The following is a 63,070-nucleotide window of genomic DNA, read 5'->3' on the forward strand; positions in this document are numbered from 1 at the left end:
GAAGCATTCCCATCCCTTTAAAAAAAAAATAAAAATTAATAGCTATAATAATAATAAAAAAAGAACAAGCAATATGAAAGGCCCCCAAGCTTGCAACTTTGTCAAAAGGGGAACCAACAGGCAGTCGCAATCAATAAGCCAAAAATGGTCCTCATTTATTACAAAGAAAAACAAAGTTCTGTTAACCAAAGTTTTAAAAATACTTTTTTAAAGTTAATTAAAATACAATTTATAGTAATACTTTTGCATTAAATAATAATAAATTTAAAACATGCTCTTGGTGGTAAAATTTGTTTCTTTTTTTTCCTTTTTTTAAATCCTGAGATCAAGTTTAATTCACACCAGTTCAATTATTTAGGATAATCTTGAATTGTGATTCAAATAGGATTATTTAATTTTAATTAAACTAGTATACCTTGTTAAGATAGTCTTTAAATCTAGTTAGACTAGAATAACATATTCTAATTATATTAGGATAAGATTTTTGTATTTGGCACTATAGAATGATCCTATGGGGTTAAAGAATAATCATCACGTAAATTTAGAGAGATTGGTTTGGGTGTACGTGGGATAAAGATTCTGAGTTTGACACTATTTTTGTAATCTCCTGATTTTTTTTTGTTGCTGTGCTTGTGGACGTAGGTCATCAAATGACCGAACCACATAAATTCTTATGTTCTTGTGGGTGTACTTGATTTTTTTCTTTTCTTATTCTATTGATTAGATAAGATCTTGAGCAACTCTTTAGAGATAATTCTGCAATTTTCACAACAAACCTGTATCAGAGCTTCAAGGTCTTGAGTCAATCTAAATCTCGTTATGACAACTTCGTCTATCAAGTATGAGATTGAAAAGTTTAATGGTAGAAATGATTTCAGCCTGTGGCGTGTTAAGATATGCACATTACTAGTGCAACAAAGACTGTTGAAGTCACTAAAGGGAAAAAAGCATCTTTTTTTGAATTTATATGATGGTGAGAAAAATGACCTTATGAAAAAAGCATATAGTGCTATTCTCCTAACTTTGTTTGATGAGGTGCTAAGAGAAGTCAAGGATGAAGAATTTGCTGCTACAGTGTGGTTTAAACTCGAAAGTATTTATATGACCAAATCCTTGATGAATCAGCTTAATATGAAGCAACGATTGTATACTCTCAAGATAAGTGAAGGTACGTTCGTTAATGCCCACATTGATGAATTTAATAGAGTTATTCTTAATTTAAAGAATATTGATGTTATAAATTGAAGATGAAGACTTAGGCCTAATTATTTTATGTTCTTTGCCTCCATCGTATGAAAACTTCATAGATACTATGTTATATGGTCGAGACACACTCACTTTCAAGGATGTAAGGACATCTTTAAATTCTAAGGAATTGAAGAAGAAAGTTAGAGGTATAAGGAATGAAAATCAAGTAAAAGGCCTAATTGTGAATAGAGGAAACGATAGAGAGAAGGGTCTAGACAGAAAAGTAAATCTAAAGCAAAAGGGAAAACTTGTTGGAATTGTGGTAAGAAAGGGCATTTCCGTCAAGATTGTACCAAATTCAAGGATGATGAAAAGATCAATAAGTCTGAATGTACTGCAAACGTGGTTGGAGATGACTTTGATACTTTTAAGAAAATTAATAATTTTCTTGCAGTTACTAACGGTAACCTGATGGATACATGGATCTTGGATTCAACTTGTTGCTTTCATATATGTCCTCGGTGTGATTAGTTTACAACTTATCAATCTGTTGATATGGGCACTATACAATTAGGAGATGATTGAGTTGTTGGGATTGACGCAATTCGGATCAAGATGTTTGATGGTATGGTAAGGACACTTGACGTGAAACATGTTCATGACATGAAAAAGAATTTGATATCCTTGAGTTTGTTAGATAAAAAAGGCTACAAATATAGTAGTCAAGATGGTGTCTTGAATGTATCTAAAGGAGCCTTAACTATCATGAATGGCAAGTTATCCGATGATCTTTATCGTCTAGTTGGAAACACGGTTATTGAAACTATTTTTGTGGTTTCATTTAATGATTCTAAAGATGATGTAACACGTCTATAGCATATGAGATTAGGTCATATGAGCGAGAGAGCGATTAGAAAACTGAGTAAGCGTAATTTGCTGTGTAGTCAAAAGATTGGGAAGCTAGATTTCTGTGAGCAACATATAGTGAAATTTAGCACTACAACTCATCGAACCAAAAGTAAAGTAAATTACATTCATTCAGATTTGTGGGATCCTTCTTCGGTGGCATCAAAAGGTGGATCATTATGCATGTGGACCTTTATTGATGATTTTAAAGAAAGGTGTGGACATATTTTTTGAAGGTTATAAGTGAAGTGTTGACCACCTTTTTGCATTGGAAGGCACTGATCGAGAAGCAGACTAAGAAAAGGATCGAGAAGCAGACTAAGAAAAGGATCGAGAGCTTTCAAATAAACAAAGGTTTGGAATTTTGCAAATGTGAGTTTGGTTTGTTTTGCAAGAATAAGGAAATAGTTAAATATCGCACTGTCGTCAAAACATCACATCAAAACGGTGTTGTAGAATGGATGAAAAGAACACTTCTAGAAAGAGCAAGATGCATGTTTTTTAATGTTGGCTTACCCAAAGTATTCTAGATAGAAGCTATCAACATGGCTTGCTACTTAGTAAATCGGTCTCCATCAACTGTAATTAAATTTAAGACTCCTAAATAAGTTTGGTCTGGTAAGCCTGCTGATTACTTTATACTAAGAGTATTTGGTTGTCTTGTTCATGTTTTTGTGAGTGATGGTAAACTTGAGTTGAGGACGATAGAGTGCATATTCTTAGGCTATGTATATGGGGTGAAAGGTTATCAATTGTGGTGTATTGATTGTAAGTTCCCAAAGTTTATGGTGAGTCGGGGATGTTACCTTTAACAAGTTTGCATTACTTCATGGTATAAAATCTAGAATTGCAAACACATTAGACTAGGAAGTTGGCAAGTAGGTGGAGCTTGAAATCAATGCTCTTGTAACAGTGCGGGATGATAGTGAAATCTAGAATAAACTGCAAGAAGTACAAGAATTGGTATCTTAACGAAGCATTACTTGTATCGGTGGTGATTTTGATTCTTATGTTTTATTTGGGGAAGTAGAGATTGATGAGCTTTACTTTTATCGTGAGACAATTACATATGCCGACTCTTCTAAGAAGATTGAGTCTCTACATTGGGATCAAACATGAGAGCTTGTGAAAACACCTAAAGGTACTATTGATGTTGGCTTAGTGTGTGAATGAGGTGCAAACAATAGTTGTAATATGGTTAGCCTCTCCAATTCAGATTTTGCGGGTGATCTAGATAGTAGAAGATCTCGAATGAAATATGTGTTCACTCTCTTAGGGTCTGTAATCAGTTAGAAAACAGTTCTTCAATCAACAGTTACTTTGTTTACAATTGAAGCTGAATATATGGCTGTGATCAAGGCAGTGAAGGAGGCTTTATGGCTTAAAGGCTTGGTTAGTGATCTTGGTTTTGGACAAGCATATGTACTTGTGTTTTGTGATAGTCAAAGTGTCATAGACTTGACTAAAAATTAGATGTTTCATGAGAGAACCAAACACATCCAAGTCAAGTGTAACTTCGTTTGAGAGATTGTTTCTAAGGGTGAGATTGTAGTAAAGAAAATAACTACAGTTGAAAACCTGGCACATATGGTGATTGAGTTAGTTTCTGGGATAAAGTTCAAGCATTGCTTGGACTTGATCGGTGTTCGTAGTGCTTAAGGCCCTTTGGGGCAGTGACGGTGTCGACAGAGATTGGTTTATAAGTTGGAGCTTGGTGAATTCAAGGCTAAGGTGGAGATTTGTTAGGATAGTCTTGAATTGTGATTTAATTAGGATTGTTTAATTCTAATTAAACTAGTATATCTTATTAAGATAGTCTTTAAATCTAGTTAGACTAAAATAACATATCCTAATTATATTAGGATAAGATTATTGTATTTGGCACTATAAAAGGACCCTATGAGGTTAAAAAATAATCATCACCTAGATTTAGAGAGAGTGATTTGGATGTAAGTGGGATAAGAGTTGTGAGTTTGAGACTGTTCTTGTAATTTTCTAATTTTTCTCTTAGTGAATTTTTCTCTAATGTTGTGCTTGTGGACATAGGTTATCAAAAGACCGAACTATGTAAATTTTTATATTCTTGTGAGTGTGCTTGATTTTTTTTTTCTTTTCTTATTTTATTAATTGAGTAAGATTTTATGTAACTCTTTAGAGATAATTTCGTAATTGCCACAACAGTTTTGTTAACCAAATATTTAAAAATACCTTTTTAAAGTTAATTAAAATACAATTTATAGTAATACTTCTACATTAAATAATAATAAATTTAAAACATGCTCTTGGTGGCAAAATCGTTTTCTCTTTTCTCCTTTTTGTAAATCCTTGGACCAAGTTCAATTCACACCCCGCTGCCGACTGTACCACCCCATGTGAGGGAAGAAAACCACTAAGTACATGAAAAAGAGGGAGAAAACTTTTGATGTAGAATAATGATGACTCATTTCATCGATTAAATTACACTATTGCTGCTCTTGTTGCTGTCAGCTGATCATGAGCCTTTACAGAAAGAGACTGATCAAAGCTTTGCAGTTGTATACATCCAAGTCAAGACACACAAAAATTACCAATATACAGAAACATGGATACTGAGGCTTTTAATTACAGTTTGGCCTTATTGTTCTTCCATTTTCTTCTCATGTTTCAATTTTTCTCTTTAGTATTTAATTTATTGCTATTAGCAGACCATGGGTGTCGCATGCCTAGCAACGCGAGCCCTCCTTGCAAACCAGTGAACCCGCCCCGGCTGTGAGCGAGCCGACCAGTGAGGAGGGTCTCGCACCCAAGCTCGAGGCCTTCGCATAACTCGAAGAGGCTCCAGTGCCAGATGGTGTGAAGAAGGCTCCATTCAACATCAAATCCCCTTCGGACCTCCAATTCCAATGCTTCCATTGACTTTGCGGCGCATCTTCGTGTTTAGTAACCTGAATTTTGTTGAATATTGATGTTAGTTTAAAGCTTACTGATTATTCTCTACTAATTTCTATCTTGGATACGCTAAAAAGGGGATCACTGATCGGAGATTTTTGGTCTGACCTCTTTGTTGTATTCGTTATTTGGTGCAAGGAATCTATTGCCCTGGCTGTTGATTGTAGGGTTAGCACTGCCGCCGATTGCATACATATCCCAATGGGTGTAATCATTGTTCACCACGTGAAAATATCCATGTCTGCATCTGTATGCAAAGTGAAAAGGAAATTATAAGAGCTTTGCATATAGATTTTACTAGCAGTAATTTTTGTTTTGAAAGAAAATAATTCATGCCTGTACCTATCGTACATTATGTATAAGTTTCTAAATTGAAAAAAAATATATATATATATAAATCACATTTGAGAATGAGTTCCTGAAGAAACAATATCATCCAAATCTGAATTATTAAAGTAGTGGATAGCGTGCATAGCTTAATCACCTAAATGCAAACAAAATAATTAGGTAATTGAATGGTTAAGGGTAATGTTTGACTTCAAATTATTTTACCTCGGCATTCTTTGCACAAGCCCTTCTCCAAAATGGTTGAAGGCAATGGTGACTTGCATGTTCTTGTCCTGTTTATAGGAGTCGCTGTGTCCCAAGAGCATGACCTTATTATGATGGGTCAAGTAACTGTTAGAAATTGTGATGGCCGTGGATCCATGAATGGCATCTATCAGCCCATCATTGCAATTAGACAGAGAACAATGGTCCACCCAAACGTGGCTCCCTCCAAAAATAGACACCCCATCACCGTCGGATATAGTCCTCCAACCGTAGTGGCTGGGAGAGTCCCTCACATAAGCATTCCCTCCTCTCTTGCAATCATGTATGTTAATCCCGTGGATTATGATGTTGGTCACGTACTGTATAGTAATGCATGGCCCGCCGGCGATGTGAACATTGGCGCCTCGGCCGTCGATGGTCTTGAACGAGTTCATCAGCAATTCTTCCTTCAATTTGATCACCATGTCACTAGCAAAAATGATCCACAAAGGTTCGTCTTGGATAACCGCATGCCTAAGAGTGCCAGGTTTTGGGTTGACGGGGTCACGGTCACTGGAGTCCGTGACCACATAGATTTTGCCATCCCTGCCACCAATGGCATGCTTCCCGAACCCAATGGCACAATCGGCTAGCCTCTGACGGTTCTTTTCCCAGCGAGGGTCGCACCGCCAGCAGTCATCAATAGGGTTGCCGGTTCCACATGAGAGATACCCAAGGTTCCTCCTAGCTATAGTAGCATTCCTGACGCTCCTGTATATAAAAACACAGAGTGTACACAGAAGTTAAAACAAAAATGTGACACTTTAACAATGGTAACTGTTTAGTTTGCTAATGTATGATCAAAATGGCATAAAGTTTATGAAACACGTACTCATTTACTTGCTGTACTACTTGCTCAGGGTCTTGAACTGGTGAGGAGAAAATGAAGGTGGGAGCCAGGAGAGGCAAGAACAGTAGAAAGAGGGATAATGGAATTGCCATTATTTCGAAATTTTTATGAGGTAGGTAAAGGGAATGTACAAGGGTGAGGAAAATTCTGAGGAACTGAGAGAAAGGAGGAGGGCTTTTATAAAGAGGATCAAGAGCTTTGATTGAATAAATAAATAATTAAATGGGCGCCCACTCTTCCCCTTGAATCTTGCTCTTCATGGGTCCCAGCAGTCCGTTATATGTTCATACTCCACATCTAATTTCTTTTTCTTTTTAATGAAGAATTTACATCATTGTATAATAAACTCTGTTTTACTAATTGGGATCTATTAATCATATTCATTACATTAATTAATTACAAGCCAATTATTGATGACTTCTTTACTTTTAATATAACCAAATCTTGTATATTATTTTTTAGGTATCAAAAATAAAATTCTTGTACTGTATACTCAATACTTATTAGAAAAGAGATTTCATCCGCCTCATCTAAGTCATTATATTTATGTATATTTTATATATAATTTTCCTTTATTTTCTTTCTTGATCCATATATATATATATATATATTAATTTTTTATAACAAAAATATATACATTTATCATTGAATCAAATACTCATATATTAAAATATATATTTTGTATATGATCAATATAATAAAATTTGATTGACTCAAGTCTTTTTTTCGTAATTATAATAATATCAAAGCAAATTAATTTCCCATCTAATAATATATAAATTAACATTGACTTATTTTTTTTCTCATTTATACTAAGAAAAAATGAAAATGAAGGATGGATTTCTGAGTTTTGTCGGAGACTTGAGAATAAACCTTATCTTAAGGGAAGGTTGTAACATTAGTTGGGAAAAGTTAATGATAAAGCATTTCATATATAACATGAAAATAACATTTATCGGAGTTAAACTCAATTAGGAGCCTTGAAATTAATTATAAAGCTAATAGTGCCATTAATAAACAGTCACCAACAAGTAGCCAGAAATATCGTTTAGGGATGTTGTGATAAATTAATTGACAAATAATTTTCGTATAAACGTCTGAGACTAATCATTTTCACTATACACCGACACTCTCTCAATATCCACATCCTTGTCGGTATTGCATTCAAAGTGAAGACAAATTCCCCTGCTTTGTTTCTCCGTCACGGGAAATTAACTTAAGTCGCAGTTTTCAAAAAAAAAAGAAATCATTTTTCCTGAAATTTATTCAACTACGTAAAACCCTTTTGAATAACCCGATCGACAAGTATTTGTTCTGGATATCGGTCTGTCAGTAGTAGTGATTTTCCAAAGATTAAACCACCTTGTTTCACTTTGAATTCTTCTACCTCTAGCTGCCAGAGCCAGGCACATGAATGAGATATACCCTAGCCTTTGTTCGCTATAATATGGATATATTTGTGGCTTGAAAAGCCTCTCAATAGTTAGACAACTCCAACTCCAACTCCTCTCCTTCAATTTTAGTACCTAAAAGGGCAGACATCCATAAATTCATTCAGTAGACTTTTTAACAATGCTGCAGCTTTCATTCTTCTTCTTTCTTTATCTTCCCCACCATGGAAATCCTTACTAGTTTGTCACTTTATATGAAATATTGATATCATGGGCTGAGCCTGAATTTAATCTCCAATCTGCTGATCTTTCCATGCAGATAAGAGTTTGATAGCTGCTCAACCACATGCTACAGCATGTTCTTTCTTTGCAATCTTGAAATAAAATTTAAGTAATAACAAAGGCTTCCAACAATATTGTCAATTCAGCATTCCAAATGCCGGGGCTTTCCTTTTCTTTATCCTTGCACTTGTGTCAACTGATAACTGTATCATCAGGACAACACATGTATAATCAGAACAAAACGTAGTTCTATATTATATTTGATAATTCGATCCACAAAATAATGCCGAAAAGTACACCGCCATTGTCTTTTAATTAAAGCTGTTCTCCAAAATAAAAGTACTAAGAAACCGAGTAAACCCTTCGAAAGTAGACTTCGTCATTTAGTTTTAAGATAATGATTATTATAATTATAATAAAATTCTAATGAAAATTCAAACTCAACTTGGAAAATACGTACATACATTTATTATTAAGTCAAATAATAGAATGCAAATTTTTTTTTTGATTCCATGTTCAATATTGCAAGAATTTGTTAATTACAAATCACTTAACCTAGTTATGAGATTAATTAGAAAGTAAGTTATACAAATTCATTCAGGTGTAAGACTAATTTCAGGCTTAACACTTAAACAGAAACCTTCTTTTGTGAAAATAAAAAAATGAAAAATATGAATCTTCTGCAATATGGAGTGGGAACTTGCAAAGTTGCACAGGCAAAGCAAATGCTGCATTGAAAGTTATGCTCTATCGAATTGTTCACTATTATTATTATTATTATTATTATTATTATTATTATTATTATTATTATTATCATCGTCAAATTGTTTCCCTTATTATATTTTTCTCTTCGGGGTTAGGGGCGGCTGTAAGCTGTTTGTGTTTGGAGCTTCTGAGTTAGGAGATTGAGTGGGCACATGGGGAAGTCCGTACCGTCCGTCAAATTTGTGGCATGGTCACCATTTCTCTAGGGAAAGGCACGTTCTCCCATGTGACCTTTGTTCCCTTTAAAAAATTCCCGTTTCCCCCGAGTGGACCTTTTGATTTCGATTCTCAGGGTATCTAAAGCCGTTGATGACTTCTGGCAGTTGATCCAACTTCAGCTACACAATCTGTAAGGGATCTGACCGATGGCAATGGTGGGTTCAAAAAAGGAGACTACAAAAGGCCAAGTCCAATCTTTTCCATAACCAATTCACAACTATTTACCAAAATTCTAATCCATTTTACAGGTGTTTTGCTAATGCAGGAGCCAGGTGGCAAGTCATTCTCAGCCATTAGTTTTCCGTTTTCATTTTGTAAGCCACAGGCCACAGCCAGCCTTAGTTTTCCTTTTAGCAGAAGGTACAATTTTGCCCAAGTTCGCTAGTGTATGTAGTCATGCAAACAAATGATAGCAAGCACCCTGATCCAAATGACCCACCTTTATGCATTCTTATTTGTTTGCATGATGGATAAGGCCCCTTTACGCTACAATTATTGCCTTCGTGAATCTTGCTTTAACGGAAATTTGTACCATTCATTCCCAATAATAACTCTTAGATTATAAACAAAAAATTCAGACGCATGATTTTCATCCACAACGTCTCATTCAGGTTCCTTTATAGCTTGTATTTGCATATGCAAAACTGACGAGAAGGAAACATGTGTAGTAGTAGTAGTAGTAGTAGTAGTCGTAGTAGAGGAAGCAACTTTGGGACTAGGAAAGACGACAAACAGGGCCTCAACAACGTTAACCAGTTAATTGTTTACTTTCATCTCTTGGTAAGTCTCTTGATAGTGCATGGCTGCTCATGATCCTGTTCACTTTCTATAGCAAAGGCTCTACAATCTCTCAATATTCTTTAGTTAGTAATGACTTTTTTTGTCCAAAAAATTCCTTGTTTATTTAATCATGCTTGTTTCTTTTTCTCTGATTTAGGGTTAATAAATAAGAAAAAAAAACAAAAGTCTATAGAGTCTTCATACGCATGATGATATGTCTAAGGTGGGATTTTTAGCCAAAGGTCAAAAAACATCACATGGCCTGCGCAAGCCATGTGCCCTGCCAATCCATTAACTGCCATGTATGTGTATAATTAAGTCACGAAATGGACACATCCTAAAATTTCATGTTTGCTTATTAACTAGCTAAGGCTGAACTGTGAGGAGGATCCAAATCCCATTTTTAGTATAGTACTATTTCGTCTCAGACAAAAATATTTGTTGTAAAGAAGTTTACAAAAGGAAAGTAATTTTTTTGTTATATGTCGTTTCTTGTTGCTGAAGGCAAGGGATCATGAGCACCTACCGAGAAAGAAAATGAAAAATCTCTTTTCCCTTTATAACAGTGTCGTAAAATTCTGCCTTTTACTTTAATGATATGCAGAATCTAACTCTGATATGTTTAATGATGATGAAAAATTGGCAAAAGTGAGGATTGGAAAGTGCACCATCATCACTTTTAAAGGCATAATCATTAATGCATATCACACAACGAATAAAGTGCAAGAGGCCCAATTGTGTGTAGACTTGGATTTAAGATTTTTATTCTAATTAACCCAGTTACATTATATATATTCTAGATAATGTTACTACATACAAAATCAATATACAATCAAGAGATTGGTGGTTAATTTGGTTTGAGATCGCAAGTTCCAAACGTATACATTAAGCCGGCCATCTTGTAGAGAAACAATAATACTCCCTCCATATTCTTTTGTCAAATTAATTTCAATTTTGACCTTCATATTTTTAGAATATAATATACATTAAAAATTGAAAAAAAAAAAACACAAGTTTAAAAAAGTTTTAAACACAAAACTTGCTAAATTTTATAACTTTTTTTAATTATATTTGATATTCAAAATATAAAAGTCAAAGTTGTATTTATTTGACCAAAAATATCAAATATGAATAAATAAAATAGTGCAAATGAGTAAAAATAATCAAATAATCTAGAGAGGGGGAAGTCAAACCAGTCCTAATGATTGGCTCATGTGGTAGTTTGTGAAACTAATAATAGTACTAGCAAACGTCCCTATATTTTAGTGCTTTAATTTTTGCCTCAAACTTCAAATTAATATTGGAATGAAAAAGGTTCATTGTATTATATAGACTCTCTAACTTGCATCATGATTATATGGACTCTGTTCAATCTGCAGGATTACAACCTTGCTTAAATACACTATAGGAGGAAATCCCACATGAATAAAGTGGTTAGATAATATAATATTTATAATGGACAGAGACATTAGTCTTGAATCTTGATGATGATAATGGAAGTGGATGGGGACGGCCAAGGATTGGGAAGGGGGAAAACACAAGGCAATGGAACAGTGATTACCATTTGCAAATGCAAATTCAGAAACATTTTGATTTGCCTAAAATGAAATCACAAACGAGGGTTTATAACTCTGAAACATTGAGGAAAATGGGCTTCGCCGGCGTGAAAGCAACAATGACATGAACATCCCAGTTATTAGAGAGAGCCTTACCCACAGGCCGCAAGTGCCTACTGGCGATCAAGACCTCCCCTGCTGGAGGCTAGGCCAGGCGTTGGTCCATGGGGAATGGCCTAAATTGCTATCGGCCCAAAATTAATCCGGGCTGTTGTATGTTTTTCATTTTTAATAATATGATCAAAAGTATCTTGAATTTTATTTAATTTAATAATCCACTCTGACAATTTAGAGAGTAATGTCCACTCTCTCACATCTACTTTATGCATTTAAAATATTTTTATATAAAAAAATTCCCGAAGGGTGGTTGTGTGTAGCACAGATGAAACCTGGAAAAGAAAAATGCAAGCCCTGGCTGTGGGCAATATCACCACGCTCAGTTCAGAGATCAGAGCTAAGTGTCTACGTCAATGTTCCCGTTCGGCTTTATGTCACACTAACGCATCAAACAAGATAATAGTAATGGGTTATAATTATTTCATCACAAACATGCAAGGCTGAGCTTGGGCGCAGTCAGTTTGGTTTGGCTCGAAGAGAAAATTCACAACAAAAGAATATTTTGGGTTTTCATATTTCTACAGCCAAATCAATTCATAATATAATAGTTGCTAGAACGAAGTGTTGAAGTTTGAAAAACAATACTAAATCAAATCCTAAAATGAAGTTGTGACAAAAAGTAGGCTTGGAACAATTTCATGGTTGATTGTTGCTACGAGGGAGGGTGGCCACCAGGAGTAGGAATGGGTGCGAATGAGGGCCAGTTGGCGAGGATTGTTATTAATGACTGATCGATGGCCAGGCAAAGGATATTATATGGAGAACAGGGGAATGCTCATCTTTTATTTCCTAAAGGTGAGAGTGAGCCTATCAAACCAAAATCATAGCTTCAAATTTGATTTAAGGTCAAATTTAATTCCATAAACTACAAGACAAAATCCCCATAAATTAGTTTTTCACAAATATACGAAGCCCAAAAATTAGGGTTCCCCACGCACCAGTCGGCTGAATTTTTGTGTGGCATCCTTGAGAATGGGAATAGGAAAAAAAGACACTGATATATTTGCAGAAAAAAAAACCTTAAAATTATATTTTTTTAACAAAATAGAGTATAATTATATAAAGTGTTTAGGGTTTAGTGTTTACAAAATTATATTTTGTAAATATTAGTTTATTTATGAATTTGTTTGTTATTATTTGTTCTTGTTGCTTAGTACTTCTTAACAATAATAGTAACAACAACAACAACAAAAAGACATTGGGTCAATACTAACCTTTTTGTTTTGGTAGTGAAAACCACATGCCTAGTGATTATTCTCAACTTACCATATAAACGAAAAACCCTTTCCATGATTTTGCCACAGACCAGACCCAACGGGAATAAAAGGGAGGTGGTATAACATTTCATTAGCCCTGTGGCAGTTGGTGTCCCCTCACCGCGGGCCTGAGACTGCTTCAATGTCCCTTGGGCCATCCACTGAACCAGTTGAGCATCAGTGAAATTAAGAATGCAATTTTAACACAAGTAATCAATGAGCCTTAACAGAAGTTTCAACTATTAACAACTTAAGCCCTATGTGCTAACCATTTTCTTAGGAAACTGATCTTGAACCATTTGCTTGGGCCCTTGCTACCTAACTTAAATCTTCACAATTCTTTGGTTTGTTTCTATTTACAAAATAAACATGGAAATCTAAACACCAAATGCAATGTGTGGTTTGATAAGCTAATGGATGACATGGTGTAAGAGATGCGGGGGGAAACCACTGAATTCTTAATTGAGATCGATATCAACCCGCTCAGGGTTTCCCCTTTCTGTCTGATTGTTAACTAGCTCTATGCCTAGCTGACCTTTGTCTCCTGCGCCAAATGCGTAAAGCTTCCCTGATTCAGTGAGTGCAAATGTATGGGCATTCCAGTATATTGAGTTTGTAAGGCTGATCTGTACCACCCGTTCATTCACTTGCTTCAATGACGTCACCAGTTCTGGGCTCAACACGTTAGCATGCCTATTTCCCTGCCAGATAAGCAATAAACCAAAATGTTGATAGTTACTCAATGAATTGATACCCCTTTCTTTCCCATGTTCAAGGACAACATATACAACATCGGTGTCCAATTAAAACTAACATATGCATTACAGATAATTGCAGTTCTTCAAGGGCAACTTGGCATAATTGATGAATACACATCAGATGCTGTGGTTTCACTGTATTACTACATTTGAAATCTATAGCTTTCTTGAAGGTGACCTCTCAAAAACAAGGTAAAAGAGAGAAAATTGCATATCATAATGGTGTGTTTATGTAAGCAATTGGAAACAAAACAGTTAACAATCAATGCCATCTCAAAAAAACAAGCTTCTCTACAAGGTAAATCATATATGCCCTCAAACAGAGGCATATGCAGCACATTATAAGGAAAACCAGAGAAATGTGTTGCATCTTTGAAACTAATCTTAATGGTTGATATCCTTTTCCTTTCAAAAAGTATTTCAAAAATCTTCCAATGTGCATTTTATATTAGAAAATAGTGAAATAGTATAAAATAATGATCAGGTTTGAGACTTAATCTGAGCTCAAGCATCCTGCATATCTTTTATTTGAAAATTCAGGAAAGGAAATTAGGCAGAACCTTCCATAAAACCAAAAAAGGGCAAAGTTAATCACAACAGAAGGTTATATAAGGGAAGGGAAAGTCAAACCTGTCCTTCAGCAACACTATTATGTCCTAGGCTAGCGGATTCCCCACAACCAAAAGAGTATACATCACCATCATCAGATACCACAAAAGTTGTGTAGTCCCCTGTAGCAACATGAACTGCTTTGACCTTGCTTAATGCTTCCACCACCTTAGGAACTGATTCACACTCTTCATTTCCATGACCTAAACACCCATAACGTCCCCAACCCCATGTGCAAACCCGTCCATCTCGACCAACAACAGCTGCATGCCAAGCACCAGCAGCAACCACCACTGGCTGAAGGTTCAAAAGCTGAAATTGTTCAATTAATCGAGGGTGCTTTTCATCAGTTCTTGAGCCATGCCCAAGCTTCCCACCCAAGCCACAACCAACAGAGTACACTGACCTAATGATTCCATAAGAACGGCACACCACTAAGTAATAATTCCAATAACTCATTCAACTATTCAATATTTGACATGTGGCTATATATGAAGCAACAGGATAGATGGACTTTGAGATTCTGAAAAAAAATCCTATACTATTACGATTATTCAGGACCATCATTCATTATTTCAAAGATTTATAATGGTAAGTCATGATAACTTTTCTGAGAGCTAATTCAGATGAGGTTTTTTCTAAAATGGGGCAGGAAACATAAGTAAGCTGGTAGATCAAGAAATTTTCTACAATCTTAGGTAATTTAATCACATGCCCTCTAATGTGAAGACGTTTTTAAGATTGTCGTATGATAATCAAGAACAGTTTGCATGCCAGTTTAAAAATGATTTAAGGGTTTTCTTAAAAGGAATTCAGATGAACTAACATGCCACTTGGTTGACAAGCTAGGCAAAGGAGGTAGCAGTATCCAGCTGCAATTTGCACTACTGGTATGTTCTCTAGTGCCCCCAGTAGGGGCTGGGGCTCCACATCATTTAGCTCAGTTTGGTGACCAAGCTTGCTATCTTTGCCCCAGGAGAATGTGTAAACTCTGCCCTCTCTGGATAATACAGCAGTGAAAAAGTTTCCAATTGCAGCTTGCACCACAAATATGTCTTTCAAAGACTCAACAGGCTGCGGAGTTGTAACTAGCTTAGTTCCTTGAACCCCATATTCTGCTTCACCAAAGGAATCCTTGCCAAAGGCATAAACTCTCCCAGCATCACTAATCAGCATTGTCCTGCCAGCCCCAGCAGATGCTTGGATGATTCGAATGCCTTGCAGAGATCTACAACATAATGGAGCTTGATTAACTCTTCGCATTTACAATTTTACAGTGTCAGGCATACATAGTGATAAAAATATTGGCAACCTTATTTGCCGAGGCCGCCATTCTTCTTCAGTAGTGCCATGTCCTAACTGTCCTGAGCTATTAGAGCCAAATGAGTAAACTACTCCTGTTGATGTCACAGCAATGCTGTGACCAGGCCCTGCAATTGCCTGTGATTTCTCCCTCCTGCAACATGCTTCCCCAGCCAGCAGAAACCTCAGGACCAATTTCCACGATTCCCCACATCTTTGCTTCAAATTTTGACGTTCTTCGTCAGTCATTGGCTTAAATATAGCTCTTTTTTGGCACATGTCAAGAGCAGCAAGCTCCGATATGGATAATTCATAATCTGGGGCAAAGTTTGCTGGCTGCCTAAAGAAGGAGCATGTTGCCTGGAACACATGTTTACAAAATCAAATCAGCCAGCATTATCAATTCTAACATTTAAAAGGAGATTCATTTTCAGAAAGTCAAGAAAAAATTCACTTGCCTCTAGTTTTGCAAGATCTTGAGGATCCAAATTACAGGCGGTAAGGACATGAAGAACAATGGAAGGATTAGCAGCCAAAGGGAATTCTCCAGGAGTGGAGTCCCCAAAGCAATGACGTACTTGTCGCTGAAATGTGGGTACAGGAGCAGCAACAATAGCAGTAATTGGTTGATCAGGTATGTTATGGTATTGTATAGTTGGGGTTCCGCTTGTTGTGGCATCCATGGGCACTGCCCAAGTTTTGCAGTGCCCAAACTTGGCAAACGAGATCTAAATTTCTGACAATTAGGAAACATGGGGTACAATAATCACTAAAAAACCCTCCAATTATCCAAACTACCTCCTAATACTAAAAGCTTTGTTGACTTCAATCTAGAAGTGCCAAAATATCTACCTTAAATAATGGATTGATCAGCAAACTTCAAATCTCAAACCTACAGATAGAAAACGAAAAAAGATTCTCATAAAAACTCCTTATATCACAACAAGAGAAAAGAAAAACATTTTACACCACAAACTATGTGATCATTTCACAAATCACAAACCAAAGGTGTATCTTTTAAACCACGTGACCAACGTTATCCAATAGGAGAGGCTCAGATGATCAAAGCGAAATAGGAGAGGCTCAGATGATCAAAGCGAAAAGCCCGATCATTCAATGATTGGCCAAAGCCAACAAAATATAGACCAGGTTGGATGATCCAAATTGTGACCGGAGAGCCAAAATGGCCAAGCACAGAGACACGAAAACCGCAAAATCAGTGGCAGAAGAGCTTGTAGAAATGATCAAAAGCAAATAAAGTCTAAATCACGAAATTTAAGGAGCAAAACACCGAAAGAAGAAAACTTTGACGAGAAGAATACTAAGTCCTCCATGAAAAGCATATTCCACACTCAAAAGAAAACCCAGAAAAGCAAAGAATTCCCCACATAAGAAGGAGACACTCCTGTTCACGTAAACTCACTAAACAAAAAGGTCAGATTGATCATTGACCTGATCAAATATCAACCAGGCAAGCAAAATCAACATCCACCGTTCAGAAAACAGGGGATATAAAAAAAAGAATCCATCTTTTTGAGAAACCCAGATCATCAAAACCATCAGATAATCAAAATTGAAAAAAGTACACTCGATCACGTAACCGTCAGAAGCAGAGAATCCAAAGAATAAAAAAACAGAGCAGAATCACATATTTAATACTACGTTTTTTCTTATGGTAATTCTATAATATGATCATTACAGATCAAGCCAGAATAATATAGAGATGAAAATTTACATATCAGAAAGACCCATGATTCCTCAAAACCCATCTGCATCTGTCAATAATTGAAGGGAATTACAACTTTTTTTCAGCCCAAAAATAAGAAAACTGCAAAATTTAGATCAAATTGAAGAACAGGGAAGTGGGTATATCTAATCAGAGTCTCTAGTCTGTTTTATCTAAAGGGACTTGAAAAATAGATTGTGACTGGGATTTCAGAGAAGGTAAAAGAAAAGGCAGAGATTTTTTTTTTTTTTGTGTTTTTGTGTTAGCTTTGTTAGCTTTATTGGCGTGTTATTTTTCCAGGGAAGAGGTGAGAGTTTCTCTTCTTCTCTATAGCTAATACGTTTTTTAAGCGAGGAGGTGTCCTTCGGGCTATACACTACACCCAAGAAATTTATACTAGTAGACTTCCTGAGACAAGTTTTACACGTCAGCTTCCTCTAAACTATGGTAACTGACTTACCACAACCTCTGGTTCAACGAAATCTGAGGGGGTAAAATATTTTCTCTCAAAGATGATAAGAGAAGAGAGGTGGGTGAATAAAAATAGGAGACCCCTTTTTTCTCTTTTTGCTGTTACCATGGAGTTCCCACAAAGCTTTGGAATTTAGACAAGTTACATCATTCCGAATTCACCAGCAATTTTCACATCACAACACAAGTAAAATCCCCATGAGTCTAGTGATTTCAAGATCATTCAACTGTTTACTTTTAGATGCTTTGAATTTAACATTTGCATGTTGAAGAAAGTCCAAGCCAAATATGTCAGTATCAATTTGGTTGGGGTATAAGTCAGTAGCATATACATATATCAAGTCGGCGTTTTTGTTCTTTAGATGGGACTTGCTAGCTTTATAAGCATCAGCAGGGAAAATCACGGTTTCCTTTAAACCACTAGATTTTGCGGCAGAAAAAATGAGTAATGGTCAGCTTCCTTTTTTTTTTTCGCGAAGAAACCAAGTTCGAATCAGGGAAAGCTAGGCGTGTGAACCAAGGAGCTAGTTTCATTGGTGGTTCATTGGCCTTTGTGAAATCTACAAAACATAAGGGTGAGAAGGGTCCACACTCCGCATATACCAGAGGCAGACTGGCGAGGATTCTTCATTTGCACCCTTGCAAGATATTCATGTTGGATTTGCAATCAGTAGAACCAACTATCAGATAACATGCATGTAAGTTTGGTGATCTGATTAGAGATATAAGGCATATTTCATTTCCATGCTGTAGTTTATACTAATACATCGAGAATTCCCCTGTCTAAATCCAGGGGTTGCTAATAGGTTCATTTTGATTTCAATATACGCCTTGATTCAATTAATTTCCCCATGAAAGAATATGATATAGGCTAAGCTGAGCTATTTAAGTATGTATATAACTAAAAGTTATAAACAATCACAACTTGCTGAATTGCTAACCAAAAGCTAGTAGTATTAACATGTAATTTATCATTCAAAAGCATATGTTGGAGAATAGATAGCCTCAGCTCTTACCTTCCAAGAGAGAGAGAGAAGAAAGACAGGGAGACGGAGATGAAGTATGGAAGAGCGAGTGATAGGAACAGAATGACTTTATGCAGAAAGCAGATAAAACTTGAATTAATTTTTCCCTTGCTTTAAGTTTTAAACCCCTGTCCAGCAAGAACTCCTCCTTAATGCTGAGCTTTCTTTACATTTTCAACCAGGTCGAAGGCTCAACTCAAATGTTGTAATCACAGTCACAATTCTATGGTTCCAAACAAGTTTATTTATCTAGTCCAAAAGATTTTCTTCCTCTTTAGTATGAGAAAATATTTTTCATAATATTAACAGAGAATTGAAACATGCACGAATCTTACCTTAACCATGGGTTTATAGGGAGGGAGAAAACTATCACCAACAGTTTAGGGTTTCCCATATATCTTTAGATGCTGGCTGCAAGGCTTTTTCTGCATTAATATTTGCTTTGTCTTTGAAAACACAAGAAATGGATTAGTTTTACCACTTCAGTACTGCCAACCAGGTTTTCTAGTTTCTATATATGGCAGGTGTCCACTTTGACTAGAAAGTTAAAAACAATATAAATTTTATATAAAGAAAAAGTAGTTTAGAAAAGTAATGTAAAGGTTTTGAGAACATAAATCTTTTTATGTGGTGCCCTTAAATTACGAAATGCGAACACTACTTATAATATAAATAAGACACATGGTTATTATGTTGAATGATAAATCTTAATCAGACACAGTCACGACTTACGTCATGAATTGCTAAAACTTCTACATGATTAGAAGAAGTAACAATTATAGTTTATTTTACAAAACGTCATGAAACAATCTTACCTCCATATGTGAATAAGTAATCTATTTGAGATCGAGTTTTTTATGGATCAAATAAATATCTTGCATCTGCATAATCAATTAAAGCTGATTTGGATATATTTGAGTAATATAAACCCATATATATAGTTCATCGGAGATATTGAATTATATATTTAATTTCATTTCAATGTCTTCGAGTTGGAGTTGAACTATATCTTGTTAATAAATTTACGGTAAAATATAAATCAGGATGTGTATTGCTAGCAAGATACATTAATGCTCCAATTGCACTGAGATATGATACTTCAGGGTCAAAAAGTTTTTCAACATTCTTGCGAGGTCGAAAAAAGATTTTTTTTTTCACATCTAGTTATATTACAACTATTAGTAAGCTCAATGGATGTACTTTGTCCATATAGAATCGTTTTAGCACTTTTGTTATATAATTTGATTAATAGATAAAAATTTCATTTGTTAATTGCTTAATTTGATGACCTAAACAAAATTTTGTCTTTTCAAAGTCTTTTATCTCAATTCTTTCTTTAAGTAACTCATAGCTTTGGATAACTTTTCAGGAGTTTCAATAATGTTCAAGTCACCAACATAAATAGTAATTTTGATAAATTCTTATCTAAATTTTTTTATAAAAACACATGAGCGTATAAGATTATTTTTATAGCCTTTTTTCAACAAATATTCATTAAGACAATTATACCACATGCATCCGGATTGCTTTAATCCATACACATATTTATTTAATTTATTGAATAAATTTCTCGAGAATTGTGTATGTGCTTCAAGAAATTTAAATCCTTCAGGGATTTTCATATGGTTATCGATATTAAATGAGTCATACATATAGGTTGTAGCTACATTCATTAGATGCATTTTAATCTTCTAATTTATTACTAGACTAGTTAATAGTGCAATTACATCCACCCCAAGAGAATATACCTGTTCATATTTAATACCAGGCCCTTGGGTAAAACCTTGTGCTACAAGTCGTACTTTGTATCTTATAATCTCAATTTTTTTATTTCATATTCACACAAAAATCCACTCGTATCCCACTAATTTTACACCATTTGGTGTATGGACTATAGGTCCAAAAACCTTATGTTTTGCAAATGAATTCAATTCCACCTTAATTTTGTCTTTTCACATTGGTCAATCATTTTTATTTCTACATTCTTCAAAATATATAAATTCAATATCCTCATTTTCTTTCATAATATTGAGCATTACATTATATGCAAAAATGTAGGAGATTCAGTCTCAACTTTAACTAGTGATAGCCTTATAATTAATTTACCTTTAGAGCAAGCAACACATGAAAATTTACCAGATTGAAAAATCTTTCGACTTTTCAATAGATAACCATATAAATTTTTCAATAATTTTTCGCATCATTATTGATTCTGGATAGTCTAACCAGTCATGTCAAACATTAAAATCATTAGTAAACTTCTAGTTTATGATAGCATGAGTTTCAATCATTTTAATATTTGTATAGCACAATTCAGAGGAAAGAGCGAGTAATTTTTCAAATACACACTTTTTACTTGAGAAGATAAAAGTAATGTGGAAATATTCAGTATTTCTTTCGAATATCTATAAAACTTAACAATTTTCTTTGAGACTTAGTAGAAAATAATGTTTCTCTGATTATAACTCTTGTTCCTTTGGGTAATAAAATATTGGCCATTCTAGAGCCTTCAATTAATCTTGTACTATCAAATATTGTATTGACTTGGCTTCTTTTATTATCAAGTGGAAAAATATTTTTGTCTTTAAATATAATGTGTGTTGTAGTATTGTCTATTAGACATATATTTGCATTATTGATCTTAAATCTAATAATATAAATATCTATATTTTTCTTTAATAAAATATAATGAGAAACTTACAAGTTAACGTAAAAGAACATAAAATATAGAATTAAAATATATAATAAGAACATATCATTTAAATATAATAAAAATATATAAAAGCATCTTAATAATCTAGTTATACTATAATATATCAACTACTATTTCATTTTTAGATATTTTCATTACCAATCAAATGATTAGTTCCTCTTTCAGTGTGCATAAGAATGTCAACAATGTCTTGATTTATTATATCAACTTGGCTATGGTTAAAATCATCACAAGATGTTTTAACTTTCAATGATGCTTGATAAAATTCAAGATGTACGATAAAATTCAAGATGTACAACAAGTACATCGATGACAATACATTTTCTACATTTCTTTTATTATGTCCACTTTTGTCTTTTATTATGTCTCTTAACTATTCATTTACTCCTTTGTGGGTTAAAACTATTCATCCATTTCTGATGGGTTAGAAATTTTCATCCCTTTTAGTAGGTAAAATTATTCATCCACTTTTAGTAGGTAAAATGTATTATTAGAATTAAAATAGTGATAATGTAAATTATTATGGCAATCACTTCCATATCCATGACTATAATTGTTAAATGATTTCACATTCACTTCAAGAAATGGAAAGATTCATGATTTTTTATTAGTAGCTTGTTTGATATAAAATAATTTCGCATTCACTTCAAGAAATAGACAAATTCATGATTTTTTATTAGCAGCTTGTTTGTCGCATTCATTTCAAGAATGGACAGATTCACGATTTTTTATTAATAGCTATATAACAGTAAATTCACTTTTCAATTAAGCAACAATATATATTTGTCATAGCCCAAAACCCGAGCTATGACCGATGCATGGGCCCAATAGGCATAGTCCATCTGGCCCAAGCAAGCCTCTATATGTAAACTTGTCAGTAGTCCATCTATCACTTCTTTTTCTTTAGGATCTAAGACTCGTGATTTCTAATAACAATCTCTTCGAATTTAAATCGTGAAAATCAAGTACATACGAAGTTCATAACAAATCTCACAATATATATTAAACTATCACATATAAACATGCAACAGACCTTTGATTACCAGCGAAGTGACTCTGGGCATGGGTGCTATCATTAGGAGTCGTAGTGAACCTACCGAAAGATAAATAGGAGGGAGCACCTTGACCTAGGATCCAACTACCTTCAATCCTGAAAATTAAAACATGAAGTTGAAAAGGGTGAGTATAAATCCAGTGAGTGAACATAAGAAGGGAACAAGCAAACGATACGAAAGATTTTTTTTTTTTGAAAACACGATTCATTTGTTTTGAAACCATGCAATTTGTATATCATAAACAAAACTCGATGCCATGCTGTCTTTCAACTCATTTTGAAATCACATTATATTTTCCAAAAATCTCTACTCTACAGGAAAGGTGCACATGCGTGTAAAAATTCATATATACATTATGTATATATAAATATATAGATAATTCAAACATACACCAAGGTCATCCCCACACTAGTCACCACGGCTCCGCACATACACCTGCCAACCTCAACTCAGCTCATATGCACTCCCACATCGCACATAGCTAATATCCTTATGTGCACTCCCACACTGCACATGGCATATATCATCATCATGTGCTCTCTCACACCGTGCATGGCATATATCATCAGCGTGTACTCTCTCACACAGCACACTACCGGCACCATCATGTGCACTCTTACACCGCACATGCACAGTTATAATTATCATTCAACATTACATTTCAATGCATGGCAGACATAACAACATGTAACAAGAATCTTTACACAATAATACATCACATGCCACAAATCAATTGGCAATTCAATATAATATTTCAAATACGTAATTAATCACATTATACGTTTAAAAACGTAGAAGTATCACTTGTGAAAACTTGTTCCCGTGCATAAATTTGAAAAGAGTCAACCAAGGATATTCTAGTATTTCATTCGACAGATATGTATTTGTTCAAAACCTTTTAAATGCAAGTTCACTCACCTTACGATAGCGGAATACTACATCGCTATTAGTTCAAAGGCATATCTAGCTATTTCTACTTGTCGGTCGCTCGTTATTTCCTTCGGTACGCCACCACAATACACTATCTTTATTTTTGCACTTCCTAGCAACAATCCAAATTCAATATCTTTAGTGTATATCATTTCTACTTCTCTTTTTCATTCAATCGTGAATCTTTATTCAACTAACTTATATCTTAACACATTTTTACTAAAGTTGACTTTATCCTTTGCTTGAGTAATTCTTTAGATTATAAATATCGATAACTTATTTATGACTCTAGCACATATATTAATCTTTTCTAAGGATATTTATCAAGTTCAACCATCATTTCCACACCAATAACCTAGCATATGGCAACAACTATAAATTTATTTCCATCAAGCATTATCTAAGTCCACATACACCATAAGCACAAACAATCAATACATATCTCATTTTTTCTTTCTAGTTGTGATTTAGAGGTTAGAGCGCTGACCCACCACTTAATCTAGGTCAAAATCACCACGCATTCTAAGATTCTCCCACATGCATGCCTCAGGCTCCTTAGATCTTTATTGATCCTTACTACCATAAACAAAATCACACATCATAATTGGTTCAAACTACATGCTTTCAAACAAAACATCAATTTCTACCTTCCTTACCTTGAAATCCACAAGGTAAACCACCAAAATCTTTTCAAACTTCAACAATGGTGTGTGGGTGAGGAGGAAAACCTCTCAATTTTCTTTTTTCTCCTCCAAGACCGAGCCTCCTCCGAGCTTTTCTTTTCCTTTTTCCTTTCTTTCCTTCCTTTCTTCTTTCTTCCTTTCTCTCTCCTAGGGTTTAGTTAGGATGAAAAATGAGGTTGAGAGTTGTGGGTTGGGTTAATAAAAGGGTACGAGAATGGAGAAGTAAGAAAAGAAAAGAAAGGAGAAGAAAAACTTAATTTTTATGGTGAAGAAAGAAAATCACGTTCAGAGGAAAAAGAATAAGAAGAAAATGCCTTATGGAGAAGATAAAGATCAGCCATGGATAAGGAAGAAAAGAGTTTGGAAGCTTTCACCAAGCTCATAAAAAATTACCGTTTTACCCTCCAAGTTTCTCTTTTTTTTAATGTAGTCCTCCCAACAATCTTTTAATTTCAATTTTTTTCTATTTTTCTTCCTTTATATGTGTGCAAATAAAATATAAAGTTTGCATGTCAACGCGGTATCACCATAATATTTAAATATTTACTTACCCGTTATAGTTCTATTTAACAAAGACACGTGGGCACAACTATCGTCGTTTTTCTTCGAAATTCTTTCTTATTTCTTCTCCCTCACTTAGATTAGTCATATAATCATCTTTCACAACTAATTTCGACAACAGATAAAATATTAATATTTTAATATTATTTTATTTATAAAATATTATTTTATTTGAAAATTCTCCACTAGCCTTCTAGGGCTCCAAAACATCTTACTTTGCCCCGGTTCACCTCCGAGTTACCTTTTAACTCACTAATTCGTCTTCAATAAAAATATTATTATTTTATTATATTTTCTTGTGTGCAAGATATTTTATTTTAAAATATCCTTTTCATCCGTCTCCACTCTATGGCACTTAAATCAGCATCCATTAACCCTTTGTCTCATTGATAAGGTCATATTGACTTCTCTATGAGGGTACGATGTGTCACAATATTACATGATAGCAAATTCACATTTAAGTTAACTTTTAAGGATGAAAAACATCGAAGAGATATCAAATCACTTATCTAATTTGCTACAACTAGAAATCAAAGACCAACAACCATTAGAATCTCTTGAAGCTTGGAGCTAAAATAATACCAACACTTATCTGATTCGCTAAAACTAGAAATAAAAAATCAATCATTGAAATCCTTTTGAAGTTTGAAGATGATAAAACAAAATAATACCAAAACTCAATAAATTAGAGCTTCATGTTGATAACGTTTTATGAAATATAACTTTGAAAGAAAAATATTAAAGAGAAGTAGTAAAAAAGTGAGAAGATCTTCTATTTTATTTCTTCTCTAAGTGTGTATACCATCAATTATAATGCCTTTATTTAAAGGCTTACATAGATAGAGGAGGAATAGAAGATGAATTTAGTAGATAAGGATGTACATATAATGAATAGATCTAGAAGATAGGGATGTACTTATATAAATATGTACATTGGATATAAGAAGGTTCATTGGATATGATGAAATACAAAGAATATTCATATATATTCATAACAAAAGTAAAAATTATTTATGATCGGTGAGTCAAGAGCATTGTAATTAATTATGTACAATCCTTTTTGTTTCTACATAATCAATAAATAGGACTCATAAAAATAATGAATGAAAATAATAAATTTAAGTTTGGAGCAGTACCTAATTTATTCAATGTATAAACACAATTTTTTTTTTTTTGAAATGTTTGGTAATCAATGAATACTAGCAAATGAACGCAACTTTTTTTCCAAACTTTTAGCATTAAGATCATTGTCTAGTAGTAAATTTTGATAATAAAAACAAATAATATTTAGTGAGAGTGCTTCTTACCTAACTAATAAATTCTATTAAAACTGGAAACTGACACTGAAGATTTTAGTTGTTCAACAAAAATATAATTAATGTGCATTGAAACTCAAGTCATACAAGTAATTGCAGAGATCCCTCCTTAAAGCACCTCAGAGTTTAGATTGATCTAATATTTTGGCCAAATTAAAGAATTTTGAATCCATTTCTGATTGCTGAAATTGTTACAAAGAATATCTTCTGCTAAAAGTCTAGCTTTCACTATTAGATGAAATCGATAGAAACATGACTCGCAGAAATAGATCATCCAAGTGTGATTTTGGATTCATCTGATTGTAATTCGGAGTCCCTTTCACAGCTCTTGCATCCTTTTCTATCAACAGGTGGTGATTGGGGTCAAACTCTATTATATCCAAAAGGACTGGAGTGAAACCTAAACTCACAAAAATGATTATTAGGCGCAACTGTAAAGTTCTTGAGTTAAGATTCTTTAGAGAAAAGAGAGGTCATAGAGAAAGGTTAGGTGAATGAGCTTTAAGGAAGGGTCCAAAAGAAAAAAGAATGAACAAAGTAATTAAAATGGATATCCTTTGATTTTCTTTGTTGATTCGTTCCCATCTGTCCTCAAAGTATCAGTGCAAGGAATGGAACCGCAACATGAATCCACCGTGCACAATCCTAGTGCCAACAGTGGCCTATTCCTCTAACTTCTGCAATCAGAAGTAAACTAGAAGAAAATGGGTTTTTGAAACTTAAGCCTGGTAAAGCAGCTTGAGTGGACCTCTCCATCAAGGTGCCATGTGTTAAAAGAAACATACCTTTCTTCATTAGCTGTCATTTGTTAATTTATAGGAAAAAAAATGCTTTTCACGATGCTGCAACTTCCTTCTAAGGCAGAGAAAACGACTTGATTTACACTCGAATGCATGCTATAAAATTCTGCATGTAAGCTAAGAAAGCCTTATTATGACTTTGTAATTCTTGCCCAATTTTTAGTATGCAGTAAAGGGACCGTCCTTTCCCTCTTTAGCTTGCTGAATTCAGTCATCACAGAAATAAAAGCTACTAAAATAATACTACTGCTAGTAATAATTGTTTTTTGTACACTTGTAAATTTATTTTTACTGTTGGCATCCAATGAATTTCAATGCCATGGCTGATAACAAAAACCAAGTAAAATAAGATGATTAAACTTATTTGCTACTGATCTTTAATTTAGCAGAAAATAATGTATAAATTAAGCCAATACCTCACTATGAGTGTGGATTTATATATATGTTATGCTCAACTGAGATCATTAGTGCTTCAATCAATATACTGTTGGGAAGTTATTTATTGATTCTTTAAACACTTGAGGCTTCTCTTCTGTTAACATTATTCCCTTAGGGAGAACATGCTCAAGTACGTGTCTGAAGGTTGTTGGTGTGGTGTTCTAAAGTTTATTTGCTTATTGCTCCGATCTGGGAATACTAAAACAATGATGGAAGGGGTCGATGGGGTCAGCTTCATCAGCCATTATTCGCAAGATTTTTAACCAACTTGATAAATATAACCAGGTATGAAATAGACTGCAGCAGTGTCCTCTTCCGGTGAAGCTTGTTTCTGCATTTCAATATAAGTTCTGCTGCAACAATTGTAAAAGAAGCTGAATAAATTACTAATCCTTTAACATTTTCTTTTTCTATAAAGAAATCTTTAATTGGCGGTTAATCAATGAAGAGAAAGACAATGGATTTCTGACATAAGGACAAAAATAAATACCCTGGGGTGCACCGTGATTAAAGGTAGGTTTTGATTGGAATGATCACTAAAGCTCACCAAAACACTATGAAGGCAACTTCTTCTAGTAAAGAAAAAAAAAAAACAACAAGAGGTGCTTCACTTGGACGATAAAACTTTTGATTTTGAGCATAAAGATTTAACTGATAACTTGTCAACTTAATTATAAATTTAAATAGGATGAGAATTTATTGAAACTAAGCTTACCGATATCAATTTCTAACATAGAATGCATTATTAGCCCCTGTTTCCATCGGAGTTCTTCGATCAAGTCTTGCAAATGAAGTCGCATCAAATAGAAAGGAAGCTTGCGGCAGACTTGATTAGCATGTGTGCCAGAGGTTGAAGATCAAAAGGTTTAAGCTCTGGAATCTTTCGAATAGTTAATATATTTGACGAGTGTTGCCCCCTCCTTATGTCACATAATTGCGGACAAAGCACCCATCTCTAGTGGTGTCCCCAACTAGTAAAGCAGCATTACAAGTAATGATATTAATTGTTTAAATGTACATCACATTGTAACAAAAAAAAAATAGAGAGTTAAAAGAAGACAATCCACTCTCTGAAAAGGAAAGCAACAACCGTAAAACATGATTCATGTGCTTCTTCATGCGAAATCCAGGATGTCTCTTTTCACACGGCAATTTCGCCATTTGACTACTTGCCCTGTAAATTCGAAACCAGGCTCTCCTTGTCATTGCAGAGTCACCAAATTAGAGTATTAGAGATGCTCGCATTGGGGACAATCCCGAGATGTTAGTTTTAGTGATGGTTACTTCTGTGGGAACATCTACCATTTTTGTCATCCTATAACAAATAGGGCAAGACTGATTCCTATTGTGAAAGTCATTAATTTTAAGGACATTGATGTTGTATGCCAACCTTTTATGACTTGTCTAACGCTGATTTCTTATTATAGCCAAAGCTTTGCCATTTCACCACATGAATCATTGTCTAATATCTCACATGAAAAAAAAAATTATACTAATTGTTATTTCATAATATTGATTGAGTTCTCTTGAAAAATGTTTTTCTTTTTTATTTGAGGAAGAGAATTTTGATTTAACATTTTTAACTTCATGTATCAATTATTGAGTTAAATATTCTAATTTAAAAATTTTATAATTAATTGAGAAAAAGATAAGTTCAAGTTGTTACCTTAAGAGAAAAAGAATATTATAAAGTTACAAGGACATATGACTATCGGACGGCTGGGATTTATCTAGACAACCTGAATTATTGGATGCACAGAGACATGGAAACTTCCCCAATATTTTCCACATTTGTGATGATACGACGTAGTCAACTTGTGAATCTTAAACAAGTCTACAGCACTCACATAATGAAACGAACAAGTTAGGACTATTTGTTTTTTCATTTTCTACACGGATTATGATTACAGGAGAAGTTTGTAATTGTAATTGTAATTGAAATTATGATTTTCATTTAATAATATACGCAAGTGAGGGACCAAACCGCAAGAATAGATAAATTGATTCGGAGACCTTTCTTGTCATGCCTGTCTGTAAGTGTAACTTCCATGCAATTTTGTTTAAAAGATGTGTGAGATTGTGCTAATCGTATACGCCAAGGCACCCGTTTCTTTGGATTTTCTGAGCTAGTTTGTCTCGGGAAGAGTGTTTAGCATCGCTGGGTTTGGCCATTTTGGGTTCTGAAGAAGACTGGGTTAGGCCCCCAGAGTGTCGAAACGGACTGACAAGGGCGCATGTTCCAATTCGTGACAAGTCTCGTCCAAGTGTTCTTGTCCTGGATCTTTCTCTCAGAAAAAAGTGATATTAGTGAATTCATACAACACGTGCACCTGCCCGTTCTCTTGTTTTTGTACACAAGAAATTCGGACCAACTCTAGATTTTGGCGCTCCTAACATTCCTTTAAAGAGATAGCCCCATGTACCAAATAATCTGAAAGCAAGGGCTTCGCCAAGCAGTTGTCATTTAGTTGCAAATACTCGTAATATCTGGTAATTCAAACATAAGTGTGTCGTTTCATTTTTTCAGTGATGAAAGAGGGGAGGCGGTGATGTTGAGAACTACCTATTTTATGAAGGGTTTTGGCCTCTTTGTGATTAGAAAATCACCAATGGATCCTTCTGAGCCTTCTCTTAAAAGAGGGAAGAAAGAAAGATAAAAAACCATGAGTGTGCAAGAAAAATAGCATAAACAGAACTTTTTATTTATTACTATTAAACTTGTACAGAATAATCATTGATTGAATCAGTTGTATTTGAGCTCTTACAACAGGTATATCTGAAACCTCCAAAATCTTATATTGTCCTGTATTTTGCTTGTTTCGCTGTTCCTGCAAGTGCACCAGGTATAAGCCAGATATCACCAAAGGGCAACATACGCTCCATCAAAGCCCAAAGACACTCCATTTTGAACATATTAATAATGGTTGATGAGCTGCACAGACTTCCTATGGAGGGAGGAGAATCATTCTGCCCCCTGTATCCAACGCAGCATGCAAATCAACTGCTCCTGTCACTCTTGGTTGAATTCCGGTACTGGCTTCATCATTACCATGTTTCTCTTTTTCCTGTCACTCCCTCCTGGCTTCCTCTGTGTCTTGTGCAGCATATTTGTTATCTGTCGTGGCTGTACTAGTGTATACTTCAACAGTTCCCTAATATACAGCGAATTTCAAAATAATTAAAACATTGAACTAAAATAAAAGTGAATGATGATTAACAATAAAATTAAAAAGAAAGTCTTTTCTAATATCCAGCTCTTCTACTTAAAAATTTATGCTGAAAACAAGTGTACATGCGAGTCCTGCATTCAATCCTCTAATTTCTCATACATTTGAAGTTTGTCATCAATAAAGCAAGGATGAGAGGATCAAAGGATAAGGCAGTTCATACCATTACAAAACAATGAAACTAAAAGAATAAGAGCTATTACAAGTCTGAGGAGGCTATTTGCAGTCGTGAACTCTCCTCTGGATTCAATGAAGACAATATTGAAAAAACAAATCCAAAAATGCTGTAAAAATTATTTTTCAAGTTAATGCAGACTACAAGTCACATGCAAGTGGAGACCTAAACATTGGATTGCTTGCCCTATTAAAAGACTTCAACTGTGTTATTTTTCTTTTTCCTAAATAAATTTAAGGTTACTCTATAATGCAAGAAACAATATGACCACCTTGTATTTCAGCAGCCAAGAACTTCCAGTAATTTTCATTTTATGAGAGGTAAATAGGAAACAAGCCTCAAGAATGTCTGTGAGCAAATTAACAGCCATACCTTCTTTACATGTTCCAGAGATTCACTGTTCGTGCTTGACGAGGAAGAATTCTTTTGATCTTCCTTCAAGTCCTGATTAGAGAGGTCACCATTCACAATTCCTACATTGGAGGAATCTTGGCCTGAAACAGGTTGACATTTTTCATTCTTTTCAATGCTTAAGCCAGTTCCAGCACCATTTTCCCTTTCAGTGGTGCTACCCTCTATCTCATGTCCTTCATTTGTTAATTGATCAGCTTTAGCTGCTGCCTCTTGAGCTTTCCTCCTTTCTTCTTCTCTTTGCCGCTTTCTTCTCGCCTCTTGCTTCTTCAACTGTTTAAATCTGGAAGATATAAAACATCAGATCTATAAGCGACTGTAGTTACAAAAAAGGCCATTCCAAAGTCAGCAAATTTAACAATACCTTTCACCAGGGCGCAGCCCTTCTGGTGTCAACTTTTCTTCTTGTTTTGCCTCCTTTCTGGGGGCATTCAATTCAGAGAGAGATTTCTGCAGCTGAAGTTGCTCTTCCTTGATGATATCAATATTAAGTTGCTTCGCTGGATTCTTTGCACCCCCCAACTTTTGAAGCCATACTTGTTGTGCCGAACTTAATATGTTATTTGTGAACCTGCAAATACATAATTAAGGTTAAGAAACATCGCATGGTTTTAATAAGAAAGGATTACAAAAAGAAGGAAACATAAAGTTGAGTATCTTATGATACTTTCGAAAGGAATGGCTATGCATCTGCTTACCAATATAGACTTAGACCTGAAGGAACTGAAAGAGCAAAATAACCAATCATTAGAGGGAGGAACTTTGTCAGGGCTTGAGAGCTCTTCATGTTTGGATCATTGCTCTAAGAAAAGTTCAAAAAAATGTTAGATAATAGTAAATCAATTCTAGCCTCAATTTACATAGTTTATGAATCATGAAGCTGAAAGCTTCCTAAGTCATCTAAAGGCTAGATGGAAATAAGTAAGCAACAATTAGCAGTATTTAGATAACAAATAATACTTGACAACTTCTGCCAACATGATGAGACAATAATTCAACCACCATCATGATTAAAAAATATCAGAATCATCAAGATGAAAAAGGTGAAAAAGCTTTCTGCTTATACAATTTACATGAAAAAAGTCATAAATATCAAATGGTTACACATTGTTATGGCTGAGATTATAAATTAACTTAGATTTAAGATCTCTTTCTTCTTAAAATTAGACATGGTGTAATATTGTATGAAACAGTGGTAATTCCCCAAGATTCAAGTCAGTTACAGACAACTTAAACATGCAAAACTAGAAAAGCAATGCACCTCTGCAAACTATCAGATTTCTCACACGCTAGTCAACATCATTTTGAAGCATGCCATATAGAAACAAAGTGAAGGGACATTAAAAATAACTAGCTTCTCACAATCTCACTAAATTATATTTTAATGGAAAAAATAGTCTTGAATGGGGCACTTTAGGAGTAATTTCTGTCATTGCTAAAGGAACTAACATACAGACATACTAGTTAATGATGGAATAACTGACCTGTGCTGATTGCATGATTTGGACAGAGATGGACTGTGAGAGAACCAGCAAAACAGGCAACACAAGATATGCCAACGTATCTGACCATCCAAGGGGTGGGTGTCCATCCTATGAAAACAACCAGACCACCAAGAAACAGAATAAACTCCAGCATTTTCAGATAACAACTTCACAATTAAGCAAGAGACGTTGAACCATTAATTTAACACAAAGTAATATATATATCAACAAATTAAGGCACTTACTACAAAAGGGAAAAGCCAAGAGATACCACTGCCATTCTGTCGAGCAGCAATAGTAGTTGGACCAGCCAGGGAGGGTATCCAAAAGAAGCCTTCTGTGAGGAGTCCCTTAACAAAAGATGAAAACGTATAATTAGAGATGAAAGAGAGCCGAAGGAAACAGAAGGTTAAATTAGTAAAACAACACAAACAGCATGCTACCTCATTTGCCACATTTGACAGGGCTCTATAAAGCCCAATCCACACTGGAATTGTGGCAAGAGTAGGCAGGCATCCTGTGGAGAGAGAACAAAGAGATGTAGAAATAAATCAGTCAACAACAATGTATGAGGTATAAAAGATGCAATAAAATGGGAAGATGACATCAACTTTTACAAAGCAAACAGATGCAACAAAAAATCTGATGTCGTGTCTTTCTCCTTTGTATGAAGTAGGATTGTTTTTGACATGCATCATCAAAAAAGGAAAAAAGGGCATCAAAACAGAAGATAGTAGTATTCAGTTAACAATTATTAATTTCCCTATTCCAAGATTTGAATTTCTGCCATACATACAGACAGAAAAGTCTAAACCTTTCTTAAGGCCCTACAATAGAGATAGAACATAGTGGAAGTAGAACGATACCATCAACAAAAATGGTGAAACAAAAATAAAAGTAAATGGAATGCAAAATCTTCAGGAACTTAAAACAGAAAGCAGTCTATGCAGAATCTAAATACGTTACTGAAAGTAATATGGCACTGTGAGGCGAATAATATGTTCTAGAGTACCTGCTAATGGGTTTATCCCAGCTAGTTTATATAATCGAGCAGTTTCAAGTTGAATTCTCTCCTGCAAGTATTAAAGAAAAGTAGCTCAAAGATTAAAATGGCTTCATCCGACCAAGAAACTTCATCAAACAGTCCAAAGCTGTAAACATTCAATTGATATCCTCCTTTTTGTTTTCTTTTTTTCCTTCTTCTTCTGCTGCTAAAGCAATAAGAATCTATTCAATCTATAACTAACAGCTAGAAATATACACCAGTTTCGTTACCCATATTAACCAAACAATAGAACCATCCCTGCTTAAACAAAATGCAAAATTTCACCTGATCTCCAGCATACCGCTGCTGAATAGCCTTTATTTGAGGCTGTAAAGAGCGCATGGCCATAGCAGATTCTACCTGTGTGCAAAATGAAAATTTGAGAATACATTCACAAAAGTCAAACCACTTTTTTCTCTATGATATAAATTAATCTAAAATTAACAAAAAAATCCAAAAAATAAATAAACAAATATTTGAGTTGAGAATTAACTTCTTTTCTTTTCCTAATTTGGTTCTACTGGTTTGTTTGGTTTTATTCAAATAACAAACCTGTTTCCTAGTCAAAGGAAACGTAGCAGCCTTAACAAGAACAGTCAGAAGTATAATAGCAAAACCGTAAGCGTACGGCACATGCAAAGCCGACAACCCATCTTTCAGAACCTGAACGAATTCAATCCAAACAACATTAAATCATTACCCAAGTTAGAAAAACAAAGAAAAAGAAAATCTTCTTAAGTTACCTTCAAAATAGTTTCCAGTGAATTGGTGATACCCGAAAGCCAATCATTTTGCTTGGTAGAAGTGGTTGTAGTAATAGTGTCGGAAGACGAAACGGCAGCGTCAGCAATCGTATAGAGAACGCTTTCAGCTTTAGTAAACAGCTCCCTGATAACACCCTCGTAAGCATCCGGTTCAGGAAAGAGTCCCGGTTTGAACCCGAATTTGGCCACAGGTAAAGAGCCGCGAAGAAATGGTCTGTGAGCTGAAAAACCTGAAAATTGAGTTCGATTTAAAAGAGGATTGGGGGATCCGGTTCGGTCAACGAAAGGAGATAGGACGAGGAGCATGTTCGGCCTGAACGAGAGAGAAGCGGCCATTCTTTTTTTGTTTTAAAATTTAAAGTTGTGGAAAAAAATTTTACGAAACCCTAATTGCAGAGGTTTTTGTCTGATGTTGCCCCCCTGCCCTGGGTTTGAGGAAGATGATGTGGAGATATTTTTTTTAAAGGAAAAATAAATCCGGGGAAAGAGCACAGCAGAAGCTCGGTGGGCATTATCAAAATATCTTACCAAAAAAAAAAAATGGTCGGAAATGAAACATGTTTTTTTTTTTTGGCACGTGGCAGTTACAAGAGGGTAGGTTATTGACTGGGGAAGACTCTGGATGTTTGTGCGTTTTGCTTACGATATTCGTGGAATGCAGATATAATATAAAACATTTATTTATAAAATTCTTTTCATTATATTTCATAGGTGTAAATATAATTATATGTATTTTGATACTTATAAAACTTAAAAATTAAAAATATCATTATTGTAATCAAGATTTAGCTGACCAAGTTAGGGGAAAAAAGCTGTGAATTAGTAAATTTTGATTTAGGTTGTTGACATAATGGAGATATTATTTATGCTCTATAAAATTTTCTGATTTAAATAAGTATCATTATTTAAATGACTAGATATTTTAAAAGTCTCGTATTTAAAGAGAGTGCAAAATAATATCAAATAAATTAAAGGATAGGTGTTCAAAGAAAACTCTATAAAAGAACTTATTTTTATTTTCTCTAAATAAATTAAAATTGCACTTTACTAATTATAAAATAATAAACTAGAGATATATACGGTATTAACATAAAAGATGAACTCCGAAAGATGTTGTGTTGCGGTGATATGAGGACCTCGAAAAAACTAATTTGATGAAAATATTGTTCAATTAAATCTCTAAAGTGCACTAACGAGGGATCTCTTATATTTTAATGCACATTAATTGTATCTTTTATTTGACGATTAAACTTTCATTTGTTAATTTTTTGTTTTAATAGAATTTATTTTATTAAAATATCATGTTATAATTAGTCAAATTATAATAAATTACGTAAAATTTATCAAAATATTATATGAAATATACACCTATAAATTGCGCTTAATCTTCAGACTTCAGTCTTGCAGCTTGGGCTTGGGCTTGGATAGGTTAGCCAAGCTTTTGGGTTCCTTTGTGTGTATGAGCCCGTTGGACAAAAACTATTGACAGCGGCCAGCCCTAGAGGCTAGAGGCTGGGTTATCAGTAGCCAATAACTAGGACCGTTTTGCAAAATTGTTGCCCAAGCCTTTGTGCATTTCCTACTTTGCATGATGATGGCTGATAGAGCGAGCTGGGTTAGTTTGGTGTTGTTGGTTGAATTGAAAATTTGTAGGTGTTATTTGAAACATTAACGTGACAAATGACTTTTCCAATTTGGATAACAGTTTGGCATAAATCTTAGAACAGCCTTTCTACTAGGCTCGTTTATTCAACTAAACTGCTTATCTTTTATTGTATTTAAAAGATTTTTTAAATTTGGATATAAGTCCGAACAAGGTTTTTAACTTTAACAGAATTTTAACCCATGTTAAACCTAATGCCAGCTAGTTGTTGCATATTATCAAACAAGCTATGATGATAAAATAATCCGATGCATTTGGTCACATTAGTCACGATTATCTCAACTCATTAGATCATATGTCACATGAACAAAAAAAAAATTGAGATTAAATTCAATAATAGTTAAATATTTGTTTGAATTTAAATTTAAATTTAAAAATTCATTTAAATGTAATAAAAGATGAGAGTATAGTTGAATAAATGGTCATATTTTTTTTTTGTAAAGTTTAAGCCTAAAAGCTACAAACCTATATAATGGTCAGCACTATTACATGTACAGTGTAAACTAATATTTCTATTGTCAATGCGAGCCCACAGTCCCTGTTTAAGAAGTGGAGATATGAAATTATGTAAAGTGGTTATTGTTCACAAATTGACCTTTATTGGAGGAGATAAGAAAACTGTGGTGGGGTATACAAAATGAGGTCCATATCTCACCGATCACACCCTGTGGATAAGGGGAGAATCCAGAGAACATAATTCTATTGGACCTTACTCCATTCGCTTGACATCAAATCTATATTCCAAAGCCAACTGAAGCCCATTTCTCTTCCACACAGGAGCTCCCAGCATCCCACAAAATCTCCCTAAGGACACAAGACCAGCCGCAGAAACAAAACCAAATCATCAAATGGCAGCAACCGTAGCTACAATGGCCATGCTCAATGCAAAATGCCTGAGCATCAGCTCAAACAAAACGATCAACCCCACAAAGCCATCCGCCAAACCCATCTCCCTTCTCTCCATGCAGAACCTCCCCAAAGGCCTCACCATCTCAAAACCAGCCGAAAAATCCATCCTCCCTTCTTCACTAGCGGGAACCGCCATTGCTGGAGCTGTCTTTTCGACCTTGAGCTCATGTGATCCTGCCTTTGCTGCTCAACAGATCGCTGAAATAGCTGAAGGAGATAACCGTGGGCTAGCTCTGTTGCTTCCCATAATCCCAGCCATAGCGTGGGTGCTCTTCAACATCCTCCGGCCAGCACTTAATCAGCTGGACAGAATGAGGAGCACCAAGGGGGTGATCATAGGTCTAGGACTTGGAGGATTGGCTGCATCTGGGTTCATGTCAACATCGGATGCATCAGCCAGTGAGATCGCCATGATTGCTGATGCTGCATCTAGTGACAACCGGGGTACGCTTGTTCTGTTTGTTGTTGCTCCAGCTCTTCTTTGGGTGGCCTACAACATTCTGCAACCGGCTTTGAACCAACTTAACAGGATGAGGTCTCAGTGAGATATGGATTTTGTTTGGGGTGTGATGGCACGTAATTACCTGTAATTGCACCTAATTTTAATGAAACTTTCCCTCTTACTTAAAACAAATTTTCTTTTCCCTGGCTTGAAGTGTAAGTCTGAAAAGACTTAACCATGTACATGAGAATCCCTAGTCTAATTCCAATAGCACTTAGATGTAGTAGTAATCTGTTTGTACTTCCTTAAGGGTTGTATTTCAATATATATCCCTCCATTTTAATATTCCATGAAAGAATGATACATAGGCAAAGTTGAGTTGTTTATGTATATATGTAAATTATGAAGAAAACTGACTTCATAATGAATCAGAACTTGTAAATTGCATGCTCTTCAATAGTACTAACATGTAATTTGTTTATCATTTAAAAGCATAAGTTGGAAACAGGGAAGAATAACTACAGAAGGGCGAGGGATAGAAACAGAGTGAGTTGGGGGTGAGACCTTATACAAAGAGCAGAGAAAAAATCTCTTCTCCTACAACTCAATTCTTAAATGGCCAAAAAACTCCAAGTCTTATTCTATGTCATTACTCTAATATTAAAATTATCAACTCCGTATGTTGTTTCTTTTAACTTTTTCTACTCTAGATTTCTTCAGCCAAAAACAAAATTTGGGGTTTCTTTTTTTTCATACAAAGTAATATTCATGTCTAACTAACAATCTTCTATTGATTCTTGCTATTGTCATTGCTTGGTGATTTTGAATTGAGCACTTAAAAGGGATGACACCAACTAAATGGTAATGTAACTAGCTAAAACCAATACATGGTAATGAGAGTTTTTTGTAAGTTGCCAATTCATATGGATTAATTGTTTATATATTTTCATTTTAATATTGAATTCTTTTTCAAAGTAATAAAATAACTGATGGATTATCTGTTTTCTTAATAAAATGGACTCCTTACTAAAGTAAACTATTGAGTAATTGTTTATCAATATTTTCATTGGTTCGTTTCTCATGAAATATATGTAACAAGACATTGTAGATAGCTGATTTTAACTAATACTTTATTGTTTCTCTAAGTGTTGTTTTACAGCTGCCTAATGTTATATAGAAAATAATGAAAACAACTAAAACAAGCAAAACATTGTTTCACGTGGAACAATTAGAATAAGTGAAACAATTATTTCACACAAAACAACTAGAATAAATGGAATAACTACTTTACGCAGAACAATTAAAAGAAACGGAATAACAACTTTACATGGATAGTAGTGAAAATGACTTGGAATGAGTGGCAAGATTTATGTGTTACTTTCACATTTAGATGTTATGAGAATTTGACTTGGTGATTTCTTGAAGTATAAGTTTCTCCCTCTCACTTTTATCTTGTTCTCTTATATTTATTCACGTATAACTTTTTCTCTTATCATGTTGATACAATGTATATCTCTTGACTCTTACCTTATTTTCAAAATATAAAAAAACTACAATTGTAGTTCCCAAAATGGTAAAATCAATTGTAGTCCCATTCCTGCATTGGTAAGGGAACTCTATTGGCAGTTGCAACTGGCAACTACAATTCTACATATTTACTAGAAAGCTATAGGTGAGAATAAAACTAATTATTGTATTGTGTTGATAATGTTGTTGACATATTTTTGGCATTAAAACATTGAATTTGTTACTATTGCCACGGAAAATTGCACAACAAGAACAAAGAGGCAAATCGAAGTCATCATGATAATGTTGTTACTTTATTTTTCCTTTAAAAAATTGAATTTGTTACTATTACAACAAAAAAATGCACAACAAGAACAAAAGGCAAATCGAAGTCATCATGATAAAGTTGTTACTTTATTTTTTTCATTTAAACATTAAATTTGTTACTATTGCCACAGAAAATTGCACAATAGGAATAAAAAAGCAAAACAAAATCACTAGTTACTGATTTGCTAGATGGTGCACCACTTTCAACTCAAGAAAGCATAAGAAAAGTGTAATGGTGCTGTGAGGTTGCTATTTTGGTTGATTTGTTATATTGGCTATTAGTGTTGTTATTTTAACTGTTACACCGATTATTTTTGTAACTAAATGGAAATTACAATTCTTTTATTACAAATTTTTTTAACTAAAGTTGATATTTTTGTAATTGGTTTTAACTTCAATCAAATTGTTACATTTTCTTGGTTTTCAGTCCCAATTAGGTAGTTAATAAAATGATGTCATTTCATTATATATTTTTTCATGGATTGCATAAATATATCAACAAAACAAAAGATAGCAAGGTTTCGTATTACAAAAAGAAATTATATTCAACTACAATATTTCGTATTATAAGCCAAAAATTACATTCAACTACAATGTTTCACGATTTTCATACACTTCATATATCATTTTAGCTTATAAAGAGGGCCAAATGTAACGTGTAACAAAAAAAATAGTGCAAGTATCCACGAAGCCCTTGTATTGTAAAATTTTATTCAATTTAATCCTTATATTATAACATTTTATTCAATTTAGTTTCTGTACTAGTTTGTTCAATTTAATCTTTATGACATGATACAAAAAAACTAATGTAGCAAGAATTTTTTTTTTATAAATTTTTTTTTTGACATGTTAATGCCACATCAACATCATTTGACATGTTAGCATCACTAACGGTCAATTTGAACAGAATTAGATAGAGAGACTCAATTATACAAAATTTCAAAATATAAAGACTAAATTAACTAATTTTGAGGTAGAAGGATTAAATTGACGAAAAATTTATAATACAGGGACCTATGAAGTACTTTAATTGTGATTTTTTCTTTCATTTTAAAAAAAATTATAATGAAAACAATGATAAATTATTACTTTTATTATGAAAAAAAATAAAAATGCATAACACTTGGGAGCTTTTTCTGTAACATGAAAAGGATTTTTTTTTTAACTAAAGAAATAAAGTAAGTTTGACTACATGTTCAGTTTGGATAGTTTCATATATAAGCAAATACATGACTCATTTTATAAATTATTACTATTATATACACCAGTAGTAGAATACTTTAATTAATTTTACAAGGGATTTCTAATATATTTATATATAGATTATATTTAAGTAATTTGTGAAGAAGGAGCATGTGTTATTTGCTGGATAATTAAGTAGCTATCGACTACTGGAAAGTGGAAACCGAAATGGTGATGTTTGATTGTTAGAGTGGCAGTGGCTGCTTGGCTATTTGAGGCGGTCACCTAAAAAGAGTGTTTCGACCCCAACATTAATCTATAACTATAAAGAAAGGAAGCCCCAAGAGGGCTTAAAAATTGTGACACGTTAAGCCTTCTGTTTTGCTCCACCTTGACCCTTAATCATTTGACACATGGCTATTTTTTGCTGTGAGTTTCAAATCTAGGGGGCATCGTTCATCTTTCAGACTATTCTTTATCTTTTTGCCCTTTTTGTTTGCTACAACACGTGGTTGATTTCTTGGGTTGTAGCCTTCAGATCTAATGGGTACTGTTGATGTTCTTCAATTTTTTCTTCATCTTTTTGCTTCTTTACTTCCTCCTCTTTCAGTCAAATATATTATTACAATTGTTGGGTTTCGGCTTTGTAGCTATGACAATTGTTTTTGGCTTTACTTGGTTTTGTATTTTGGAGGCTCGACTATCAATCACATGCGTTTTTTGTTGTACTCAGCTTTCAACTCTTACCAGATGATGAATCGCAGACAGTTTTGGTGAAGTTTTGAACTCTTTGATTTTGTTATGTTGTGCCATACTGGATATGGGGTTTGCTGAAATTTTTTAAGGATTTCAAGTCTCTTTTGGTCTTTTGAAAAGTTTTGTCGGGATTTGTAAAAAAAATTCATGCATTTTGGTATTTTTGCTCTATTTAATCCATTCAAGAAGCTTCTTGCTTACTATTTTCCCGTTACTTTCTTCCTGTTTTCCTTTTTGCTCCTGTTGCTGGTGTTGTGGTTACGATTTCGTTTTGGTTTGTTGTGTTTTGTTGGATCATTTTGGTTCAAAGAAATTGGCTCAAAACTGGATTCATCCTACGTGTTATAGGTAGTCCTCCTCGTAGACCCATAGTAAGTAGCTAAACACAAATGATTTTTCTAAGAACCATTAATAATTCGTGGGAGACAATAATCATGTAGATATATAGCTGGTAGTTTCTAATTTTTTCTTAAATATTATTGGGACGAAAAAAGAAAGAAACCTTAAGATTGAAAATTTTATAATTTATATACGAGAAAATCCATTAAACTTAAGTTACATTGTTCATAACTTTCAAAAAAATTCAATCTTCTTCCTGCATCTAACATTTGTTTAAGTTGACTTTTGGATGGTTTTGTTCAAAGTTTTTGGCCCATACCCGTCTTTTATTTTTGTTTGGATTTGTTCTTTTTGAGTGAAAATGCCTTTGTATTGTATTATGATAGTGAGCAGTTTTTCTTATGTACTTCACGACAAAGATTCAAGGGAATTAAAGAAAAAACAATAACAAAGTAGCATTGGTATTTCTTTGATCAGTTGCCTAAATTTTTTTGTAACTGCAAACAGTTGGTAATTGTTCAGCTCTTTTGCCCAAGCCAACTTTTTTATGTCATGGGGAGTCTCTAGCAGTCGGCTTTAGACTTGCAACAGCATGTCGGCTTAAATAAGATTAAAAAATTTTCAAAATAAGATTGATTATTTAATATGTTCAGTTAACTAACTAAGTTGTAAAATTAGCCAACTAACATTTAATAGTAATTAACTAATGTCAAATATAGGTGAAAATTCTCAAAAAAAAAATTTCAAATAGATTTGTTTAATCAATAAATATTTGAACAAAATGGTAATTCAAATCTAGAATTTTGTTTTCGAATGAGTTAATTACCTCATTGAACAAATAACTGATTTCATAGAGTAATCTATTTACTTTATATTCAGTTTAAATTTTTTCTTTTTGTTGTCTACATTAATTGATGCATTTTTATTGTTATAACCCTCAATCATTTTTTTAATCGTTTTCATTATCTTTTGAAATTATTTCAATACATAAAATAGAAAACAAACATATGTACTTATACATATATGTATATGTGTGTGTGTGTATATATATATTCATGTGTGATTTATCTCTCATGATCAATTTTATTCTCAAACAACATGCTCACATTTATTCTTGTCTTTTCTTCAAAAATTATTACTCAAATTCTAGCATGATCTCAAACTCAACACTCCTCGCATATTGTAAAGTATGTTGATTTTCACGTGCTCAGTAATGTTATTTACACTTTTTCTTCACCTTTTACAAGTTCAATGTTTTGTTTAAATTATTAAGCTTATCTAATTTTGTTCTCATTTTATTACTTTGTTTGCAATTTATGCTTTTAGTGAAATATTCATTTTTTTTCTAACGTTCTACTTAGGGTAAGATTTTGTTTTGGTATCTATGCTTGCTTGTTGACATGTTTATTATTTATTATTGGTACTTTTTAATCATCTTTCAATAACATCTTTCAATATCTTTTTTTTTTTGTTGTTTTTGTTTTTCTTATTGAAATGAATGAAAATAATGATGCAAGACAAAATAGACTTAAGAGAATGCAAACATTGAAAATTAAAAGACTTCTAAACGTAGCAAAGCTGCTAAATGTTTCTCAATTACACCAAATGATCAAAAAAGACAATTTAAACATACAAAAGACAATCAATGTCAACAAAGAAGAAGAACCACGTTGCCAAACAACTTCTCACACTCAAACATGAATTTTCAGAACATGTATGCCCATCCAATTTTATTGAACTACCTATCGTAGGGCATGTGACGGTTCACTCAATCGTCACTGCCGAAAGAGAATTACAAGCAGTTTTGATTGAACCTGTTACTACTCCTCTAGACTTGGCATGGTAAATGGTGTTTCTAGAAAAACAAAATCCAATGTAACATCTTTTTCTCTAGTAAGTTCTAGCCATAATTTACACGATGTTTTTGCAAGTCGTCGTGCAAACTTAGTTTATAATCATGTCAACTCTTCCTTTCCACTTCATATCGAGAGTTCAACAATGATTGCTGACATAGACATTAATGGTAAATCTATTCTTTCCTAGATTATAAATTTTATGTTTTAATGCTATTTTCTTTATCCAATTTGTTCATTCACTTTCTGCTACTATGAATAGATAAAAGCTGCAACCCATACGCAAACCTTGAATCCAATAATCAACGATTCACAAATGAAGCTTTTACACAAACAAGGAACAGTATACATTCAAGTGAGTAAATAGAAAATAAATACAGTTTATGATATTCTTTTGATATAAAACATAACAATTATTACTTTTATATATTAATTTTTGTTGGTGATGTGTTTGATAGGAACGTGCTACTCTCTTTTTTCTTTTGACGGGCTTAAGAATGTATGTCCTTTTTGTGGTGCTTTTGTGTGGTATGAAGAACGAGCTGACATATAAAAAGAAAGTAAAAATCCAACTTTCAGTATATGTTGTCAAGAAGGCATAGTCAAAATGTCACCCTTTAAACTAACACCTTACTTGCTACACAATTTGATAAATGATAACACAAATTGTAGAGCAATAAAATTTAAAAATAGTATCAGACTCTATAATAGTATGTCTCAATTTACATCTTTAGGAGGTAAAATTGATAAGTCCATCAACAATGGTGCAAAACCTTATGTGTTCAAAATTAATGGTCAAATTTATCATAGAATCGGATCTTTACTTTTGACAATAGGTAACAAACCAAGATTCACTCAATTATATGTATATGACACAGACAATGAAATCCCAAATAGAACAAAAATTTTTGCACTAATCAAAATGCTAGTTTTCCTAATAGATTAATTGTTGAGGGTTTGATGAAAATGCTTGATGAGAATAATCAAATTGTCAGATTTTTTAGATTAGGTAGAGATACATATAGGTCAATAAATTTTGCTCCCTTTCGATTGAGACTTATAAGTTCCTGCACTAATTTAAAGCCAAAATGCATTCCACCAACAACCTCTGAAATCTCTGGCCTGATAGTGGGAGATATAGGAGAATATGATGGTCATCGAGATATAATAGTTGATTACATCACTAAAGGTCTGAAACAGATAAATAAACATCATCTTTCTTTGTGGCCATGCAATATCCTCTTCTTTTCCCTTATGGTGAAGATAGATATATGCTTGAGATAAATTATGTATATTCATCAATAAGAAAAAAACCAAAAAGAAAATATGTAACAATGAGAAAATATTATGCTTACATAATCCAACAACATATGGTTTTACATAACACATTATTGAAAGGATTAAGACTTTTTCAACAATTTATTGTTGATGCATTTACGACTATAGAAGAAGAAAGGCTATCATTTATAAGAAATAATAAAAAAATTTTAAGATTTGAATTGTATAAAGGTTTAATAGATGCTTTCAGAAAGGGTGATAATGATGCAAATAATCTTGGCAAGCGAATAATATTACCCTCAAGTTTTACTGGTGCCCTTAGATACCTATTGCAAAATTATCAAGATGTTATGGTCATTTGTAGATACTATGGTTGTCCAGACCTCTTTATTACATTTACATGTAATGCTCGAGGGAAAAAAAATCGAAGCAACAATGAGGATGATCCCACATAAAAAACCTGAAGATAAACCTGATATAATTTCAAGAGTTTTTAGACTTAAACTCTAATACTTAATGGAAGATTTAATGAAAAGGAATCATTTTTGCCCTATTACAGCCGGTAAGACAATTGAATGAAATAAACAACTATGTTTTTATATCAAACAAGATATGTATTGCTCATTTAATGCTTCAACTTTTATTCACTAATATTTTTTCTTAAATCATTCTAAATTATAATATTTTTATTTGAAGATATTTCAAAATAAAAAAAATAGAAATAAAGAATAGAGGAGAATAAGAAAATTAGAAAAGGTCCAAAACCCAAAACTTAATGAATTTTATCTTATTGCCCTTTTTTCAATTTTTTCTTTTCTTCCTTTTTATTTTTTATTTTGTTTATTTGGCTTTTCATTTTTTCCAATTTTGTTCTCTTCTTTCCTTCTCCCTTACTTTTTCTTTTTTCAAACGAAGAACAAAAATACCCTTAAAACCCCTAAATCCAGTTTGTACCTTAGAATCAATATGATATATAGATGAGTCTTGTATTTAATTAAAGAACTTAAACCATACATTTTTTTTTTTACATTTCTTATCTTTTCATGTTATCTAACTTAAAAAAAAATAACCAAAATTCATGAGCCTTAACCTACGCCCTACAGCCGACTTCAAATTGCATCAATGGGCCCCCTAATTGTTCACTTTCTTTACTTAACTTTGCATTATTCCGATCATCTTTGTCTATACCAAACGGATAAGTATATATATATAGCTCTGCTGGAATTATGGACTCCGCCACTCTGGGCACGTTTTATCCAGCTTATGCCACATGCATTGGAACTCTGGATGCTTCAGCATTACCCTACCACCCAGCCTCTACCATTTAAGTACCTGCTAATCAAAACCTTTTGACTAACACTCATCCCACTTATTGGGCTAGCTGCTTCATTTGATTCCTTGCTTTCCTATTTTTGAGTCTATGCTCTACACTATATATATGCACACTACTATTCATTATTAATACTACTAGTTTATTTGATATAGCATTTAACAAATACACAATATATATATATATATATGCACCATAAAGCTCCTCAGTACTTATAATAATAATTCCATTATTTAGCATTTATGAATTCATTAAATATTCATTAAACTAATCCCTTCACTCATCATGATAGCAAATTAACAGAAGTATTCAATAATTTGTTTCCTTCCTAATTATTACCATTTTTCGTCAAGGTAGTAAACCCAAAATATTTTCACTCCATTGCCCCGATTTGGATGGAGGTGTGACCTCGTTGGCAGTTGCTAGAACTATTAATAGCTAAATAATAGTATTAACCACGGTACAATTTCTATATAATTAAAAAAAGAAGAAGAAAAAGTCAATTTTTACGCCCCAATAGATGGTTACTATTTATGTAGTACTAATCATGTGACAATTTGATGTTGGCTTTTTTGTTCTCTATTTTAAGAGATCGAACATGCCTTAAATAGTGTTGACTAATTTGTTCAACTTGAACTTTATATGTGCCACATAATTGTATAAATTTTATATGTTAGAGAACTGAATAAAGTATATATATATATATAGATATATAATACTAATCATAAGTTAACTCTAATTAGATATTATAGTTTACCTATATATTGTAATCTAACTACTAACTGATAATAATATTGTACTATAATTCTAATTAAACAATTTATACAACCATCTTAGTAATATGTTTTTTATAGTTTTGTAGTTTGTCTGCAGAAAATAATAATATTAAAATAATGCAAAGTAACAAAAATAATGCTGTTAATTAGCAAAACAAGTATCAGGAAAAAGCAGTCTGAAACGAATCAAGGGCCGCCCATTCGATAAGAATCCATCTTTCGGAAGCATTGTGTGAAACAATAATAATAAGCTTACGTATATATACAACTGTGAAGAAAACAATCATACAAAAGCTAACCACTTGGATTCGTGCACGAGCACTTAAAATCCACGTGTCACCTGCACATTGTCCAGCCGGAAACGTAATTCTTTGTCGATTCGAAGTTTTTCCTTGTGCTTTTCTTTTTTTGCTTTCTTTTGCTTGTGTGTTTTTTTCGCCTCCATCTCCCATTTAATCCATTTTCCCTCCCTTGGTCCACCTCCACTCTCTCTCTTGTAAGTTGAAACGCGCATCACCGAAAGCAAAGTACAGGGTTTCTTTCATGCTTTTTTTATTTATAGGAAAAGAGCAAGACAGAGAGAGAGAGAAACTAAAGAAAGTCAAAATTGTGTTGTGTTAAGCTTTTCATGCAGGCATGAAAACCGCTAAAACTAAACTTCCCATAGTCAAATACTTTCTCCTCTCCCTCTCCCTCTCCCTTTCGTTCCTCCTCCTCTTCCTCTTCTTTTCTCTCCGGCCTCGCCGTACACAATCCCTACTAACCACCACCACCACCAATCGCCCTTCTTCCTCCGCCATCTCCTCCTCCGAGGACCTCAAAATCCGACCTGGCTACACCTCCTACGACTCCTACATCCAACGCCAACTCAACAAAACCCTCAACCCGAAACTAAGGAAAGTATGGACAACCCGTGACTGGGACCGCAAAATCCAAGTCTTCTCCAGATTCTTCCACGAATTAAAGCTCCAAAACCTCCTCTCCAACTCCTCCAAGACTCTCTGCATCGGCGCCCGCGTCGGCCAAGAGGTCGAAGCTCTCAAACGCGTCGGTGTTCCCGACTCCATCGGCATCGACCTCGTGCCTTGCCCGCCACTCGTCTTGAAAGGCGACTTCCATAACCAACCTTTCGATAACGAGACTTTCGATTTCGAGTTCTCCAACGTGTTCGACCACGCGCTTTACCCACACAAGTTCGTTGCCGAGATCGAGCGAACGTTGAAGCCTGACGGGGTCTGCGTCTTACACGTGGCTCTATCAAAACGGGCTGACAAGTACTCGGCTAACGATTTGTACAGCGTTAAACCGTTGGTTAAGTTGTTCCAGAGATCGGAGTTGGTTCATGTCCGCAGAGTTGACGGGTTCGGATTGGACACCGAGGTCGTTTTCAGGAAAGAAAATGCGATCCGAGGGTCCTGATTCTTTTTCTTCTATTTTGGTTTTCCTTTGATCAAGTTTTGATAGAGGACAAGTAATGAATTCTTATTCGTTGTTAAATAATACATAATTTTGTTGTTACTGTTTGGATTATTATTATTTTGTAAAGGTATAGTCATCCATCCATCACGTTATTAAACTTTTCTGGACTCTGCATCTAATTGGCTTCCTTCCCAACATTATTTTAATCGTAAACTTTTATTATTTTTTTAATAATTGGAGTAGAAGAAATTCAAATCTTACTCTTTGGATAGGGATAATACACCAATTAATAAATCAAATGCTCAAGTACCTTAAACTTTTATTATTAAATTGTAATTATTTCAAATAAAGTGAATGTTACTTTTTCTTTTCTTTTTTGCAGGGTAGCATTCCGGAGAAATAAAGAACTTTTTTAGTTAAAATTGAAGGGTTTATATATTTAAATGAATGATGTCGATATAGAAATTGTTTTAATAAATGTAGTGGAATTGAGGAAAAGGAATTCAAATTGTGCTTTTTAAGTAAGAAATCATACACTAATCAATAAATCAAATGTTCGAATGTTAGATATACGGTAAATTAATTGATAAGAGTGATTAATTTAATCCAACAATAGTACCTAAAAATCATTTTATCTCTAAGAATGAAAATTTCATTCATTTGAGTAAAATAAATTTAGTTTAATAATGGTTATACCCGGGTCAAGAAAATTGAAGAAATGCAGTACAAAATTCTAACGTGGCTCCCCCTTTATACCTCTCATATGTAGTAAAACAAAAAATTCGTTCATTACAAATTGTGAAGGGTATACCTGGCAAGAGTTTTAGCAATACTTGTGAGAAAATAATAATACTATAGATTTTTACCTCAAATATATATATATGGCATGGTTGATAATCCTGTGTATGTGTGTATGTGCATTTTTTATTATATAAAAGTTATAATATGAACAACCTCAAGCCTTTCCAATTTTGCTTTTATCCAGCATATACGATTGTCAACCATGAGAGTTTGAATATTGGTCGGATGACTTCATCAAAGGCCAAGGATCGCCTTGTAATAAAAAAAATCAGCGAATCAAAGTTGTCATTAACTCTAATTGATTCATATTCTTATTTTCTTAATAAAAAAAGAAGTATAATAAAGTAAACGAAACTTTAAGTTTGCTCAAGCGTTGGCGATGGAGGGAGACCAAAAAAAAAAAAACAAAGGAGAAATAAGCAGCTGGGATGCAATCCAATCCCAGTGGGGTCCTTGAGCATGATATTAGCAACTCATAACAATCTCTTATTAAGTAAAATTAACGCAAAGTACGCAAATAAAGGAATTCCGTAACAGAGAGGCAGAATGAATTGGTTATGACTTTTGGGGACAAAAGAAAACTCTACAATTATTTTCATCCTATCATAATTGCCTACTATCTAATAAGGATCCTAATATTATACATTGAAAAAGGAGCTGGAATAACTTGAGTGTCATTTGTACCCAGGATTTTTAAATAATTGTGAAGAAATTGGATTGCTCGTTCACAGTTTATTGAACATGGTCGTGAAGTGATAGAGAAAGTAGAACTTGTCTAGTCAATTGCAACTCCTTACTTGTCATTGACACTAATTCACCACAATCGCCATTTTTCTATCTTCTTTGACATTCCATTGTAATATCAAATTTAAGGATTACAATCATACACAACTCCAACTGCAACACTCCTTGTCCACCTGTACCTCCTCACTTGCCGCACCAATTTTATCCTTGACAATGTTCCAAATAACCCCAATGCCATGCCCTTTACAAGAACAAGGGGTGGACACGAGGGAATGAAGTTGGATGGGAGGGTGTCATAATCCAAAGTACTAAAATTCACCAACACTCTTTAATTCGAATGAAAACAGGGCGCAAATTACATTCACTTCATTGTTATCAAGAAACCCTTTGCATACCACTTCTACTACATAATACTACAAAAACATGCGGGGTGGGGGTGGCAACAGTCCCTGACAATGGCATTGGAGAGCACAAGAATGACCCCTGCTGCATGGTAAAAGGACAACAAAAACCCCTCCCACAAGAGATTAAAAATGAAACCGATAAAGAAAAAAACCTTTTGACTATTTTGCCTGACTATCTGGAACAAATTCATCAGGCAGGCTATCAAGGTCATCAAGTTGTGATTGAGAAGCTGTTAGTTTGGCCTTCTTGTAACTGCTCGAATTGCGAAGGATTGCATGCAAGGACATGCTCTTTGGGCTTGTAGAACTGCTCAAGTAAAAAGCACAATTAAAGTCAAGCCAAAAATATAAGATACAGACTACAGGCTATACTATGGAAAACTTTGAAATCAAACCTAGCCCTAGAGCTCTCTTTAAATGTGAATCCAGTGAATTCGATTTTTTCCATTCTCTAGTAACATGGAAGTGCTAGACTTTTTTGGAGGCTGTACTAAAAATTTGGAACATATTCTAGCCTCAATCATAGACATGGAAGACTTTAGGTGAAAAAAGTGGGCAATACAACATTACATAGCTAAATTATTGGATCAAAAAAGAATTTTATTTACTTCATTTCATTATCACTGTTATCAAATTAACAAAGAACTGAAAAGCTGCTAAAACACATTTGAAGAATTCTTTCCTGCAGTTTGACATTTGGATATGCATTGCAAAAGATATTTGCCCCAGCTACCCACCAAAATTCAAAACCAATGCAAAATCCAAAGAGAACAATTATTTAAATTTAGAATGCCCACAAAAAAAAAAAAAAAAAAGATTAATTCTCAAGCTCAATTTTGAGAAGAAAAGGATGATAAAATGGACTGGCTTTCACATGCTTCACTTAGCAAGTTAAGTTGCATGAGAAAATTTGTTGATGCAAAAATTGATTAACATCAAAGTATATCAAATGTAGCTTCAAGCCTAGCAAGGTGTTTCTAAACCATACATATAAGTTGCTAACAATAGCAGTAAATTACAAATATGCAAGATCTATATCTTAAAAGACAAATATGCAAGATATTGGGGGAATATGCTCAACAAGAGTATATGAACCAATATCTTTTGACCTCTGGCTACTGATCATTGATGTATATGTTTAAGGGGAAAAATTTCACTCCCCTCTTTGGTATGAAAGTCTCGATTTGCTTTTTCCGAAAAAAAGAATTTAATCCAACTTACCCAGGGTTTTTTCTCTCTCTTCCACCACCTTCCCCTTCTGAGTTATGAGATCCTACAGCAAATTTCAACATAAACAGAAGAAACTATCATCTATGCAATCTTGGATCACAATTCACTATAATAAATAGGAAGCAACAAAAGTATGAGAATAATGCTAATTATGTTATATCTTCAAATTTGGTTCTACATCAAAACTATATATGGAAAAAATAATAACCCCATATTTAATGAATACCAATAATATCAGCTAGACACTATAAAAAATTTAGAAAATGAAAACATAAAAGTTGATATGAACAAACTCATTGAGGGTGGGGGGATGGGGAGGGATAGGAAATCAGGCACTATCTTCATTTCATGCAGGACATAAGAGCAACTAAAATTAAAAGCAAGAAATGGTGGAATTCTGAAAGAAACGATGAAATTTGATGCACCTGCTCATTTTGTTGAAAAATTATATAGGCACGATGAAATAAAATGAAATTTGCAAACTAACAGTCATATAGTCAACTTTGTTCAGCACTAATGAATTTGCGATAAAGAATATGAATTACCATTTTGTGATGAACTGCTGTTCATGTTACTATCATCATCAGATGATGAATTATCCAATGGACTTCTGGTGCTGTCATCTGAGTCATCTACTACGTCATCATCAGAACTCTCCTTATCATCATGCTTAAATATTGGACCTACTGTAGCCAGTAAGCTCTTCTTATTTTCCAGGCTGTTCACAACTTTCCTGTTATTACTTCCAGTATCTTTTGCAATATCCAGATGAGATTGATGCTCGTTACTTCCACTTTTTAGATTAATGGGGTTTTTAGATCTTTCTAAGGTAGAGCTTGATGCAGCACAATCATTGTTTTTCCCCAGACCTGTATGCACCCTTGAAGAATTGATGTCAATGGGCCTTTGAGATTCTTTAGGAATAGAATTGATTTTTTCAGATTTATTAGTAGATTGCAGACGTTCTTTTGCCGCACTTCCAGAAATGGTCAAACGTGTCTTACTTGATTGAACAGGGGAGCTATATGGTTCAACCTTCGATGATGATCTCTGAGATTGGATGGAGCTAGATTTGGCAGCTTGAGCTTTCGCGTTTTTATGTTGATTCCCATTTAACATTTGTGAAGATGATAAATCAGGTGTGGATCGACCTGACTGTACATCAGGCTTCTTTTTCTTCCTTTTCCCTTTCACCTCAGTTTCCACTCCTTTTTTGTCAGTCACCTTATCAACGACTATCCCACCAAAATCAACAATTTCATGCTGATGTTGGCTTTTGATCCTTTCACTTTCACAGAGAACTTCTATGCTGTTATTACCATCAACCACACGGGCACTTTTAGGGTAATGTCCATTGACAACATCTTGAATAGGCCTACCCTCATGATTGGCTTTAAGTGTATTCAGGGATGAGTCAAGCTGAGTGTAAACCGGGCTAATTCCAACCCCTGTCTTACTTTTAGATCCCAAATCTGATCCATTCAATTGTGCAGCTGAACTTGAATTCACCACCTTAGTCTTCCTTGTGGATTTAGATGACGCACTCACCTCACTCACGTTATCAGCCAGAATTGTTGGATCCCGGTGATCAACATCATCTTTTCCTTGCAATTCTGGGGGGTTCACAACAGTAGAACTCTTCTTCTTAGTTTTCTTCCTTGATTTCTTGTCCATATTTTCTGCATTTGCTGGACCATTGTTGCATTGCTGCAAGGACTCCAGCACATCTCGAATTACATCATCAGCTCTCACATCAGTAACTGAAGGCAAACAGTCCGATGTTCTCATTTTTGATGCTTCTTTTCCATCAGTTGTGCCATCTTGCTCCGCATTATCACTCAAATGTTCACCAGTCACAGAGGCAGGACGCTCTGGAGGTATATCACTTGCTGGACCTCTATCATGTACTGCATCTAATGCTTCCGTTCCTCCAACTGGATCCTTGGTCTTCTTGGACTTCTTTCTTTTCTTGGCAGACTTTTTAGGTTCCACAATTTTATCTTCCAATGTACCACTTTGATTTTCATGCCCTGAAACGCCAATGTCATTCTGGAGATTGATTCCCTCTTGGGACACAAAGGTCGGATGCCTGTTGACATGACTGGCATTCTGATCAATTGAATCCCTTCTCTTTATTATTGATGCAACAACTGGTTCAGGTGCTTCATTTTTGCTTTCCATGTTGCCGTCATCAGTACCAGCCATAGCATCATCACCTACTAAAGTCAGTATCAGTATTAGCAAAAGTTAAATTCTTGCCTTAATTCTACTAATCATGGAAGTGAAAATGAGAAGAAAAAGGCTGGAATGAAAGGAAAAAGAATGTAGATAACTTCATATTAAAGCAAAAAATAGAAACTTACCTTCTGAGTGGGGCAAAACATTTGTTTTGCTTACTTCTTGCATTTTCTTTGAAGAGATCAAACAGGGCTCAGAAATTGCTCCAAGAACAAATCCTGGATCAGCTTCACCGCCAAAATCCTTGTTATTAATTGCTTCTATGGCCTGAAAGGTATCCACATTAACATCTTTTGCAGAAGAGATTTCCCTACCTACTTGAATGGGATTTGATATTTCCTTTTTCCTTTTCTTCCTCCCACAATCTTTTACAGATTCAATATTTAAATGATCTAAAATAGCACTTGTACTTCCCAGTTTTTGACCTAAAGAGTACTCAGATGTTGTTACCTCTAGTCCAGTGCCTTGTTTAACCAAGTCAGAAATCAAAACTCCATTTTCTATTAAAGAATTTTCATTATCTTTCTTCTTGGTTTTGTACTTTTTCTTTGATGCAGGCCCAGATTGTGATGAATTTTCTGTGAACTTATGTTCTTGCTCACTAAGAGAAACATCATTTTGTTTATTAGTTTCACATTCAGAATGCTTTCCTGGAACTTCTATTCCCTCATCAGCCATCCTTTTTCTAGTGGCTGATCTCTTATTTCTATCACAAGACACACTCCTGCAGGTTTCATCAAAACAAACTTGGTTTCCCAACTTCATATCATTCAAAACTGCAGTTCTTTCATTTACATTGTCCGACTCCAATGCATCTTTACCAGATTCAACAACTGAAGCACCATTTTCTTTGACAGAATGGTCATGGAAGGCATCTTTCTTTCTCTTTTTAGTTTTGTGCTTTCCCTTTAAATCAGATGCAGCTACCGAAGCTGGTAGATCTTCACATATTTTGTTATCTCCACCAACTTTCTCCTGTACCTTGGGTCTTGACAAAACTTTAGAATTACTATCAGCTGTATGTTCAACTTCCATATGCAAATCTTCTGAATTTTCTTTGCCGGAATTACCAAAATCAAAGCATTGAGATGCAGAATTCTGCTTTGCATGATGGTTGTTCCCATCTTGTGGCAGTGATGAATCATTGATGTTGGACAATCTTTTTGAAGTACCATCTGGTCGAAGATCAACCACATCAGCTGATGAATTATTAGTTGTGATACCAAAACAGGCTACAACATTGCCAGGATCAGGTTTGCGGGAATTATGATTTTCACTATGCTCTTCTGCACTTGAGGCATCAACAGAAAGAAACCAACTCTTGCTCACTCCATCAAAAGCACTTTTTACAAACATGGAATCTGAAAGGTGATAAAGATATCCTTTGCGCTTCACCTGTTCGTGTTACAAAGGCATTTCAACATAAGATTTAAATCAACAGTAAACATCCATAACAATCTAGATGAGTAAGATATAGCACCAAACCTTTAAGGCGTTAATCTTTATCTCTCCGATGTTAGGAAAACAAAGTGGGTGTTCATAGAGTATCTTTTCTGCAACAGCAGAACAAAGATATTATCTAAAACAGAACTTAAAAACGCAAGCAGTTCATATTAAAAGTTAAGTTGTACTTCAGTCACTAAAAATTTGAGAGATTTGCGTTGGAAAAAACCACCCATCTACAATATAAAGCACCTTATGCTAGTGAAAAAAGGTTAAACAACTACAACCAGTAACTAATTTTCAGCACAAAAAGGCATCAAGAGAAAGAATCCATAACTTTCATTACGTAATAAACTCTTCATATCATAACATTGCCACGTTAGTTCCTTTTCCAACATTCTGGAGGAACCCTTGGCGACATCACCAACTCTTTCAACCATTTGAACAACTCTAGCAATTTCCATGACCCGATGTTAGGTCCATTCCGGGGGAAATTTCAATTATTTTTTATACAAGTTTTGATCTTTGAGGTCTCAAATGAATGAAAATAATATATGGACACTAAAACTCTAAATTGGCATTGAATAAATCATCGAAAAAGAGCTCACACCCAATGTGTTGCTCAGCATGCGGCTGATTCACTTTAACATTTTTTCAAAATAATTTCCTTTAACAATTAAACAGAAAGAAAAGAATTATACTTTAGAAATATACAGAATTAACATCTTCAGCTTGGAAAAGCAAAGCAATAAAGTTTCCTTAGACAATGGTAACCAAAATACAGTACCCATAAAGCGAATTTGAGCGGAAAAGGGTTGAAAGTAATTTACTTTTAAGATCAGAAACAGTGTCAGAGTCGGAGACGATCATGGCCAGGTGTGTGTCGAGGCTGGTGTCTATGAAAACAGTATTGTAGACAATGGAACCACCGGAACCGGAGGTAAAATCCGGCTTTTCCATTTCCGTTTAAAAGTCGAGGTCGACTCAAAACTCAAAGGGGTCTCGAGTTTAACTAGAAGCGAAGTGTAGTTCTGTCCGGTCGGGGGTTTTGTTTGTGTAGAAGACGGACAGGGAAAGCCCTTCGGTTATATGGCGGCATATAGAAAAAGAAAACGTTGAAACTTGTCTTATGAAGAGGAGTTCACCGCTTCCTTCTATATACCAGAAGACGAATTAAGGCCATGGTGCAGCGGGCCCAATTTGGGTCTGAGCTTGGGCTAATTAAATTAAGCCATAATAGGCTTAGTGATGATTCCTACCAAGCCCAAGATATTGGGCATTGAGCCCATGGATGCGGCTTGACCCAATTTCCAGTTTTTTTCTGGATGTAAGCACTAATCAACTCAACGAACAGTCGAGAATATACGTATCTTCCATTGGGTTTAAATTTCTCCTCCTCAAAATCAAGGCAACACAGGTTTAAAGTTTAACAACCATGATGAACCATATGGGTAAGTTTGGCCAAGGCCTTATAATCTCCAAAAGTCCAGTGCTAGACTTTGCTTCCAAGGGAACGATATGAAGGAAAGACAAAATGTGAGAAAAGGTTCAGAGTTCTCTATTTTCATTTCATCCTTAACCTACAAAAGCATCTTGATACGTAATGGGATGGTTAAGATGCCATGCTTGAAAACAAATTTATCAAGAGAGTAATAATTAGATTTTCAAAAATAAATAAGAGAATACCAGAACTAGTACAATCCATAGGTAATACGAGTTGAAAGCTCATCCTAGCCACCTTTCAACTCCATGAACAGAAACTAATACAATTCCAAGTGCTTTTCTATTCCTTCTTCCTAGAATCTTTCAGTTGCCCCCTCTTTCGAATGCCAAGACTAAAGCGAAAACGCCATGCATCAACCACACTCTCTGGCAGTGAAGAAGCCAAGCTCCAGAGGATGGAATGGGGCCAGTAGGGTGTGCAACGAGGTTCGTAGCCTATCCAGCGCATTGCCGCCCGAGCATAACCATCTGTTGATGGAACAAAGAAAGAGGATCTTTTGATCGACGCCATCTTGGTAGCCACATACAATGGAACCTGCATCAAGAAACACTTGATTGATCAGAGAAAATAATAGTAGTAGTCAAGGCATAGAGTCTAGCAGCTCTCAGTGTCTGTGACAACTAAGTTATCTGGAGTATTGGTGATAAAGGAGCAAAATTTTGTGACCTGCAGTTTTTGTCATCTTTCCTAAATACTTAGTAGAAGTTCAACATCTCGCTCATGATTATACATATGGATAGACTATAACTCCCCCCAAATGAATATTGACTTCTCATCTATTTTGTCCATAAATCACAAAGTAACCTTAGATGCCAAGGCTAAAATTAATTTTGACAAGATTTAGGCCTGCTGGTTCACATGATAACAAAATCACAAGTCACATCAGTCACCAATCCAGTCTGGTTTTACTGGCATCTTCTGCTCTTGCTATTTATTCTCATCACATTCACCTTATCGCAGAAATCTTTTGATCATCTAAAAGTATTATCAGTTGAAGGAGGGGGAAAGTCATAGAAAATTTGGTGGATCAAAAGAATGGGAGATTGCCCTTCAAAAAAAAAAAAAAAAGGAATGGGAGATTAAGAACCACTGATATCAAAAGAACTAAATTTCAAAAAAGAAGTCCAAAGCTCTAAAAGGTGTTCGGAGTTGGGGAGTATGGAGTTTTCCTAAAATCTAACGCAAAAACTAATGATCTATAGATGGCAATATTGCATGCATGATTGTTGAGTGCTTTCTCACAAGTGAATGACAGGAACCTGGAATTAATTTCCTAGCATTATAAAAAAAAACATAAAAAAAATTTGTTGTGGCAGCCATCCTATACAGTATATGGAGGCTTGGAAAATTGCTTTGTGCCAATAACTTTGGTTAAACTTATAAACACGAAAGCAGATGATAGAAATAAGTTTAAAAACTATCCAGTTGCCTCACATATGGTAACCATCATGTATTGTCAGCACAATTTCTTAATATACTCATTATAATAACACCCAATATAAAAGAGAGTGAAAGTGACAGAAAAAGAGGTCCAAAACAGTAAACCTTTACTTCTTCCCAAAGGAATTAGCTAATATAAACTTTTTAATATTCCAGGTTTTTTAAATAACAATATTGGCCATAATAAGTTCAACAAGTAAATCAAACTTGTGGACATTTCTGGTCAACTTGATAAAATAAAATGTCTTTCTAAAGAAGAAAATGAGATAAAAATCTATACCTAATTTCTAGTAACTTATCAGAACAAATAGATTGCAAGACCTCCATTTTCATTAAAAAATCTACCTTATGACAAAAGTCCAATGTCACTATATATTGGCAAATCAAGGCATTTATCAGTAGAGTATCTTCCAGTATTTTCTATATAGTGGTATTTTTTTTTAATTGGAGGAAGGAGGACTCGAACCCTGCTCTTTAGACAGGGGATCATCCAGTAACCAATGAGCCAAATGTTCGGGTGCAAAAGATATTCAATATTGAATCATTGATTACTTATGGCCAGCTGTTTCTAACAAATGACAAAGGGGTGTATAAACTTCTAACAATCAAAATTTGAAATACTAAAAAAGCATACCGATTAGACTAATCCATATCCGGAGTCTTACGATTACCTTTACTATCAATTAAGGCAAAGGGTTAAAAACGATCAAGTTCCACTAAAAGCCTTACTCTCTAGCTTTATAACTCCTAGGCTTACAAGTTATAACCACAGGAATCAAGCAATAAAGCATAGCATAACATAGCATAGCAAACATTACCTGACACTGGACATCAATCCCACTATTTTTATATTCAACATAAAGGCACTTTGAGAATTGATCAATATACCTGAAAACAATCCCCAAAATAAACCGCCTTTAGTTGCTAAAACAATAGATCAAACTCCAGATAAATTTGAAAGGGGCAAACACTTACGCTTTAGTAGCAGCATAAACAGCATAAAGTGGATCAGAAGGGATGACAATAGCAGCACCAGAACCAATATTCACAATTGCACCTCTCTTTCTCTTCACCATCCCCGGCAAAACAGCCTGAGTAACCTTAGTAGTACCTTCAACATTAACCTTAATTAAATTCCTCAACAGCTCCTCGTCAACCTCATGGAAGAACCTTGCATAAGGATACGAAATCCCAACATTATTAATTAAAATACCAACATCAAATCCTTCAATAGCTTCTTTGATCTTCTTTACACCCTCATCAAAATCACCAGTGAAGTCAACAACAACTGTCTTGATCTGAATCTTTCCATACTTAGCCAAGATTGAATCAGAAACATCTTTGAGTTTGTCAGGATTACGACCCACCAAGACAAGATTAAGCCCCTTCCTAGCTAACTGAAAGGCAAAACCTTTGCCTATACCATCAGTTGGTCCTGTCACAAGACCCCAGGAACCATATTTCTTGAGATTCTTACCAGGTCTAAGAAAATTGACCCAGACCCATTTGAGAAAAACAAATGAAGATTTCAAGAGTGATAAAGAACCCAAAGTGAAAAGAACAAGAACCCAGAAAGGTTGAGCCTTGAGAGTATCGAAGAAACAGGTTGCCATGGCTTATGCAGAGGAAAAAGTCGAAATTTTTGTGGATATATCAAAAAAGAGGAGAGATCTAAGGAGATAAATAGAGTGAACAAAAAGAGAAAATCTTTAGCAAACCTTTTAGTTCGTTTGGGGTTGATAGAGTTGGGTATGGCTTCGACTGTGACAAAGAGAAGAACAAAAAAAAACAGAGGGGATGTGGTAGGCAGAAACAGATAGAGGCAGGAATGGGATCAAATGAAGGAAATGAAGGATCGGATTTTGGAGAAGGAACAAAGAAGAGGAAGAGGTGGGTGAAGTAGATGAGCTGAAAACCACCCTAAATAACTACTTACGATGACACCCATAACTGAAACGTGGGAGTTCTAAGTATTTATTGGTACCTATGAAAAATTTATTTTTGAAATTCTTTTCACAAAGATCGAACTCTTTGAATTTTGATAAGAAAAAAAAATGATAGATATTATCGTTCCTTCTTTTAATTTTGTTTGATTTTCCCTATTTCGTTTCTTAGACCTTGTTATATTTGTTCAGCCAAATTTATATTTTTATTAGAAAATTAGTACAAATATCTATTTTGGAAAGCTCAACTATCTAGCTAGTGCTATTAAAATTCAAAAAATTGAATTTTAACCAAAAAAATTCAAAATTATATGACAAAATAAAATCAAATTTACATCGTGGAATTATCGGAAATGGATTTTGGATTTAGAATTAGATTTCTTTTTATTGAAAATTCTTGATAGAATGAAAGTAAAAAGTGTAATAAGAAACAAAGAAAAAATAAATAAATGTTTAGAGAAGTTGTGTACGAAAATGAAAATTTAAATAAAATAATTGTGTATTTGAAAAGTATTATTTAAATTGAGATTTCACGGTATGTTCCATCTTTTAATTATGCAGATGAATGGAATGTGTCATGTGATTTGTTGTATTAGGTATATATTAAATGCGATGTGATTATTCGATATAAATTATGAAGTTACAATTTAGAAAAAGAAATTAATATATTTTCAAATTAAAAAGAAAAGAAAAGTCTTTGGGTACCAAGTGCAGAACTAAAGCGTTTTTGCGTGGAGGAAGAAAGAAGATATTATGGAATGATTAGCTGGAGAAATGATAATCAATGCTGATTGGCACGTGGACAAGATTCAATCAACCATATAACTTCGCAACTTTTTCCTTAATCTTATCTTATATTTATAATTTTATTCAACATTAAATTTTAATTATTTTTTTTTAAAAAATAAAAATAATATTCATACAAATGTATTGGAATATCAAATTTGGAAAAAAAAAAAAAAGAGGCCTTGAGTTTAAAAGGGAGAGTTGAGTTCAAATGAGGCAGATAGCAGTTTAACATCTATCCAGCTAAAAAGTGAATGAAGACTGAAGCATCTCTCATCTTCCATCCATTTTCATTTTATAAGGTTGGTTGTTGGATGAAGCGGTTTGTCCTTGAGCTATTAATGATGAAATGAATGGAGGGAGGAGGTGCAGCTCACTTTTTTCTGTTTGCTTTTGGTGCATGAGAGTCAATTAATTTTCCGTTGGGAATGAGGCGTGAGGGACTGCTAATTAGCACCTTGTTTTAATGAGCACAGAAGTTGGGCTAGCAAGGACCAGCCTCTTGAAGGGGAGGTTCTCATCATTCCATATACGGCTTTTAATATGGCATACACGAGTTGTTAACTTCTTACTCCTTATTTGTGAAAAACAACGAAAATAATAATAATAAAACACCAAAATTAACAAGGACCACACCACACCGCATCAATTCAAGTAAACTTAGCCTATTAAGAGATGCAGTTCAAGTCTAGTACTGCAGCCTCACAAAGAACCACACAGAGGCAACAGCTGGCTGTTAGCTGCTGCCTGGTGCCACCATTTTACAGTCACTCTAATTATCACTTTACGTTTTATATTTTATAATATAATGTGATTATAAATAATATAATTATAAATAATATGATTATAAAAAAATAATATTATAGTATTTAATATATAAGTAAAATAATAATTAAAATATAAAAAAGATAATATTACAGTATTTAATTTATAAATATTTTATTAAGAATGTAATATTAATTTTTAAAATTATCTCTATTTATTAAAATATAATTTTAATATATTTATATTTTTTATTATTAATTTTTATATAATGTCAACTCTTAAATATATTTTTAATGTCATATATTTTATTTTTATTTCTTATTATAATCTTATATATTTTATTTTATTTTTTAATATTATTTTTATATTATATATTTTATTTTTATTTCTTTTACTTATATTATATAAATTTTAATTTCTTATATTTTATTTATTTTAATTTCTAATTCTTATATTATATATTTTATTTTAATATTTTTATTTTAATTATAACATTATAAAATATTTTTAACAAAATAATAAAGTTGAAGGGTAATAATGTATTTAATAACATTGCAGAGTTCAATGTAACGTGATTATATTGGTTTTGGACGGTAATCACATTACATCCCTTGGGCTGTAATGTGGTTGCATTGCAATCTTACATTGTAGTGGTTTATTGCAAAACAAATACTGTAATATAATTTAATTGGACACATTATAGGGAATGTGCTTTCACTTCCCTCATACCAAACGCTACCTTAATACAGCAGGATTTGACTCCATTTGAGCGCTTAATACTATCAATTTATTTAGTTCTATCTGTGAAAAGAATCAAGTTAAGAACTTTTTTTTTTTGACAATAATATACCTATATTGAGTCATAGAGGACCACCTTAAGGATTTCTCGCATGGTTCAGTTTGTTCAGATTTTTGAGTCTTTTAGCAACATTCTCTTCCGCATCGATCCTTCAAGCTATTTCGCAATACACTCAATATGAACCATTGCACAGAATAGGGGTAAGAAAATGAGTGAATTGGGTGGATTGGTCTATTATACTTATGAACCAAATAGACTAATCATTGTTTAAAAGCTAATTAAAACTAACCAAATATAAAAGAATATTAAACTGACCAAACATAGAATTCATTTAATTGATCCGATTTTGGACCAATGGACCAAAATTTTATCAATTTTTTTTGTAAATTATAATATTAAAACTTATAAACTTCATCCATAATTATATATATATATATATATATATATATATATATGAAACTAATTATATAACTTATATGTTATAATGTTTATATCAAAATGTGTATAAATAATAACTAATTATAAACAATATATTATAAAATCTAAAATGATAGCTAAAAAACTATTAAATGTAATTATATAAATAAAATTTATTATAAGTTATAGCAATGCTTATATATATAATTAAATATATGTATATATAATATATTACTTATTATATATATAAAATTAATGATACAAATTATATATTAAAATGTTTTGTATCAAAGTTTGTATAAATAATAACTAATTATAAATAATATATTATAAAATCTAAGGTGATAACTAATAAAATTATTAAATATAATAATATAAATAAAATTTATTATAA

General features: G+C 33.8%; 7 protein-coding genes, 1 long non-coding RNA gene and 1 pseudogene across 8 annotated transcripts; 2 read left to right on the forward strand and 7 right to left on the reverse strand.

Moving 5' to 3' along the window:
• Positions 4,512–6,629, reverse strand: LOC18609637 (probable pectate lyase 5). Its single transcript, XM_007044855.2, has 4 exons — positions 6,446–6,629; positions 5,575–6,324; positions 5,131–5,269; positions 4,512–5,018 (listed from the first exon to the last, which is right to left on the reverse strand). Exons 1-4 carry the CDS (start codon positions 6,553–6,555, stop codon positions 4,797–4,799), a joined length of 1,221 nt encoding a protein of 406 aa, XP_007044917.1. The 5' UTR covers positions 6,556–6,629; the 3' UTR covers positions 4,512–4,796.
• On the reverse strand, positions 13,052–17,644 carry LOC18609639 (ultraviolet-B receptor UVR8). Its single transcript, XM_007044857.2, has 7 exons — positions 17,294–17,644; positions 16,411–16,450; positions 16,017–16,294; positions 15,569–15,918; positions 15,083–15,484; positions 14,278–14,662; positions 13,052–13,590 (listed from the first exon to the last, which is right to left on the reverse strand). The coding sequence occupies exons 3-7, from the start codon at positions 16,239–16,241 to the stop codon at positions 13,348–13,350; spliced, it is 1,605 nt and encodes a 534-aa protein (XP_007044919.2). The 5' UTR covers positions 16,242–16,294; positions 16,411–16,450; positions 17,294–17,644; the 3' UTR covers positions 13,052–13,347.
• Positions 22,318–24,434, reverse strand: LOC108660822. The gene is made up of 4 exons (XR_001926514.1): positions 24,135–24,434; positions 23,970–24,054; positions 23,467–23,590; positions 22,318–22,643 (listed from the first exon to the last, which is right to left on the reverse strand). It is a non-coding gene; the product is annotated as an uncharacterized LOC108660822 (long non-coding RNA).
• LOC18609640 (ALBINO3-like protein 1, chloroplastic) lies at positions 29,941–34,874 on the reverse strand. Its single transcript, XM_007044859.2, has 11 exons — positions 34,362–34,874; positions 34,171–34,281; positions 33,904–33,978; positions 33,586–33,646; positions 33,017–33,090; positions 32,819–32,923; positions 32,574–32,681; positions 31,788–31,891; positions 31,454–31,660; positions 31,051–31,372; positions 29,941–30,428 (listed from the first exon to the last, which is right to left on the reverse strand). Exons 1-11 carry the CDS (start codon positions 34,716–34,718, stop codon positions 30,345–30,347), a joined length of 1,608 nt encoding a protein of 535 aa, XP_007044921.2. The 5' UTR covers positions 34,719–34,874; the 3' UTR covers positions 29,941–30,344.
• On the forward strand, positions 36,775–37,838 carry LOC18609641 (photosystem II core complex proteins psbY, chloroplastic). The gene has a single exon (XM_007044865.2). It carries the CDS (start codon positions 36,894–36,896, stop codon positions 37,497–37,499), a length of 606 nt encoding a protein of 201 aa, XP_007044927.2. The 5' UTR covers positions 36,775–36,893; the 3' UTR covers positions 37,500–37,838.
• LOC18609642 lies at positions 46,955–48,273 on the forward strand. Its single transcript, XM_007044866.2, has one exon. It carries the CDS (start codon positions 47,380–47,382, stop codon positions 48,160–48,162), a length of 783 nt encoding a protein of 260 aa, XP_007044928.2. The 5' UTR covers positions 46,955–47,379; the 3' UTR covers positions 48,163–48,273.
• Positions 49,767–56,158, reverse strand: LOC18609643. The gene is made up of 6 exons (XM_007044867.2): positions 55,853–56,158; positions 55,065–55,132; positions 53,705–54,974; positions 51,887–53,557; positions 51,333–51,384; positions 49,767–50,418 (listed from the first exon to the last, which is right to left on the reverse strand). The coding sequence occupies exons 1-6, from the start codon at positions 55,980–55,982 to the stop codon at positions 50,271–50,273; spliced, it is 3,339 nt and encodes a 1,112-aa protein (XP_007044929.2). The 5' UTR covers positions 55,983–56,158; the 3' UTR covers positions 49,767–50,270.
• LOC18609644 (very-long-chain 3-oxoacyl-CoA reductase 1) lies at positions 56,560–59,967 on the reverse strand. The gene is made up of 3 exons (XM_007044869.2): positions 58,942–59,967; positions 58,785–58,854; positions 56,560–57,060 (listed from the first exon to the last, which is right to left on the reverse strand). Exons 1-3 carry the CDS (start codon positions 59,577–59,579, stop codon positions 56,806–56,808), a joined length of 963 nt encoding a protein of 320 aa, XP_007044931.2. The 5' UTR covers positions 59,580–59,967; the 3' UTR covers positions 56,560–56,805.
• Positions 62,382–63,070, reverse strand: part of LOC108660711 — a 9,822-nt pseudogene continuing 9,133 nt past the window's right edge.

The sequence above is a fragment of the Theobroma cacao genome, chromosome 2 (genome assembly GCF_000208745.1).
Source record: "Theobroma cacao cultivar B97-61/B2 chromosome 2, Criollo_cocoa_genome_V2, whole genome shotgun sequence".
Taxonomy (NCBI): domain Eukaryota; kingdom Viridiplantae; phylum Streptophyta; class Magnoliopsida; order Malvales; family Malvaceae; genus Theobroma; species Theobroma cacao.

Excerpts from the sequence above, each read along its gene's own strand:
- LOC18609637 (XM_007044855.2), bottom strand. The coding sequence starts at position 6,555 with ATGGCAATTCCATTATCCCTCTTTCTACTGTTCTTGCCTCTCCTGGCT. Across the intron at positions 6,325-6,445 it reads GTAGTACAGCAAGTAAATGA|GAGCGTCAGGAATGCTACTA; the intron begins GTACGTGTTTCA and ends TTTTATATACAG. Across the intron at positions 5,019-5,130 it reads ATAACGAATACAACAAAGAG|GTTACTAAACACGAAGATGC; the intron begins GTCAGACCAAAA and ends AACAAAATTCAG.
- LOC18609639 (XM_007044857.2), bottom strand. The coding sequence starts at position 16,241 with ATGGATGCCACAACAAGCGGAACCCCAACTATACAATACCATAACATA. Across the intron at positions 15,919-16,016 it reads AAGATCTTGCAAAACTAGAG|GCAACATGCTCCTTCTTTAG; the intron begins GCAAGTGAATTT and ends CATGTGTTCCAG. Across the intron at positions 14,663-15,082 it reads GCTTGTCAACCAAGTGGCAT|GTCAGTGTACTCTGTTGGTT; the intron begins GTTAGTTCATCT and ends TGGAATCATTAG.
- LOC18609640 (XM_007044859.2), bottom strand. The coding sequence starts at position 34,718 with ATGGCCGCTTCTCTCTCGTTCAGGCCGAACATGCTCCTCGTCCTATCT. Across the intron at positions 31,661-31,787 it reads TCAGGTCTAAGTCTATATTG|GTTCACAAATAACATATTAA; the intron begins GTAAGCAGATGC and ends ATGTATTTGCAG. Across the intron at positions 31,373-31,453 it reads GGGCTGCGCCCTGGTGAAAG|ATTTAAACAGTTGAAGAAGC; the intron begins GTATTGTTAAAT and ends TATATCTTCCAG.
- LOC18609641 (XM_007044865.2), top strand. The coding sequence starts at position 36,894 with ATGGCAGCAACCGTAGCTACAATGGCCATGCTCAATGCAAAATGCCTG.
- LOC18609642 (XM_007044866.2), top strand. The coding sequence starts at position 47,380 with ATGAAAACCGCTAAAACTAAACTTCCCATAGTCAAATACTTTCTCCTC.
- LOC18609643 (XM_007044867.2), bottom strand. The coding sequence starts at position 55,982 with ATGGAAAAGCCGGATTTTACCTCCGGTTCCGGTGGTTCCATTGTCTAC. Across the intron at positions 51,385-51,886 it reads CAGCAGTTCATCACAAAATG|GATCTCATAACTCAGAAGGG; the intron begins GTAATTCATATT and ends AATTTGCTGTAG. Across the intron at positions 50,419-51,332 it reads AGAGAGAGAAAAAACCCTGG|TTCTACAAGCCCAAAGAGCA; the intron begins GTAAGTTGGATT and ends TTACTTGAGCAG.
- LOC18609644 (XM_007044869.2), bottom strand. The coding sequence starts at position 59,579 with ATGGCAACCTGTTTCTTCGATACTCTCAAGGCTCAACCTTTCTGGGTT. Across the intron at positions 58,855-58,941 it reads GTTTATGCTGCTACTAAAGC|GTATATTGATCAATTCTCAA; the intron begins GTAAGTGTTTGC and ends GATTGTTTTCAG. Across the intron at positions 57,061-58,784 it reads GGATTGATGTCCAGTGTCAG|GTTCCATTGTATGTGGCTAC; the intron begins GTAATGTTTGCT and ends TTCTTGATGCAG.